At 32.5% G+C, this 63,597-nt stretch overlaps 2 protein-coding genes across 2 annotated transcripts; one reads left to right on the top strand and one right to left on the bottom strand.

Moving 5' to 3' along the window:
* Positions 1 to 32,741: 32,741 nt before the first annotated feature.
* LOC119634979 (ankyrin repeat domain-containing protein 50) lies at positions 32,742 to 54,227 on the top strand. Its single transcript, XM_038029459.1, has 7 exons — positions 32,742 to 32,785; positions 46,993 to 52,363; positions 52,432 to 52,737; positions 52,811 to 53,145; positions 53,212 to 53,416; positions 53,474 to 53,765; positions 53,840 to 54,227. Exons 1-7 carry the CDS (start codon positions 32,762 to 32,764, stop codon positions 54,018 to 54,020), a joined length of 6,714 nt encoding a protein of 2,237 aa, XP_037885387.1. The 5' UTR covers positions 32,742 to 32,761; the 3' UTR covers positions 54,021 to 54,227.
* Positions 54,228 to 59,144: 4,917 nt separating this feature from the next.
* Positions 59,145 to 62,228, bottom strand: LOC119634983 (protein C12orf4 homolog). Its single transcript, XM_038029462.1, has 6 exons — positions 61,991 to 62,228; positions 61,710 to 61,923; positions 61,135 to 61,626; positions 60,933 to 61,074; positions 59,399 to 59,919; positions 59,145 to 59,319 (listed from the first exon to the last, which is right to left on the bottom strand). The coding sequence occupies exons 1-6, from the start codon at positions 62,175 to 62,177 to the stop codon at positions 59,199 to 59,201; spliced, it is 1,677 nt and encodes a 558-aa protein (XP_037885390.1). The 5' UTR covers positions 62,178 to 62,228; the 3' UTR covers positions 59,145 to 59,198.
* Positions 62,229 to 63,597: the final 1,369 nt, after the last annotated feature.

The raw sequence follows: 63,597 nt of genomic DNA, 5'->3' as shown, positions 1-63,597 counted from the left end.
TATATATATATATATATATATATACATATTATTCAGCATATTTTTAATATATATACTCACATATATATATTTTATATATATATATATATATTTTTTTTTTTTTTTGAAGAAAAAAAAGTAAACTACTATTTTTTTTCAGAGCATAGTAGTAGTCAGTTTACTGAACGGATTTCCTGTTATACAACCTCCCAGCAAAAGTTAGGCTGCCAGCCAGTCAGCCTGTTTGTCGGCTACTCCAGACATGAGCACACTAATGTACATTCAAACATTCATATAAATATGTACATCGTCAAGCATATATTTATTTATATTCACAAATATATATACATATATATATATATATATATGTTATATGAATATAAGTAAATATAGAGAGAGAAATACATATTGCACTTTACGTTTAGTCTGAATTGGCATGTACGTATTGTATGTGTATATATGCAAATATGCCTGCTTGTGTACTTAGTAATGCGTGATTTTTCTGCATTTTCTCTGTATACATTTTACTTTATTTTATTTTTATATTTAATGTTTTTTTTTTTTTTTGGGCGACTACTATAGGAGTTTAACAATTACAAAAGGCATTCATTTCATTCAGTATTAAAATATATATATATATATATATATACTTCAATGTGCTGGTATGTTTATTACGTATATTTGCACATATATACTAAATATAAATATGTTGGTGAAATTAAGACACCATCACTACTAACAACAGCAGGAACGTGCAGAGTTCGTATTACACAATATTTAAAAAAAAAAAAAAAAAAATATGTAAAAAATTCCTAGAATTCATAATTAGTCAACCACTACTAGTCGTTTTTCATAACGGTGACGACAGTACAAGTTAAACAGAGATAGAGCGAAGTGCGACAAAAAAAAAAAACGAAACATGCTCCAGCTTTTCTGTTTTCGGTTTTATTTTTATTTTCAAATATTTTTTTTTTTTCTGGTAATTTGTCATTGCTGTTTAACTTTATCAAGTTTATACCGTTTTGTTGTTGTTGTTGTTGTTGTTGTTTCGCTGTACGTTATGCTGTAGTTGATGTTGCCGTTTATAGTGTCATCAACCACATCGGTAATGATACTCGACAAGATGTCTGGTTTATATGAAATATAATAAGAATAACAATTGCAGTGATAATAATGATACTTTCATTCAGCAATTATCTTGCTTCAATAAACAATGAACTCGAAACGTCTTTCAGCTTCGCCGAAAATAGAAGTTTTTTTTTCCCCCCCTCCTTATTCATACAATTTTGCATAAAACAATCTTTTCTTTTTTTTTTTTTTGTTTTTTTAATTTTTAGCTTTTTTTTTTCCTACTTTTCTTCTTTTCATGTATTTTTTTTTTTTGCTCTTTTTTCTTCTTTTTTTATACGGTTCGTTGCCCTAGCTCTTTCGTAAATGTTTGAAATTGTTTATGTAAATGTTTGTGTATGTATAGGTGTGTGTGTGTGTGTGTGTGTGTGTGTGTGTGTGTTTGAGTGTGTGCTAGTCTGTGAATTTTTGGCATCCAATTTAGTTCATTCATCTTTCGACTGTACCGAAGAATCAAAATTTGGTTTGGATAAAAACTAATAATTAATGTTTAAATAATATATGTGTTTATCTAAACGGAGTAATGACGAGAGAGAGAGAGAGAGAGAGAGAGAGAAGGTAGCGAGATTGCTTGAATCTATCAAAAACATGTTGTTTACAAATTCGTTTTCAAGTAAAACGGAATAAAAAACTTAGATTATAAAATCAATTCTTCTTCTTACCACAAAAAGTTGGAAATTTTCTTTTTAATATTAAATTTCTTTTGTTTGTAGTCGAACATGACACGGATTGCATTTGCAGACATGAAAAGGAATTGCTTTAGGTTCTTCGGGTCCATTCGGGCACCCATACGCTTTTTATCTGTGCATTCGAAGCTTTGGTACAAAAATTTATTCACTAATCACTTCAAATAGTGGGGCGTGAATCGCTTCCTAAATCCTAAAGACCTTAAGTCTGAATCGATTTTATATTTTGAACGATGACTTTTTTACTTGGTTTCTACAAATAAAAGCGATTGGCGAGGGGTTAATAAAATGCGCAAAGAATGATGGTATCAAAGGTCATGAAATAATCGTTAAAACGAATGCCTATAGTTTGGCTCTTAACGGTAAACCTATTGGTAAACTGATAGAGACAAGATCGGACCGCACCTACTGGTGATTATGACGGTTAATTGGAAAGTTATAGGCGAAAATAGCAAAAAAATTCTTGGTCTTTTTCGGGATGGTTCCAAATTCATCTTTACTCTCGTCAAAGAAAATTTATATTATTAAACGGAAAGTGTATACAGAAAGAAGAAGAAAAGTTTTCCTTATATATGCCAAAGGTCTTCTGAGTTTACCCTACATGGAAATACTATACCAAAAAAATAGTTCGAATGGTGACCGTGGGGAAGGCAGTAAACCTTCATCGCATACATTACAAAGCTTACTTGGGCACTGCTTATGAATCGCAAATACGGCTTTCCCTTAAGAAGTAAGAACCTAGGCAGCCCAAAACATAAATGGACACCGCTTAAAACAGTATATATATATATATAGACTTTCAAACCAATTGAAGTCTTTTTCCTTTCCAGTCCAATCTCACTCAATCCTACACATATCGAACATTACACAAACACTATTCCCTTCTCTCCGCTCGCCTAACCTACAATTTCTCGAGATCATCAGGGACGGAAGTGCATCTTCGCATGACAGTGAAAGTTTGGAGTAAACGGATTCATAATTAACATTGAAAGGTATATCGGGGATTTGGAATTTCTTGGCAGAAGCGCTCTTAGGCTAATATCCAAGCCACTAAGGACTGAAAACACTTTTCATAATCATTTTCTAAAGACATTTATGAATGGTTTGGAGAAGTTCGAAATCAGCAGATGATAGTACATAACTTCTCAATAATAATGATAGGAAGTCTTTACGGAGAATTCGGAGTAGAGCTCGAAATTTGAAAGAAGGAAAAAATATTTTATGACTTTCTAGAAGAAATGCCAAATTTTTATTAATCTTATGTAAGAGTAACGGTTGATTTTTTGGAAATTTTACAATGCTTTTTTTTTTTTTCATTTCTTAAGTGAAGAGAAAATATTTTCATTTTCATAAATTTTCTTAAGCACTAACAACACAAAATTTATCTCGTACTAATATGAACACAATGTTTACCGCTGTTGTTGTTTTACTTTTTCTCTGTTCGACATTTTAAATGTCACGTTTTCATAAAATTGTCTTAATTCCAATTTAGATTAAAAATCGATCAAGTCACATTTCCATTCCATCTTTCACTGATGTCATACCATTTTAACTTCCATTGATTTAAATATAAAAAGTATAAAAAATATGAAATGATTTCTCCCTTTGAATATATTAAATACGTGTTGTGTGTATCTTGATTACTTAACGAAATGAATTTATATCTAACTTCACATATATATATATATATATATATATATAGCGAGTGCATACACCCACGTTAAACATATAAATTATATATTATATATATATATATATAGATGTTATATATTTACATTATATATATATACATATGTATATGTATATGTGTGTGTGTATTGATGTGTATTGAATACATACAAAAATTTTATACGTATTCCTACACATATCGAAGTAAGTATTCATGCTCTAGTTAAGTTTTATTTTTGTCTAATACGTTCTAAAAAAACCACAATTAAATATTAATATAACAAAATGTCCCATATGTAGCGTCATTTAACAATCATATAATGCCTTCTCCTAATGTGATGGGTAACTCTACAGTTATTGATGGAAACTATAATAATTGTGTGTACGGCAATGTAAATAATAAATAAATAAATAAGCTTTCAAACTCATTGGCAAGGCAGTGCATTATCTAAATATTACATAACGTTGTCAAGTCCTTGCGGGAATATTGAATAACACATAGCTTTTGTGGTAGATATATAACTTCACATGGTGAACTACAAATATGATTCTTATTTTGAGATTGTATCTTGTGCCTTCTGTTCGCTGTTTTCGAGTCAGAGTCAAACTAGCGCTAACTGGAAGTTCGAATGCCGCACAACCAATCCGACTTACGAATTTTGATAATTGTTAAATATTGGGCAACTAGTGATGATGAAGAATGGAGAAGCGGGTAATGTTCGAAAGGATTTTTCTCCCAATCGTTAGGAAGTCGGACTTATTGCAAGGAACGAAGGCCTTCAGAAGCCCCATGGAAGAGTTTGGGAAGCTACTAACACCTATTACACTTGCTGCAAAGTCTGAGGAGGAAAAGTTTCTTACAATTTTTTATTTTTCCATCTTTTATTACACCCTACACCACTTGAAGTACAGCGTATATTAAGTTAGTGCGAACGTATGTAATATCAACAGAAGAGCTTAAGGGAGACCCACCTTGTATTACATCGATCAATTTGGAAACTGATTGTTAACTTGTTTGTCCGTCTGTCTGTCTCTGATGGGTGTCCATGTGTTTTTGGGTTCAAGCTGCAGTTCGCAACTTTTTAAAAATATCTTGACGAAATTTGATTGGCAGACGCATTTTGATGCAAGGACGAACGTGGTTGAAAATAGTTCATATTGGTTCACTTTTACGACCACTCGTAGGTCGTATAACGTCCTATTCTAAAAAGTCGCAAAATTTGCAATTTTCAAAATTTCTCGGCAATAGTGACTAAGTGGTGCTAAAAAATCTAACTTACCGACAGTGGACCACCACCTAAGTCTATATTTTGGATTCCAATGCATCTAAGGATTATCCTAAAACGTAAACCAAAAAGCAAAATTTAATTTAAGTTAATTTGTTTGTGATGAACGTTTGTTCATGATTAAATAAAAAAGTTAAGTGGACTTAATTTGGATCATATTGGTCTATTTCTTTCCTCTTCTCCAGAGAAGATGTTTCATGATATCTTCACAATTCATAGCAGCGTTTCACTAAAAAAAAAAATTAACGGTAGGGAATTCGGATCATATAGGTCTATTTTCTTTTTTGGGCCCCCACTTATATAGGCGCTGTAACGAAACGCAAATTCTTATATAATGAGAAAATTAAACTTTCATGAAAATTATGGCTTTGCATGAAAATAATGTGAACTTTTTGGTGTATGGCAAGCACAGCGAGCGAATAAGAAGCACTAGGTGAAGTGTTGTGGGGTATGTAACGATCGGCTTCGCCCGACCATAAAGTTCTTGCTTATTTTTTTGAATGAAATTAACATTGCATTGTTATATTCACTTATATATAATAATAAAAAAATTGATGACAAATATTTTAGCGTCTCAGAAAAGAGAATTATTGGCGTAAAGCATTCTAAAGTGGTAATCAAATATCACTTTCCAATTTTTCTCGCTTTCTATTTTTTTTTTTTTTTTTTTACTTAAATGATACCTTAAATATTTAACAAAGATGTGAAGAAATGATTGTGAAGACGAGAAATTTTAAATGATTTAAAAGTTTATCTAAACGCGTGGTCGTAGAAAATTTCGTAGTAAAGCTATTGTCAGTGTATGTGGAACATTGCTTGGAATTGTGCAAAAAGTAGTTAGTGATGAAAAAAAATTTTAAATATTATTCTGCTATGACCACAGAAGTGCCCAAAGCCATTAAAACAATTGCATGGTGCAGATGTCGCAAACGATAGAAGTAAAACAAAACGGAAGTTGAGAGTTAAAACGCGTTTTTAATCGAAACCGTATATATTTGGAAGATAACATAACGCTAGCCCATTAGCTTTTCATTGGATTGCCTTAAAACTCCAAGTGTGGCTTCGAAATGTGATTGCCTCGAAAGCATTAAGCCAATCGATAAATGTAAATTTTATGATTTCCATAGCGTATTATCGACAGACTTTAAAAAATGAAAATATTGGAATTGGCGTTAATTTTTATACCCTTCAACATTTGTAGTACAGGATATATTAATTTTGTGCGGACATATGGGACGTCCAGAATAGCCTAAGATATCCAAGAATTTCCAAGTCGATCTAAGTCTGTCTGTCCGTCTGTCCAGATAAATTAGTGTTCAAGCTGCAGCTCACAGTTTTTAAGAAATTTCAATGAAATTTGGTACACAATACGTGCTTTGTCCCAAGGACGAACGCTATTGAAAAAGGTTCGGATCGGTCCCCTCTTTCCACCTATTCTGAGAAGTCATTATATGAAAAAAAAGTTTAATTTTTAAAATTTCTCGGCAAAAGTGGCTAAATAGCAGTATTTTGGCATTCTAACTTGGGGCAAGCCGGGGTTCGATTTTTGAACTATCTCTCATATAATGAAAACTAAGATTGATTTGACAATAAAGTCTAATTTTCTAATGCTTCACGATAAAAATCAAATCATAAGATCATAATTTAAGGTAAAAAAATTAACTGCACCGAATATGGATCCTCGCGCCCTATTTTTTGAATTTTACCCTATATAAAGATTTTCAGGCAAATTGATTCTTTGTAGGGCGGACAAGAACTCAACCCATAGTGGATCGATGCTTTTTAATTATGGGATCATATCTATAGTGAATTTCTAATCTGCTATTCTAGAAGGCAAACGTACGCCCGATGTCGATACGTTGAGGGAAACTAAACAAGTAAAAAAGTATTAACTTGTGAGGTCTCTCATGATTCCATTATGGCTTTAAAAAATCTAAAGAAATTTTTTTTATTTACCTAAGACTTTAAGCACCGGTCTAATAAAAAATAGATATTTTTTTTTTTTTTTTTTTTTTTTTTTTTTTTTTTTTAAGTTAAGCTTCTATTTAGTAAATACGTGATGTGACACTATACTTTAAGTCCGATCCTTATCCTTATGGTATGTGAGAAAACAAATCGATTCCACATATATTGCTTATTAAAAGTGACGGAAGTTTTACTTCGCCCGAGTCAAGGCATTGATTGCCTGAAAACTCAGTAAAGTAAAATGATCAGTGTATATGTTTTTTAGCGGTAATATTATTATAATCCGTGTCAGCTCTGTGTACTTTACAAGTAATCTCCTGTACATCAAATCGTTTTCTTTATGAATTTTTTTTTTTTGCAATTTGTGCAATCTTTCTACACAAAGTCATAAACAAATCGATCTTAAATGTCATAATCAAGAAAATTTATGGATTTGTATTATGGATTAGCGCTATAAAGGGAATGACACAACAGATACATTCAGCTCGTATTCCGTATCAATCGGTATGAAAATTGCAATTCGACGGTAGCCATTGCTTAATGCATTACTAATAACCGTTAGTGATGGCTAGTGGGGAACTCGTCCCCACAGCAAATTGCTTATTATGTTGTTTTGGTTTTTTTTTTTTTTTTGGAAAACACAAATGAAAATCGCACTAATCTTTATATTACCGTAGGTTATTGTCATCATTTAATTTATTTTAAATTTACAAATTTGCATATATGTAATAACACTGAAGCTGAAGTTAACTGTACACTTGTGCAATGAAAACTTGCCCAACTAAGCATATTTAACTAAGTTGAGAAATTTAAATTAGTTTTTTGCAAAAAAAAAAAAAAAATACAAAAAAGCAAAGGATATATTCGGCCCTAACTTTACTTATCATCTCATCATTTTAAATAATTACTTTTTGGTAGAACAATTTGGTTTTCTTTTTTACTTCTTTAGTTTTTTTTTTTTTTTTTTTTTCTTGTGCAGCATTTTTATGCAATGCAAAGTGTTCCGTTCATGGTCAATGGCCGCACACATAAGACATTACACTTTTAATACTTACAACGTCACCGACAGCAGAACGTCAAACCAGAAAGCATGATATAATCTTTTTCCTTGTCTTTATATGTTGTTACTGTTGTTGTTCTTGTTGTTGTTGTTGTTGTTGTATTTTGAAGACATTAACTTTTTCACGCATACCGAGCTTATGCGATATTCGTTATGAGGATGGAAAACTAGAAATGTTATATATACATATATACGTAAGTACGCACACAAACAGATATATATATATATATATATATATGTAAATCTCTTAGGCACACTCATAACTGAAATACTTTAAAAATACTAATGTTAATGTTTTTTTTTATAGACTAAGCCATACATAAGTACTTACAATACAATATTTGGAGCCCATAGAGTTAAAGGCTGACATGATTTTCATAGAATGCATATATTGAAGTAAAATTCGTTTTTTTACAAGTTTTTGTTTTTGTTTATGTTTAATAAGAGGAAGCAATTAGTGCGGGAATGCACAAAAATCGTTCTCTCTTTCTCTCTCTCTCTTTCTCTCCCTGATTATCGTTCATGGTTCTTTGATTTTACATAAAGTCTTATGCTAACTGATTTATTTCATATTTTAATTCGACTAATGTTACAGAGTAAAAACTTTACCTAAATTCATAAACGATATAAATATGCTTATATGCATGTATGCAAATAAATACCCGTTAGAGAGAGATTAGAAGGGCAACACACTCCATTCAAGTTAAGTACGTCGTTTTTTTTTTTTTTTTCGCCAAATATTTACTCAACAAAAGAATACATTTACGTAACATACATAGGTCATTCCAGAAGTAATACGGTTCCCTTGATAACCGGTTGATAAAAAGATATAACTTGGTACAAAAACAAATTACATCGTTAGGAAGACCTACAAAGCTTCCTAACGATATCCTATATTTTATGTCCTACATTTTCGTCATGAAGGAATAATGAAATCACAATCAAAGAGGGCTGAAAAAGGATATAAACCTTTAAAAGTTCATCGCCTTACCACCATCATTTATTCCTTAGTCTTCAAATTTATTGCTTTAGCAAAAAAAATTTAATTTCTATGACGTCGCGTTCTACGCTTGCGTCATAAATTCTGCCTTCTGCCTAATATCAACGGCTATGGCCCATGGTTTGGGCAATTGCTACCTTACTCTGTAAACATAACCGAAAAAGTTTCTGAATTTTTATATATACGGTAACGCAATATGTAATTTAAAAATATTATAGTTTTTTAAGTAAATCAAGCCCCCCGCGAAAAAGTCATCTTAAAGTTTTATGTTGGCTTTCCAGGTATTATTAGGTCATCATAAATTTAGCCATTTAAACTTTTTTTTTTTTTTTTTATTATTTACATTTAAACATTTGCAATACTATTATGTAAATATATGTGAAAAGTTTATGCTAAAAATATTTTTAATTACATTTTCTTCGACAACAACACTCGATGATTTTGCTTAACATACATTAGACATGTGGAGGCGGCATTGGTCATTTCAACCTTTTCTTTGTTTCAATAATAACTGCACCTTTTGTGATGTTGTACAACATAGTTAGGAGAATTTTGGAATACAAGAAAATTTATCATTATTATTTATTGGATGACCTAACAAAATCATAAAGAAAGAATTGCTTAAATTCGCAGACAGTCTCATATACATATATGTATATATATATAACTTATCGTTCATTATTGTTCATGCATTATATGCACAGTGTGTGTACAGGGTGTATGTTTATTATATATATATATATATATATATATATATATTTATATTTATTCAAATCATCCAAAGTCAGCACTGTTTGTTTTCATTATTTTCATACATGCATACATGTGTTATATAAAACATTCAAATTGACATACATTTCACATTCGCAAGAACAGAATTAAATACACTATGAAAACAAAAAGAAAAGAAGGGAAAAAAGTCTCAGTAGTAAGTAGTAGCAGTAGTAGTATTATGCAGTGCACACATTCTCCGCATTCTGTCTTTCATAAACTATTGCAAAATTGTTTCTACTTTTTTTTTTTAAGAAGAAATGAAGGAAAAACAGAAAAAACAAAGTGCAAAAGAGAGAAGAAAAAAGAAAAGAAAAAAAAAACATTAAATATGCTAATCGCGATAATGAAATGTTTCATTTATGTGCTGAAACAATGGTTTCTCACTTACTGATAATATAAAGAAATAGCGGCATATATGCACAAACGCACACACACACAAAACGATTGAGTGAGTTACTTTCATCTCTTTAATCGCTTAAACTGTTTACAATTATATATATATATATATATATATACATATATATTGAGGAGTTTAAAAAGAAATCCATCTTGACCGCAAAAGGCTGACGGGAAAGACGTTCGTTCACCCATCTTTACGATGCGGAAATATGATTTACTTTATCGTAGTAAACTGGTAAACCGATTAATAGATTCGCTAGCAAAGAGTAATGAACAAGATTCCAATACTTATAAAAGTAATGGCAGGCGCGATAAAGCCTTAAAAACAGCAAAGAAAAATAAAATTAAAAAACACTTACAAAGAGATTTTTACAGATAATAAATTAATTTTCTTCATAAATAGACCGAATTCAATGAAATCTTATTTAAACGATCTTTGATAATCAACATCTGATTGCATTTAAATATAAATAATAATGATTCACCTTTTTCTGGCTACTGTCAGCCGATTCTTGCTACTAAGAATGTTGTTTGATCACTTTACGCTTTCAATATACGCGCGGGGATGTTAGTATTCCGTGGGTTGTCACAAGAGCCCAATGATTGAGAATATGACTCTTTTTACATCGAATTTTGAGTCTTTATTAACACATCGTTATTAGTAGACCACTCCCCACCATTAATTCATTATTATCATCAAGGTATGACACTGGCAATGTACGAGCATTTAGAAGAGTTGGTTTTATACTAATTCTATCAGGTTGTGAACTTTGTTTAAATTAATCCTATGGACCCTAAGCGAAGTAAACAAATTCCTAATTGCTTCTGCATTAAGTAAGCTTGGATAAGTGACAACTTCCAGGTGATCTGATCCACGAGAGCTTTAATGTAGATATCACTTAAAACAGCTTTCGGGTTAATGACCCCCCCCACTGATTGATTTTACCAAGAATGAGATTCCAAGTATAAATCGAAATTTCTTCAGAGTGGGCAATGTGGGAGGATTACGAGAGGATCCCATGGCAAATTTCTTCTGGCGAAAAGGTGGAATTGTTTTGCCATCGATTACACACGATTTTATGGAGTGCATCATAAGCGGAATGAAAATTTTCTCAAACTATTTTGACAGTGCGATCAATTTCGCAATAACTCTATAGTTCTCTGTTCTATTTCTATCATCCCCTTTACAAACAGTTTTGTGAACATGTTTTGAAGCAGAAAAGTCAAGATCGTTTAGGTGCCGAATTCTTTAAGACAAAACTATTTATTCAATGGAAGATCCGTTTGCGACCCTATGCTGAAGGAAACGAGAAAACGTTACAACAACAATTCACGAAAAATTGTATCTACGATTGCGGAAGAGATTGCAGTTGAAGCGGGTAAAAGGTTCGCAGTCCATGCCAAACTCAATTCTACTCGCAATGTAGCCGAGTAGACAAGAACCGCGTCTCCCAAGTCAATGTTGGCAGGTTTTAAATCTCTGTACAGTTAAGCGTACTTGATCGTAGCTGCAGCGAGTGTTTACTTTATCAAACGTATAAATTTCTATAGAACTTTTCAAATGGCATGGCACGACAGATAAGCTGCACCTATCCTATAAGGCTCGGTAAAGCTATTCTCAATTGATATCAAGAGTTTTAGTAAATTCAGAACATAAGCAATACGAAAGACGGATCAACAGTTTTTTTTGTCTATTCTTAATAGTGCCTACGTATGAGCTTATGGCATCAAAGCAGTCATAAAATGGATTTGCTGGCATCTCTCCCTTAAAGGATTAGAAGGTTGCATAGTATGACTATAATATCGTCGATGTAATGAACTTAGTCACCACTTTTAGTTGGATTTGTACTGTTTGTAATATCCATTTGTAAGCGCTGTTGCATAGCCGAGTGGATAATTCGTCGCGAGTACCAAGTCAAAATTCGCTGAATCAAGTTACAGTACGACTTGACTTTATCTTGGATCGAAGTGATAAAATTTATCTACTAAGTAATAATACTTATCTAAAATCGATTCAATCATTATCATCAAAAAATTAATCATCGATTTTGATTCCACCGTAACATGTCAAAAAGCAAATATCGAGACGAAGTCGAATTCGTGATGCTTGAGGAGATTTTCAATAGAGAAATTATTTATGATAAAATAATAAGCAAAGGAAAAAATTTGATGCGTTTTTTTTTTTCAAAGTATATTTTATCTTAAATCCACCCAGAAAATATAGAAAAACATGCGGTCGCCGCACTACTAAATTATTTGCCAGATGATGTTTTTTATATATATACATATCCTATTGTATATCGACGAATTGTTTGTAAACAGACACTTGACATGTTAATTTTAAAACTATATGATGAGAGACGACGACGACGTGTATATGGTTTAATGAACTCTTTAAACAAGGCAATGATTGTGGTTTATACAAAAAAAAAAAAAAAAAAAAAAAAAACAACAACAATTACAACAACAGTTTTATTCAGTTTCAAAACGAGTCTTAAGTACCCTTCATATCAGTAATGAATTTTTTTTATTTATTTATTTTTTTTTTGTTTTTTATTAATTTTAAATGATTTAATGTTTTTGCATGGCTCTCTAATATCATAATATATATCAATCAATATTTGTTTCGAAATTATATCAAAAATATTTTGAAATTTTCTCGAAATAAGCGAAAAACGTCTATCTACACTCTATACATAGATGCGAAAATTTAAAGTTGCTTGGCAATCTCTACGATCGTGAATAAAGAATAGAAAGACGGACAAAAAAAGAATAGAAGGACGGACATCAAGTAAACGACGGATATTTCTAGATGTTACAAATGGCATAAGAATATCTTGTAGCCTCCGTTAAAGAAGATAATAAAATAAAACTAAAAGTGATGAAAATGTGATGCGATTGCGGCAACGTTTTACAACACAACAAATAATGTGTTAATTTTCTACTTAATTAATACCTTAGCATTGGTAAACGTGCATAGTCAGCAAAATAATTTATTTTCTGTTTCTCACAACAAAACGGCTGTTCTTTGTTCTTTTTGTTTTTGTTTTTTCTTATTTTTATTATTTTAAGTAAACCTTAAAGTAATGCTTGTAAACGTAACGGAGACTTCATTTATCTTCAGGGTGAATTATGTTTGTGAAGGAGGACGGAGGGAGGCGGAGGGTTGAAATTTACAATGCATTTTCTTCAAAATGAAATGAAATATAGTCAAGTTTCCTTTACTACTCGTAAGGAGTAAAATAAGTATATTTGACTCTGCACGCATTTGGCCGTAAAACCACCCTAGGTGGTGGTGGTGGTGGATGTGTAAATATTGTTGAGATTTTGTTGATTGATTATCGGAGAGCACATGGAATTTACATTTACTAAATTTTAAATCAATATCTGATTTATGTATTGAAGAAAATATAATGAAATTAAACTTTTCCTCTTATAATCAATCAATATCTCGTTGTGGAGCATTAAGCTACGTATTAAACTATCCTTGAAACTTAATCTATAGAATTGAATACTCATTAACTAATCAAGAGATGTAGATTTACAATTTTTTTCGATTTATAGATTAATAACAAGAGCAGATGGACGTACTGACAGGTAGAAATTCCTTTCATATCTACAGAGCAAATTTATGCATTTGTTGAAAGGAGATAATGACAAATACTTTCTTATCAATGTCAGATTCGATAGAATCTGTTTGGCTACACAGTAGACTTATTCGCTTTTCAATAGTTTGGATTCTTCTATTGAACGAAATATGATTGGAAAAAAATCGCCAAGCTTTCGTCAAGCACTCTCCGAATTCAATGCATAACCAAGGACAACCAATACTCTCGCTAGCTATTCAGGCAAAGATTGGCTTCTAGTCGTTGAAATTTATTTCATTGCCTGCGCTAGTAGTATCCCGGATGAAATCTCATTTATTTCCGAGATTTTTGAATCTATTATCTAACACACAGCTCAGCTATATCTACAATTGAGATCACAGTTCAAGTCCCTTTTCTTTTTTTTTTTGAATAACGAGATGCGAGATTAGTACGCATGCTATTTACAGCTTATATTACTACTCTTCTGGTCTTTTTTAATTATGTTCTTTCCGCATTTCAGTTTTTCTTTTAAAGTGTTTCCTTCCTTCCCTTCGATTTATTCGCATTTTTTCAATTTCCTTACTTCACTTTATTCATTTCCTACACTTTTCCTCTTTCAACGTCTACTGAAACCAATAATGAGGAGAAAAGAAAAAAAAAAAAAAGAAAAAAGACAAAAACAATAAACCTGGAAAAAGGAGAAACAAAAAAAAAAAAAAGTATGGCTACATGCCTTAAGGAAGGACGTTGTATAAGAATTTTTCAAGTATAACCGAAACGGTCGCTCTGCTGTACAGTGAAACATTGCGGTGTTGATGGTTGTTCAACGAAACAACATTGTTGGGATAAACATACGCGCGTCGTAATGTTTAATGTATATTCTGTTGTGCGTTACGTTTTGATGCTCTTCCAGGAAGTTATTAATGTAATCTAGTATTAATGTAAATTCTGGTTACATATGCATCTAGATAACGTATCCAATGAATTTTCCGCAATATAGTTATCGAAAAAATATTCTGCTTATGCAGAACGAATTTGCAGACAATATATATATACATATTAAGGCAAAATCTTAATTCTATAATTTTATCTGTTTGTTTAGTAGCTTTACAGAACAATCAATAAGTTTTTAGGTTAGTTCCGGAACTTGTGATTTAGCCCCTTTTTTTGAAGCGGGTTTTTTTTAGAACAAGAAACCGCTGACAGGAAAAATAAGAAAATTATGTTCACTGTTTTGGCAATTAATCGTCTTTAGCTATCCTTTCCAAGATAGGTTCGACGAATCATCTGGTGGCTCGGTACTTTTTTACATGATCCTATAGAATAATAATAATAATTTAATAGCTTTAGGTTGACAGTTGATTTTTTTTTTTTCAATTTTTCTTTCAAATAGACCTGATCAGTTAGGGGATGTTAGGTGTACGACAGTGATGGATCAAAAATAAGTTACGAAAGAGTGGTCACAGCCTAGTGGTTGTATAATCGCAATTATTGCCCTTACCACCTACCCAACTGAATACCTAGTATAGGTGCGAACAAGTATAGTGTACCGGACTGAGATTTGAACCCGCGAACAATGACTTGATAGCTGGTGTTCTTGTTCTTTGCTTGGTTGTGCTACGGTCACGGCTGTGATCGATTTATGTCTCATTTTCAAGCTTGCCACTCGTCATTTCATCTAAGGAGCTATAGAAGTCAAAGTTCAATTTTCTATTCTACTAAGCGCCCTCTCAGCGGACAGAGCTAAAACGACTCAATACACTTTATAAGATCTTGAATTCTCCGAAATATTGAATTCACTTAAAAAAGTCAATCAACATTCGCCATAAGCCAACAAACCCAGATAACTTGCATTTGATGTCTACCTTTGAAGAAAACTTTAATGGAAAACGCTAATGGAGAAAGTCATTCTTACCTGTATATTTCGTGAGAGATTTATCTAAAGTAAACGAGCGCTTCCCCTTCCATCTGCTTAGCATAATAACAAAAATTATTTTGTCATAGTCCGAATCATATACTTATTCGCCCTAACCATATACATATATACATATATACATATATATAGTCGTTCTAAATAAATGTGACATAAAAGAACTTCCTTTAGAGTACACAGGCACACATTCATTCATTCATAACAATAGTTCTGATTTTATTTCCGTACAATTGCATCATGTTATGCAGTTTTTCTATCTATGTAAGTACACCTTATACATATTTTCGCTTTCAGCGGTAGGTTGAACTAAAACGAATAAATAATTGACAAAGAGAGATAAACGCAAATGCATTATTGTATATTATAATATCGTTCAGATATATAATGAAACTAAAAGTTTATACAAATGCATAAAAAGTGTATAAAGCGTAATAAGTTGTAATCTTCAGCTTTTAAAACATATTTCTATATAAGATACAAACAGTTTGAAGTGAAATTAAACAATAGCTGCATACAAACACACACACACACACACACACACACACATTTATAGATTGCTATAATTTTCATTTGCAACTTTAGATGTAACAATAAAAATAAAGGCGTTTCATAAAAAAAAAAAAAAAATGATTTCTCTGCTCATTTATCAGGTAATTTTTTTTTTTTATTTTTTTTTATTTTTAAAGAAGAATTAACAAAACATTATGCGTCTTCTATAAAAGGAAATTTATTTAACACTTAGATCGGATTGTTTACTCGATTTCATCGATTTTTTTCTCTACCTTTCTCTCTTACTGCATAGCTTGCATGCAGTGCATGCGCAAGCATTCGAACCCATAACTTTTATGTCAGGTAGAAAGCAATGATTTGCGAATAATGAACAGGTGTGAACTGACTTTTCTATTGCAATTTTCGGCAAAAGCTCTTGCATTTATTCTTTTTATTCCTTGCTCTACAAAATTTATTACGATGAGCACGCTTTCTCACAATGATTTTTTACGGTTTCTTGCAATGAAATTTGAAATATTTCGGATGTTTGCACAAATTTTGTTCAGCGATTTCTTCCAAATTCATTACTTTTCTTGTTTATGCTGCCGAAGTCCACCAAACACATTCTTACTTACATTCAGACTTATGGTGATGCCTGGCCATCATATGCTAGTCGGCGGTTTTGGTTTCAATGGCCACTTTTTGCCCACTTGTTGCAGAACTTGTCCACGATACATTGTTGCAGATCGAATGGGAAGTTTCCGCACACCTTCCGCACTTACCGGACATAGCGCTTCCTGATTACCACTTGTTCAGATCAGTGCAGCATGACTTAACTGCTCCCGCAAAGTTGAAGATGTGTGAAGATGTTGGTTGGCGGATGGGTCCCTTCCCAAAAATGTTGTAGAAAATGCTGGAACCTATTTTAATTAATATATATCTTATACCAATGTTCCACAATAAATACCTTTTTCAAGTGAAAAAGTGATCAAAATTTTTGCAAACACTTAATAGAAAAAAAAAAAAAAAATTTATTCCTTTTTCATTTCTGCTATTTATGATTTTTATTATTGTTTACAACTTTTAAATTTTCAATAACAACATCCTTTTCAACAGCAATAAATTTATTTGACTTTTTCCATAAAATTTATTATGCAATCATTTGTGCTGCGTTTCATGTGTCATTGTTTTAATTTTTATTACGCGCTATCTTATAAGGCACGTTTGAAAAACAAATTACGCAGCTAACGAATTAACAAACCGGTGTTTAATTTTCATAATGACGTATGTGCTATTTATGTGTCGTTGACTATGCATTATATATGTAGCGTTATATATTTGCAAAAATTTTGATCACTTTTTCACTTGAAAAAGGGGAATTTATTATGGAATATTGGTACAATGTTTATTAACATATGACAATATTTTTGGCAAAATGGTGATATCATGTTGCCATCATTGGTTTGTCGGCGAACCATTTTTGCGTTTCTTTAACTTTGCAGATCGATCTGAACAAGTGGTAATCGGGAGGCGCATGTCTGTTGAGTATGCTGGTTGTGGCAGAATTTCCCTTTTAAGCTGCAACGAGGAGGGTATCCTGGACAACTCTTGCGACAAGCATCCAAAAATGGGCATTTACAGTCAATTCGTATTGCCACTTTTAAACCGTTAAACCTAAAACTGGCAATTGGGATATGATGGAGCAACATCACCCATCACCATAACCCGCCTCTGAACGTATTTGGTGGTGTACTTCGACAGCAGATTTCTTCAAATAATGAATTTGGAAGAAGAAGAATTTTAAGCGCTCCATAATTAGCGTCGGCGTACGCTAAATAAATCAATAACATTAAATGGTAAGCTTAACAGTCTTATGTAGAGGAAGATCAAACCCAAGCCGCTGAGCAAAAGTTTTGCAACCACCCCAATATAACAAGTATGCGTTTCAAGCGCATGATAGGAGAAGATAGGAATTCAAGACTGAAATATTTCCTAATTGTCTTTCTTCATCCGTTGTTTTGCAATTCTATGATGCAATTACTTTTTTTTCACTTCTGTCCATACCGCCTCACTTCCTTGTCGTAACCAAGCAATGCTGTGCCCCTGTTTCATTATTATATATTTTACACTAAAGAATTTAACTAAACTTTTTTTTTTTTTTTTTTTGAGATTATTAACAAAGCTTACTGCCGGCCCCCGCCATAATAATAAGAGAAATAACGAGAGTGAATATCTTCATCAAGCGGGTATGGTTTGCAAATTACAAGCCGTATATAATTTGTCGCGCGCTCCATAGTTAGAATCAAATATTTGACATTTAAAATTTAAATTATTTTTTAAAACTCTCCTTCAAATCTATATTTGATTCAATAGCATTTTTTTATTGTTTGAAGCTTTCTTCGAAAAATCTCATTTAAGCCGTATTTGTTAAATGAGAGCAAATTTTCCAATAAATTTACTGCAATTTGATAAAAACACTTATGATCAATATCTTGATAATTTATCATTTAGCTGCTTCTTCTTCTTGTTTTTTTTTTTTTTTTTTTTTTTTTGTTTACACATAAATATAATGTAAAATGAAAGTGTTACTCTGCTAAAATTTTTGTTTTGTGTAAAATATCTGTAAATAATAGCAAAGTGAACGCGTGCCGCCACTTCATTATGAGTAAAAGCACGAAACGAAACAAAATCAAAAAAAAAAAAAAAAAAAAAACATATCCATCTCTAATATATACTTTATAAGTTGATTTTAGTTGCCATACATACACGCAATGGCAACAGAAACGCCTTTGATAGGTAACCAGTACGACATCATAACAAAGTTGTCTGACGTATCGCACAAAAGCCTTAAACCGAAGATACAGTGATTTACGCGGATTTCTTTAATCGGTATGCGTGGCTTGTCATCAACACTTTAGTCATAATTGGAGTTAGTGTAGAGACATTTTTTATAAACCTGTCATTATATATATATATATATTAAGTACCGTTTTGCTGATACAAAACTTGCATTACGTTTTAAACGCTGAATGCAAACGACCCAAAACGTACATGTCTCTATAACTTGCTTACAAAGAATGCTTCTATTTGTTTATGTTCTCTTTAATTCATTTTTTATGTGAATTCCTAGGACTGTTTGCTATTTATATTATTATTATGTTATTTATGGTCAGTCAATGCTTAAACACAAATACCTCCAAAAAAAAAAAAAAAAAATCCACTTTTTTATGCCCACTAATTACTTAAAGCGTATTAAAATGCATGCAGGGCACATTGTATTATGTTATATGCTTGACTCGTTTTTTTTTTTTTTTTTTTGTACTCATCACTGAACGACGAAGAGGGGTATATTCATTTTGTCAAAATGTTTGCAACGCCCAGAAGGTAGCTTCAGAGACCCAACAAACTATATTTGCTGATCAGCATTAATTTTCTGAATCGATTTAATCATGCCCGTCTGTCCGTCTGTCCGATGTAACGAGTCTTCAGGCCGCAAAAATGATCCTATCGTTATCAAATTTGCCATGAACATTGGAAATTATTATAAGCAGGTTGGTATTGAAAATGGGCCAAATCGGTTGAAGGATGCACCCATCCACAGCACCACGTGAACTGAGAATATCTCGGTTTTTCGAAAGGAATAAAAAATTGGTTTTTTACTTACATTACTCATAAACTAAAGCAAATAAAAATTTGAGCGCGCATTCTATGGGTGATGCTGTAGCACTTGTGTACAAAAATGGAAAAAGTTGACCACGCCTATCCAATATTACAGTGTATCAAATTTTATTTTTTTTTCAATACTTTTCTAACGCACAGACACAAGCTTCAAAACCCCTATAAAGTATTCAGATTCAGATTTGGAATGCACCTAAGCATATCCGCCTACTTGTTTATCCATCCGCCTCTTTACGAAATTTGACAGTATTTGTCGTAAACATTATCCCGTTAACGTAATGCAAAAGACTGTGGAATTGAACTAAATTTTTCAAAGGACACGCCCACAACTCTCACATGTCTTTACGGCAAAAACCAACTACGCTCTCATAAAACTTGATCCTTTAGTTCTTTTGTTTTCTTTGTGGTTTTGCGATGGTGACTGGTATAAAAGATTCGGTCCCGACCGAATTTAATTTACTTACTTGTTTATTATTCATATGCTATTTACCGCATGAATTTGTGTTTACATTTATTCACACATGGATGTATTTTTAAGTAAATGTTTGTATAAATAAAATGAATGAATGAACATTAAAAATTAAATAAGCCCTCAAAGTGTTACTTACAATTCCCAAACTCAGATCATTTTATTCCAATATTTTAAGAGATTAATAATAATATATAATATAATATATTTATATACATATGTATATATAATATAGAACAATTTTCAGCGTCTCGGTCGCTAGTCGACGGTAGTGTCTCCATTTGATATGTCAGTTTAAGGCAAACGGCCTCTGAAAACTTTTCAAATTTAGAAGAAAACTTTTTTTTTTTTTTTCAAAATTCTATTTTGCTTGTCGCCTCAGCTAGTCAACTAGTCTCCATCACTCCAATGCTTCTCTGCTTCTCTCTCTTTCCTTTCCTATAGAATGATTTGCCGAGTCTCTTGATTCTTGATGCTTCAGTCTATCCAATGACCTGATCATTTAATCGAAATCTTTTTCCCTAAAGCATCTTTCAGCGATTTGTCGACAGACAATAGATTAGATTGGGAGAATATTATGGGTGAAGGGGTAAATCAAACTTTCCATTCTTCCAAATTTGCGACGTCTGGCTAAGCATTTTTGTTGCACCGCGGCCGTATGCGACACTCAACGTATCGTCAGCTTTTTCAAGCCTAAATCTGGATTCAATATGCGACAAATAGGTTCTGTGGAGATAGGTTGCCACATAACCGAGTGGATAAGGGTCGCAGCTACCAAGTGAATGATCGTAGTAATCACGGTGCAGTAGTTACGAATTCCTTATATGTTTTTACGGGGGTTCTTACCTTGAAGGCTCAACTCCACGGTGCTCGATGGCACACGAGTTATCTTGACAAACGATAACCGACGCCCTCTCAAGCACTAAGACAATCCCCTATTGCTGCTGAGGTATAACTATAAACAATGGATTTAAACCATTTTCTCGGTATGCGTCAAGGACTATCTGAACACCTCTTGGTTAGTTCCCCAAGTAAGTTCAAAGTAATCACAACCCAACACGATGCTGCCCGAAGAGCCGTACCCAGCAGTCAGGCAAGAAGGCATTTATCCTGATAGTCAGATGGGTAGTGCATCTTCATACCAGGAGCAATGCTACATTTGGATAATCTGACCCCCTTGAACACCTATTAACTTCATGACTTCTCTTTCTATTACTGAACTTACGTAATGCTATACAGCTTTGAGCGATCTCTTACTGTGTGCAGCAGGAGCCACTATTGCTTTCGGACCGCGCCACACGATCCGTAAGGCCATCCATGCAATAGTTAGAGAGAGTGCTTAATCGATTTGTCTGGTACACCATTCACTAACCTTTCTATCTCATTTCTCACTTCTTTCTGACCATCACCATCACTCTCGGAGTGATTGAAAAAAAAGAAGAAAATGTTCATAGCCTCTGCTATGATATTAAAGCGAACTCTCGTTCAGCACAATTTGGTCAACTTGAGCGATGTTTTTGTCATTGCTTGCATTCGCCGAAAGTTCATCGTCAACCAAGCAGATGGGTATCCTTCTTCTTCACTCAAAATTTAATTGCGAAAAACAAAGGTACAGAGTATCTGAAAACAGCGCCCATCTCGCCTTTAATTTATCTAAGCACACTGTCTTTCAAAAATAAATACTTAATGACCGAGCCATACTCAATATTTTCTCGGTTTTCACATGACGCCCATCCCGTCAACTCACCCAAACAATTGTCAAAATTACAATGTCCGAAGTGGGTGAAATTTTACTCCTGAATACTTGTGGATAAGTACTTCCATCTTCATATTTAGGTTCTCGAAACTCTCGAGACAGCCTACTCTTGCCTTGATTGTCTTCCTATGCGGTTATGCGGTGCCATTTACTAAATTTAATTTCCCTAAATTCACCATTTAATCATGCAACCATGTCTTGAAATTAATGCCATTGTCTACCGAAAATCGGTGTTAAATGACAATAACCAATGTGTGCTCTATCGGTAATTGAAACTAAACACATATGACGTTAAGTGAACGAGTTAATATAAAATAGACGAAAAAATCGAAAATTACCTAAGCACCGCAAGTTTTTTTCCCGCCAATAGAAAAACTGCAAGGAATAAAGAAGTTATTGCGACTGAGCTTAAGAAGAGTACATAATGACTTGTAGCTCTCAAAAGTTATGTATCTCAACTATCGGATTGTGAACACACTTTTGTGATCGCAACAAGACGGTTCTGTGTATAATTTACTCTGCGTGAAAAAAGCCTAGGACTAGTAGTGACCCTATGAAGTATTCATTTCTCTTTCTCTCAACTAACAGTGGCCTATGATATTTTATATATCTTTCACTACATTATGTGGAGAGCTTTAATAAAACAAAGATAAACGGACAGATGGACAAATGTTAAATGCATTCAGTATATCATGGGTATTATCTATGATTTTTTTTGCGATCATTATGTATGATTTTCACAAATGAAAATAGATAACTAATACGTTTCTATCAAGTGGGACGTTATAATACAACAACACAACCAAAAATCTTGATTAATTAAGAAATTTTAGTGAAATGACAGGTTTTTGTTTTTATTTTAAAAACTTTTCCAAATAGCAAATTCATGTTTTTCTATCACTTTCCTTATTCTCGTTAATTATCTACTCTTTCGTTCATTAAACTTTCTTACGTGCAAATGTTTTTTTTTTTTTTTTTTTTCCTTTTTCTAATTGATAACAAAAACAATTAGCGAAAAATTGGAGGAAAATGTTTCAAAATCCCCTCTAACCTGTATTGTAATAATAAAAAAAAAAAAAAAAAAAAAGATCCACTGGACCTGACAAACGAATGATTTAGAGCATCACGTCTAAACCTTTAAGCAGCTTAGGGAATATTTTCGTTTTTTTTTTTTTTTTTGTCTTTAGCGTATAATAATATCGTTCTCTTGCCTTAATATCTATTTGCATAGACTATGTAATCATTTAAATGAAATTTAGGTTAACTCTATATATATATATATGATGAATAAAACCTAATTGAATTTTTCCTGAGATGAGTATAAAATTATTTTCTCTTTTCTTGTTCAGTTTTTTTTTTTGCCCCATACCTAGAAAAAAAAACCTGAATATGACTAAAATATCTCTTCATAATGAGAAAGTATATATGTTATGTTAATGGAGTCCTTCCATTGTACTTGCATGTATATACATATATATACGATTATATAATTGCTCAGGCTATCGGCAACCACAGAAGCATATTATCAAAATTGCTTTAACGAGTCGAGCAAGTTTTAATTAAAGAGAGAGAGAGAGAGGAAAATTAGTTCATTAAGACAATACTACTTACACGTTCACAGACATTGTGATATGAAAATTTTGTAGAAATTTTTTTTTTTTGTTTTTTTTTCTGCAGCGTCAATTAGCAGATATGACCGCATACACATAAGCTATAAGAGCATATGAAGAACATTTGAATAGAATCTGCTTATATGCTGCTAGTATTAAACAGCAATGATATAATTATTTCCAGGACAATAATTCGAATGAAATCATATAGTAAAGAAGAAGTAAAGGAGAAGATTTTACAAAACATTTTTGTTTAATTTTTTTCCTTTTTTACATCATAAGCAATTTCGGTTTAGTTCCACAGTGTTTTAGGTTTATTCATAAAGGCATAAATGATCATGGCATTGTTCGTTCGCAGGATGTATTATGACCACTAAAGGTACCAACAATTATGAACCAGATAAAAATTGTAAGAATACTTGTTGTTATTATCTTGTTATCTTTTCACCGCATTTTGAAATCAAACAGAAAGCAAGAGAACTGAAAACTTGTTTTTGTTCTCAATACAGCAAATAGTCATTAACTGAATTAAATGAATTTGTCAAACTTTTGCTAGCAGAATTAGTTGAATCCATGTTGTCTTAAAATTTATAAAAGCAGAGCAGAGCGAAAGTTTTACGGCAAGAATGACATTGACTGTTGTACTTCTTGTTTGAAATCTCTTCACTTTTTAACTGCAACTGATCTCTATGGATATATTAACTTTATTATAGCATCAAAGAAAAAATTCATGGCATTCAAAGCCACATAATTTGAATACAAGTGGACATAAAACAAAGCGCGTGTAAGGTGACAATCTGCAGACAATTTAGACTCACATACAGTAAGATTTGTTTTTTCAATTAAAAATGCCTTGCATTCCTTTCCTTCGTTTGCAAGTTGTCACCACAGAGAGTTGTCGCGTGAGAGATTTTTGTAGATGTATGAAAAAATCCGCTATGTTTATGATGCAGATGCTCTGCACCAGTTAAATGGTTTGCTTATTCCAATTCTGGTAATTTTGTTGTTAAGAAGACACTGCGCTCCGATTGATTCAACCTGTGGTAAAGTCGGACGAAAGATAGGTGCACTGTCCTTGCTACTAAACAGGGTACTGATTAAAATGGCAAATCGCTATTCAGCTAGCAAATGAATTAACAGTGATAAATCTAGTGAACCATGATTCTATCCGTTCTATCTGGAGCCATTTTTAAAGAGATTGTGAAAAGTGATTACATGCGATGATAATGTGCGCAAAAACCCCTGATTCAATATGGATGATAAAAAGCACTCATTTTCATCAGCGTGACCCGAGAGTTGATTCTATTCGCTATAATCAAAGCGATTAATATGCACAAAATCGATAAGTTAGAAAGATATCAATCTGACATCAAGGCAGTACTCAGTTTATACACCGTGGCATATATAATTGCTATCTGTTTCGCTCGCTGCCGAACTTCCATATGGTATAAAGCAGGCGGAAAGGAAGGTAAAAATTGCTAATACTACGGTAAAAATTAATGGAAATGAACTGCTCTCGCACTGCTTGAATCTGAGAATCATTCGTTTGTCGACACTTCAATTTACATTGAATATCGTCATTGAAGTTTCCTTGTCAGTGGTCGAGAGCTAATCAAGATGCAGATATGTATGCCGATAGAGTGCAGAGAATTGGTTTGTCTTTCGGTGCTGCACAGCTCTGTCACACAAACATTTTCCATATAATTCATGCAATATATATCCGATCCAAAGATAATAAAACCTTAACCAATTTAAATATATTTTCACTTTACATGATAGTACAAAATGGCTAATATTATGTTGTTGTGTTTTTATGTATGTACATTTTTTGTACATATGTATCTCTTAATCCATACTCATAGCACAATCATACATTTTGTAAAGCAAAAGTATGACACGTGAATTAACTTCGTACTGTAATTCTGTCAAAGAAGCAATTGCGTAACTAATGAATAGTAAAAGCTTTTGTTTTTTTTGTTTTTTTTGTTTTTTTTTTTCATTATTAAATTCTGTTAATTGCTCTCATACAAACATTGTGCGTATGAATATGTGGGCATCGTCAATGTTGTACTGCAATCGAAATTTATCAAGCGCGCGTTCTACACATAAATAGTACAATTAACTTTTCGACCTTAATTATATAAATTATGTCTTAATTTAATTGGTTACCAATAAAATACATAATTATTGTAAATTACACATAAATAACCGAATAAAAATACTTTTACGGGATAGCTATTAGACAATTTATCAATTTACCTTAGGTTTTTTTTTTTATTGTTTATTGCTCTACGAAAATGTCGGGGCGTATTAGGTTTTGTCAAGTCATTTGTATCATAAGAAAAATAAAAGCATCAGAGATTATTTGAATTGTGTTATTAGTCTGTACACTCTTTCACCCATTGAATGTTATGATCAGGTGCAATGCAACAACATTTTTCCAGTGCAGCTATCTTAGCAATCATTCCATTAATTAGCTAACTAATGTTAGAGTTAATGATCATTATCAATACTCCAATCTATCCTTGAAGAAAGTTCTTATAGAACTAAATCTCTTTAAGTCCATTTATGAATTATTTAAATCACTCAGGCTCCTTAAAAAAAAATTCCAAGTAATATCTACAAGACAATCTCTTATCGGATTTCATATATATCATAAAATAAACTCTTTTTTCAATGTCCGATCAAACCAAACCGCTACCGCTACATTTTACGTTCCCTGTTAAACGTGAATATCCGTTTATTTTATTTCATTTCGGTTTTCCTAACTAATCAATTCTGTATTGCTTGCCGTTTTTCTTCCTAATCCCAAGTAATATGTTCACATGTTAATTAAAAATAAGTAGCTGATGTTGTTCGTATAATTAATTGAATTGAAATTATATTTGAAATAAATCAAATGCAAATTAAAGCAAATTAAAATTTGCTTTAATAGATTAGGCAAGAGAGAGAGAGAGAGAGAGAGAGAGAGAAAGTTGACTCAAGTCCAAACCATTGTGTAAATAATTACTGAATTAAGCAAATAAGAAAGTTAGATTCGGCGGGGGCCAAGCACCACTATTCTTCTCTTATTCTACTCTCCAAGCTATTTTATTTAATGCAGACTCAAAGAAGGACGGACATGGCTTAATCATTTCAAGAATATGTATGCTTTACAGAGTCTTTCAAGTTTCCTTTTCGGTATTCCATGAGAAGAAAAAACAAAATGAGTATCCCCCCATCCTTCAGAGGATAATAATCAACAGTACATACTAATGTAAAATTTGGAGCAAATATTTATTAGCATAATTGAATTCAAATTTTAGATAAGATCAGATTGAAAACACCTGAAATCTAACAGAAAAACCTAATTTCATAACTTAGGCAAAAATCGCCCCAAATACCCTATCCATATAAATAAGACGTTAAATTAATTATATATATTCTGTTAGATATATCTCCAGATTTTCGATATGTTTTAAAAGGCACTTAAACCTATCAGCAAAACCTAACTTCATTACTATGTTCAGGATATATCATCCGTACAGGCACTTGTAACTTTTCGTCAATAATATATATACACATGCATACATACACTGTATAGTAAATATTAACAATAAATGTTTTTTTTTTTTTTTTTTACTTTTTTTAACATCAAATATGATTTCTTTTTTTTTTTTTGTTTTGTATTTATATTTGTATTTTCCATTTGTGTTTACTTTTCAATGTCATTGAATTATCAATTACTTTAGCAAAGGGACAAACCAAGCGTGAAGATAGCCCAACTTTTGAAAAGAAAGACAAAAATATACGTTACGTAGAGTGGATTAACCTTACGATAGTAAAAATTCATATGCTCAACGTATATGACGGAAACGATTTTATTGCATGCAAAGTTTTGTTGATTTGATCTCTTTATTTTTTTTTGTTGATTTTGTCCGTCTGTCCGTCGACGCGAATTAAAAATGTGTGTTTTACTGGGTTTATAATCGACACAATATATTTGCTAGAAGTAAAAATATGCTCTAAGGTCAAATCGATCCACTTACAAAATCCTTCAAAAACTTTATTCACGGATTTTATGTCAAAGAATCGCCACAAATCGGAAATAAGTTTCTTAGATCGTGCGTTCTTCTCACACAGTCCTCAGATGCAGGGTAAAAATCAAGAAAATCCGCGAATCAATGGATCGAAAAGAGCTCAAAAAACCTAAGTCGTGTGTATCAAGAAATACATCTTCACTTTATCTCGCTATCAGACATACGCAGCTTAGGTACCAAAAAATAAATAAATTCGTATCTAATCATAGCATTCGCGATAATCTCTTTTACGAAATTTGTTCACTTGTGAAGAAATTCTCTTTATTTTATTGCTCTCATAGAATCTTCATCCGCAGTAAAAATAGAAAATCGTTTAGTTATCAAATTATTTCCATATATGAAGTTTTTCACAAAAATTACCTTCGAATTCTCTTCTGTGAAAAGTACAAAATTTTTGCAATCTTAAGTCAAATTTTACAATCACATTAGTCATTTACACAAAATATAATTTAATCTTTACGTAAGACTTCACAACAAAGATATGCTATAATTGAAAGCATTATTAAGTAAACATTTCCATTCTAGTTAACTTCCTGCAACATAATAGTTCAGCCAAGCGATACTTAACTTCCAAACTTGATAATTTATTTTTTGTGCATAAAATTAAAATTCGAAATATTTTTTAGATATATATATATATATATATATATATATATATAAATGTACGTAGATAAGCGCATAATTATTATGCAAAATATCAATTCTCTTTAACCATATATATCCAATAATTGATAGATAATATTATAAGCAATAGATTTTTTCCCCATTTTTTTAATCTCATATTCGGTATAAGAGAAAAAAGTTTTCATTGATATTTTTTTATTCTTATTCTTATTCTTATTATAAATTTAGCCAGAGAATAAATTCTAAGACTAAAGTCTTAAAAGCACTAGCATCTAAGGCTTTCGGCTTTTTATTAAAAACTCTACCGCACTTGAGATTTGAACCCACAACCATGTAGTTGCTAATCGAGACTCTTGCCTACTCGGCCACTCAGGCGGATATATATATATATATATATATATATGTATATATATATATTTTTTTTTTTTGTTTTTTTTTTATCGTAGATTATCTTGAAATTCGGAAACCTAGTATCCACCCATGAAGGGTTGACTTTGTTGAAAAGCTTTGATTGCCATGATTGCGTATCATAGGTACTTCATAGCTGATCTGCCAAATCAACGGGAACCACGAAATTTTCCATCTCAATGATAGAGTTTAAGTGCTCTTAAAAGTCATACGCTCATGTTGTTCGGTCGATAAACAAACTTGACTGAATTTAAGTCCTTTGCAAACGTGAATGCACAAGTTATGTGCGAATATTAGAAAACTGATTAATTACATGCGTGAAGATTTTCATTTCCATCCGCCGCATAGCAAAGCGTGTATGCAACGCTTTTAACGACATACATATATATATATATCATTGTGATTTATTGTTAATGGCTTAAATGATCCCTTATGTGTTCAGCTATGATATAAAAAGACGTGTGGTGTGGTGCAGGGGGGGAGGAGGGTGCGTGAAATTGACATGATCCAAAAAGTAGATTTTCCGAAACCGCATTTCACGTAGTTTAAGTATTTTGATAAACATAAACATATGTATATATATATATGCCGATAGGTTTCAGATTTGCAATATGATTAGTAAATGTTGTTTTTTAAAAAAAACCAAGAATGCTATAGTAAGGCAAAATCTACGTTGGATACCCTACAAAACTTCTTTTCTCATAGTAGGCCAAATATTATACATTAGTGTACTCTACACAACTTGTAACACAGGATATACTAAATTTGTGTGGACGTATGTAACACTCAGAAGTGCTTTAGATAGACTCGTCTCTTATCATACCGATCTGAACCTATCTGTCCGTCCGTCCTTCTGTCCATCTGATGTCTGTCCATGCATTTTTTGCCTTTAATCTACAGGTGTACAGGGTAATAAGGACTAAAGCTACTGTGCTAGCTAGTTAGCTGTGATCAGAATGTAGTAAGATTAGGAGTTAAGAGTGTGCTGCCAATGTAAGAAAAAAAAGCTACTAAATGGAAAAATTGCAAAAACTCTCAACCCTTTGATCATAATAGTGTTTCGTTTATAATAGCCTTGACATGAAGAAGGAAGGGTGACCTAAGGAAATACATACTATGGAAATTTGAAAAACTTTTATAAATTTTCTAATCTCTTCAATCAATTGAACGAACATTGCTTACTCAGATTTTAAATCTCAAGAAACCGTATTAGTTAAGCATTTAATCAAGCGTGTAATTCCTGTTTGTTTCCGTAGCATAAAGGATGAACGATGATAAATGTTTGTGAAACAAATTGAAATGTAATTAATTATGTGGACATAATTTTTCAAATTCCTTTCTTTATGCTACATGCATGAAGGTATAACACTTTTGTCATTTCATAGAAAATATTCCAAATGTTTCAATATAAGGATCATAAGAAAAACCCGATTTATTTCGTTCAACAAATAAAATATTGAAACTAATTTTGTTAATTTTATATATATGTACGTACATTTAGCATATAAATTAAAAATATGAGAAAATATTATTTATATATTTCAAGTTAAAAATTACTAAAGAAAACAAAAAAAACAAAAATATTATGATTTTACAGCAATTAAGGCTTCGCAATATTTTGTTTACCAACATTTGGTGTAAAAACAAATGTTGTATATGAGAAAGAGAAGGTGTCGAAACTTCCCAGAAAAGTCAATTAAATCATAATTTTTGCTTTTCCTTTTCCTTCTCTTATGAATTTCTTTGCTGTCATTACTCAATTGTAGTTAATTGTTTTATTTATTTTTTTTTTTTCTCTTTTCTTTTCTTTTCTTTTCTTTTTATTTTAATAACTTGATTGCTTTTCCTATACATTTTATGTGATTGTATGTTTGTATGTATGTATACCTTGTGGTCTGATTTTTCAACCATAAACTTGTCTATAATTGATATGATTCAAAGAAATTATAAACATTGCAAATATATTTGCAACAAATCTATATGTAATATAGTCATTTTTGCACCTACCTTACGACTAACTATCGACTAACTAAGGTAAACAGTTGCGAACTTGTAACAAGTCTAACCGAAGCTATATTATGCTAATTGATTTCAAATGAAAATATTTTTCATATATTCTTCTTTTCGTGGATATTTTTGAAATTATTGCCAATACACGGATACGTGAGAGCCTTAGACAATCTGTAGAATTAGTTCAAAAAAAAAAAAAACCAAATTAAAATTTTCTATTTTAGAACTTGCTCGAGAATGGCATAATTAGCCTACCTAGTTACAAATGACATGACGACGTCATTATACTTTTCAATTTTGCACAGAAACTAAAAAAAAGTAAATTAAATTAAATCATACATGTATATTAGTAATAGTAAGTAAATTTTTCAATTTAATATCGACACCTATCCCCCGATTTACATGATACTTTAGTTAAAAGTGAACTTATTCTTACACTATTACAGAAGGAAATTAATTATTATTTTTATTATTATTATTATTTTCGCCCGAGAAATAAATTCTAAGACTAAACTCTTAAAAGCACTAGCATCTAAGGCTATCGGCTTTTATTATTAAAAACTCTACCGCACTTGAGTGGATTCGAACCCACGACCATTGACTTATTAGTCGAGATTCCTCGCGTTCGGCTACTCAGACGGATAAGAGGGAAATTAAAGAGCGGAGAAATAATTAAAGGCACTCTTATGGGCCATCATCTAATTCCTATAGCCACGGCATTAGATTTACTACACTCATCAGTAAGTGGCTATCTTCCAATGTTATATATATATATATATATATTAGGTGTTTGCAAAAATGTTGATCACTTTTTCACTTGAGAAAGTTATTTATTGTGAAAAATTGATAAGAATTGATTGAAAAGATATATTAATCAAAATAGCTTCCATCATTTTCTACAACATTTTTGGGAACACAAGGATACCATATCAAAAGAACTTATATTGCTTTCCCAGCGACCCTCTTCGCGAATTCACGTGCCCACCACTTGTAACCAAGAGGCGCCATGCCTGATAAGTACACTGGGGTATGGTACAACGTTCTATTGTTGAGGTGCAACAGTGTATGCTGGACAACTCTTGCGCCTAGTGGCCAAAAAATGGCATTGTCAGGCAATTTAAAGTGTTGACTTCAAAGCCGACACTTGGAATAGGATGTGGAAGAGCATCACCAAAAATCTCTGAACTTATTTGGTGAGCTTCGGCAGCAGATTTCTTCAAATAAACAACAAAAGTAATGAATTTGAAAGAAGAAGAATTTTGAGCGCTCCATGATTTGACCGTTGGCGTACGCTGAATAAATCCCTCATGTTAAATGGAAAATTGTTATTTTGCTTAAAGGAAGGTCAAAACCTAATCTAATTCAACCGTTATATGCACTCGTATTCCCCATTTATTTATCGCTTTTACCTGTAGAAGTCGCTGATCAATATTTTTGCAAACACCTAACATGTATATATATATATATATATATAGATTAGTTTATAATGTTACAATGCAAGCGAACATGTCCACTCCCTTTCGCTGCGGCACGCCTACTTTGCTATTTTTGAATGTTCTATACCTGATTCTACGAAAGCCGGCCAACTTGACGGATGATTTTTGTGAATTGTCACAGTCCCAAAAACTAAGATAGGAAGTTGAAATTTGGCACAAACAATCCCTAATCGATTTTAAAAGTGAGAATGAAAAATGGAAATGATCTGTTCACATATCACGTCCATAGTGTTCAAAAAACCTAAGACAACCTCTGGATAACACTAACAAATTTTACAAGTTTTCGTCTATAACTCACAATTCAATTGAAAATTGTTCCAAGAAAGTGTTTATTACTATGTGAATTAAATCATAGATGTAATTGCAAACTTTTTGCTTAATCAATTTCCATAAAGCCAGGCCAGTAGTATATTAACAAAAACTTATAAAAGTCTCTGATTTTGAGCAGAAACTAGTTAAGCGAAAACTTTATATTTTTTTTTGAATAAGTACAAACAAAAATGATTTATTAATTAAGCGCACACACGTACACATATATTTTACTGGAATATCTAAATGTATGTAATTCTTTTATAAAGACTAATAATAACACAAAGACAAAAAGTCATATGCAATATTTATTTAAACCGAATTTTTTGCCTTTTCTTTTATTTATAGAATAATTATAAAAGTTATGCATGAATGCGCGCCTAAAAGCTAAGGTGAGTTGCAATTACTTATTTATAAGAATTACACTTAAACACGTACTAGCTAAAGCTAAAAGAACTTGTCATCTTACGTAGGTGATGCATAGGGGAATATGACAGTCACCAGAGTCGACATTTTTGCAACGGATGCATACTTGATTCCGGTTTGCAATGAAAAGATTTAGCAAAATTTTCAAAATGCTTCCAATTCTCTCGTACCCTTATGTCGTGCATATCATGCGATCTTTCGGGAATAGTTAAATTTAATGCAGATATTTCATACATGTTTGCACAAAGAAATTGAACGGAATTAACAAAAAATAATTGTTCATTTGTTAGAAAATTAATAGAATAATTTGAGAAAATTTCATTTTCAATTGCTTCTATATATGTCTGATAAGCTAAACGTAAACCGGAAATGTCAGCCATATTTTCGGACAATAAATCATTGGATACAGTTACATTATCCCAAGATTTTGTTCCATATTTACAATTTATATAAGGTAAAAAGTGTTGAGTTACTAGAGAACCCATATGATTATAATTACTCTTATGATCGTATACTATGTGATAAAGATCATAAGCATGAATTATTTCATGAGCCAATATAAAGCCTAGCAAGGAGTATTGTAAATGTTTTTTTAATTTATGATGAAAAAAAGGCATTTGTAAATAACCATGAGGAACGAGTACGACATTATCAAATAGTTTTACCGGCGAAGATGATACAATTGATTCTGGATCGTAGTCATAAAAACCGGCTAAAGAGAAATGATCCAATTTTATGAAACTTTTGGTATGACGAAATTTCAAAAACTTAAGATGATTGCCAGCGAAATCTGTTTTATTTATTGCAATTCTATATAAGTCACGGTAATAACGTTGAAGGTATTCTTTCGTTCTATTCACAGGGACATTGCCTAATTTTAAAGCCATACCTGATAATTCTTCTAGGATATACTTCATCTCTGATTCATTTAATTGCAAAGAGTTTTCTTGAAGCATTTTTTCAAAATTACATTTCAATTTCTCAAACATTTCCTTTAAAATTTGCTCGGTTTCAAGACGTTGTGATTCGAAGATATATTCTTCATAAAGAACATTCATGATTAACGGTATAGTGCTTCTTAAATAACGTAAACACTCTTGTGGTCTTTTAAGTGGTAAATTTTCATGTAAATGATATATAAATCTGAGCATAATATAATGTACGATAGTATCTTTCCAAGTTTTATCCAATAAATATTTTAAATTTTCATAATAATCAGGATTGAAAGCGAAACACTGCACTCGTAATTCATCGATATTTTCTATACGATTTAAAATAATTTCAAAATATTTATGCCACTGAATATGAGGCACCGCCTCTTGCAATTCCTGAATTGTCATTAATCTAAAATTACTTTGATAGGTTATGTTCGCTGTAAAATTTTCAGGTATATAGTCCAAAAATGAAATATTTTTTAATTCTTCTTGAAATTCGATAACATTCTTGGCAATCCGTTGACTTTGACTAATATTAAAGCCAAAATTTAGAAAAATTTCCTCGATATCGTAGTAAAGTAATTCCATGGTTAATTGATGTTGCTGTAACTCCAATATACGTTGACTACCATCGTTAAATAGAACGTTAATGTGCGTTGTTAAGAATACTCCGTTCAAGCCATAGGTTCTTAGGATGGCCATAGTTTTAAGCCAATCAAATTCGTTGTCATTACGCCAAACTGCACTTTGCGTAAATATTGGCCAAATGAATTGCAAATCTTCTTGTACCAATTGAAGCATCGGATTTACTGAGATGGTATCAAGATTAGTACATGCTTCGTACGCATTATTTGCGATATTATAAATGATCTCATCATTTTTTGCTTTATTCAAAATCTCTTGTAATTGTTTATTGACTTTATATTCCATATAACCGGCTGCGTCATAATAATCAGAAGAATTATAATTACGATACCAATTGCCACAGGCATATTCATAAAAATCTTCACATGGGTCCACATTAAAATTCATATTAGCTTTAATCTGATTCAAATAAATTCTATTTACATTTTCTTCTTCTTCAGCTATCAAATGAGTAGCATAAGTTAATAAAATTAAAAAACGTCTTAAGCGAAACGATTTCATCTTCAAATGGATTAAATACTGACTGAATATTATATGGAAAGTCAATTCACTTTCACGTAGATCAAATATCATTGAGCAGTGAGATTAAGAATACAACTCAATTTCATGTCTTCAAGTTATATATATGCGTGTATGTGTGTGTGTCTGTGGGGTGTGCTTCCATGAATCTTTTTACTCAGTCTTGTGTCTTAAGCGAAACTCCATGTACGTGCTTGCTTTTCTCTCTCTCTCTCTTTTTATAGTGTTTGGCTTAACGTAAAATCGATTGATTAATAAACAAGGAAGAAATTTGCGCTGCGAATAAGTTTGTATGTCGTAACTACAAAAAATTTTAAATAAATTATTAAACATTATGCTAAGAAGCAACTCGAAACGACTGAGTGTATATCAATCAATAATGTATAAATATATATATAGGTCGAAATAAATGTAGTAGTAGTAGTAGTAAAATAAATGAATACATAAACATTGATACTTCTCAAGCATAGCGTTTCTTAAATTTGATCATAAACTCTTCGCGAAGGTCCTACAAATGTCATATCATGTTAGTCGTCTGATCGCGCGTATGGCAAAAACACCGAATATCCTACGTTAGTTGAACGAGTGCTCACATTTTGAGGACTATTCGTCGGAAATCTCGACATTTATGCAGTTTAGTTATTTCTATCTACAAAATGGAAGAATATAGGATTACATTTCATTTTTTTTTTTTTTATATTGTCGAAAGAGACGTCAAAAAAATGAATTCGCAAGCGCTTCTCATTCAAGTCGCGGCCAACTAGTCAGTATTGAAGTCGTACAAATTAAAAACTTTACCGGTTTATCACACAATCGATAGGAATCTGATAGGAAGTCGGGCAATCAGACAAACGAAACTGTTTTAAATCGTTTTAAATGTATTAGTGATGGGTAACGTTATATAAATAATTCCCTTTTGAATAAAAATATTTTTTTTCGGTGGCATAGATAATAACAGGAGCCGTGAGCCCTATTATCTTTCCTTAAGGTTGCATACATATCTTGCTTACTATGACGAGAAAGTAAAAATCAAAAATAATGAGAATAAAACTCTGCTTGTAATAATTACCTTTAAAAAGAAATGATGCTTTATGACTGGCCATTAACAAAAAAAAAAAAAAAACAAAAACATTGCAAAAAAATGATTTTATATTAAAATTTTTTTTACTACACAGCACACTTTACTATTTGCTTTCTCTTTCACTCTCTATTGTCTACAAATTCTTCAAATTTCTTAAATTGCCTATCCTACTGGATCATCACTTAACAACTGCAAACAAGATGCCCGACCGAAAATTCTTTACATATTCACATACCGCGCGTTCGTTAATTGCATTTTTTCCTTTTCAGCCGAAGACAATGAAAAAAATCTCGCAATTTTTACACCGAATAATTAAAGAAATTCTTAATGGACGGGAAATACTACTGTCCTTGCAATTCCAATTGTTCTTTGCACTTGCTGTAAACCAGCTGGTGTTGTCCAACTTTTATTAATATTTTGCAAATATTGCATTCATTGCACAGATCCGACCGAACGCTTCCCATAATATCATACAATTCTTTATCATGCATTTCTGGACAATTTTTTACTAAAATAAATGCTATTTGTTGAAAAATTTTTATTAACGCGCGAATCTAATTAATATTGTTAATGGAACGTTCACAGCGAAATGATAACATACGTGTAATGACACTAAGTTCAAATTAGCGATTTTTGTGACATAAAGACGTTTTTTTGCTTCTATTGTTACAATTCTTTTTTTAATAATAGAAAAGTTATCTTCTTAATTAATCAAGCATATAAAAGAGTAATTTTAATAAAAAATTAAGAAAAAAATATATGAAATTTATTGTAATAACTTCATCATGAGAGTATTTTTTTTTTTTTGCTTATTTTTTTAAATAAATGTCTGTTATATGAGAAATGCTGATTTATCTCATTTACAGCAACGGTCACAGAAGGAAGGAAAAAAAAAATGGTATCTGAGCCAAAATGCAATTTTTATCTTGTTATTGTCACTTTACGAGATGATAAAAAATGCTCCTCTACTTGAAAGGTTTTTTTGAGAAAAATTTGAACATTTTTGGCAAAAGTGCATATAAATATATTTATATGAAATCATAATATGTACATTATCATATATAATGTGAGTATACGGTTTATAGTCTTTGAAATTAAAATTAATCAACATACCCTCACGCCTCTGATAAAACTGTTGTATATTTATCACTTTTCATTAGTCAGAGAGCATTAGTTGCAACTTAATATCCTTTTAAGAAACGTGTTTTATTATAATATCATCAATTTCAATGGCACAAGTAGCCGTCATGCTTTCGAAAGTAATTTTGATTAATTGATCTTTCTTTTCACATTCACACTGACCATCAGTATGGATAGTTAGGGGTATTAAAATTATCTTTCAGTTTGTATCGTCAATTAATCGAGAATTTTGAGATAAAATAATACGATTTCGGTGAAGTATTACATACATATTAATCGATACACTTTCTAAGCGCATAATGCTTTAATAAAGTCAAGACTTGCCGGACAAAAAGGTGAGAAAATGAAAAAAAAGAAAATTTAGTTCCGATTTCGGTTCAAATTAGAAATTGCTAGAAAAGGTCTACGCTAAGAGAAGACTATCCCATTTTTTATTTATAATGACGCGAATTCAAAATTAATGATCAATTGAATCCAGTTGGAAGGTGGTAGGGGTAGTTTTTATGGTTAAATCGATTCGGAGATGAGTTTCTTGTTCTCAATTCGAGTCGGTCTGTACGACATCTTCTTCTATCTTCGTTTGAGACTCGCTCAGTGCCGCACGAATTACCTAAGTTTAACTTCCTACGTAGACATTATAACATGAGTTACTCCCGCTTTGATCAGTTTGCTGATTCTATAGATAGATAGTATTTATATTGGTATTATTATTAATAGTAGTATTAGCTTAAGTCTAAGTTTTGGCTTGTTTGAAACTCTTCTAGTTTTTGATTTGAACTTAATTTCGTAATCAATTTGAAATAAAATATCACTTTGTGTGGACTTGACTTTCACAATTTGTGAGCGTAGAAAAACAAAGTTGCGTTCAATTTACGTTTTGCCCCAGGCGTGTCCTCTGGCTAACTTGGCCCATTTTCAATATCAACTTGCTTACAAAAACTTCCAATATGTCTACTAAATATCAGATATAGATAGACATCTTCATTTTTGCGACCAGGAGAGTGCCATCAACACACTGCGCACAGACGGACAGATCTGGCTTAATCGATTCAGAATTTCATGCTGATCAAAACTATATACATTTCTTTTTGTAGCAAGTATAAAAAAATGGGGAACGAAATTACAGCTATTTACAGTTTAGAAACACTATTTGGTCCCAAATTGGTTGCTTTTTGTCTATGGTTATATAGAGTAGAATGATGCTTGCAGAATAAAATCGAGAGATATAAATGGGCTTAAATTTACTTACCTGTCAATGCAAAAGCAAAAATATGTAAATATAATTTAAAGTGTATAGTAGTACTTCGATGTCGCTCTCAAAATAAAAAACCTAATATATTTTCCCTTGTTATGTAAAATAAAGTAAAGTAATTGTAATTTTTAAATTTTTGATGCTCATATATGTATTCATATTTATTGCTCTTTGCTTTTGTGTATATATTGGTGTTTTTTTTTTTCTCTTTTCTTATTTTTTTTATTTATTTTTTTGTTTTCTTTCACTTTTTCTCATTGAAATGGCTGCATGGTGTTGACCCAATTATTCCTAAAGCGTTATCAGAGTCAAAAGAACTGTGAAAACGCAAGCCAACTAAGGATAATGAATAAAAGCTACAGTGAAAAAGTGTCATTCTTCTTTTCCTGGAAGGAAAAAATTCATTTCAATTATTTACGAATGAAGTGCAATCAATTTATTGGGGGTTTGTTTGTTTTTTTTTTTTTTTTTTTTTTTTTTAACCGAGTTGTGTTCAATTATTATTAAAATAAATTATATTTTTAAAAGCACTCTGTTGTTTAAGTGCCGTTATGCAATACGAATTCTTATCTTCGCGCTTATTGAATATACATTTTAACTGTATAATCGTGATGTGTTGATTAACTCAATTAGAACCGCTAAATAATAAATTGCCCACTAATCTTCTTCAAAGCGAACGCAGCTATGAGATTGACACCTACTTGTTTGTTGCAATGATATCTCTTTTAAATGAATATTAATTTTAAATACAAAATTTATACGTTCGCTTTAATGTTAACAACACCTTCGCAATGGAATTTTTAATAAAAACATTTCTCTATCTCTTCTAACCGCACTAGATCTCACTAGAATGGAACTAACCAAAAATAATAATCTGAATGAGTGAATTTTGTCAAAGTTTTGAAGAAGTTTCTATGGATTTCATTACACTGGTAGAATTAGTTTTCCAATATAAGGTGGCAGAAGCCAAGCTATGTTCTTGTAAAATCTTTCTGCTAACAATCCTGCAGTAATAATTGCAAAATTCCTCTCTTTAATGGATCATCATCATCATCTGGGTCATGTAAAAATTTTGTATTGTTAAGCTGAGACCTAAAAGTACATAGAATTACAACCCATACCTGTATACATATACGTAGCTACACGTAGGGATAACGCGGTAGTGGTCGTCGTGCCTAATAATTTGTAAGGAAGACATGAAGACATACATACTTTGCATTGTAGAAAGAAGAAAGCTAAGTAAGCTAAGTAAATTTTCTAAAGTGATTTTTATTTTTTCATTGAAAACTTGGAGGCAGACTTTTCCCTACTTTCAATAAAGTAACACGTACATATATATACCTTTTTTTTTTTTTTGTTGTTTTTCTTCAATACTTTTCAATAAATTCATATACGTAAGAATGTGTGTTTGATTATATCAGACAAGTCTTAACATGCACTTTTTGTACATGTGGAAAATAGATTGATTGAACAAACGCATTTTAAGCGTTTTCCAAGAGTGAGGAAACTTTTTACTATACCATAACAAGTAATACTGTGACCTCTCCATTCGAGAATAGTGCCATTACCTTTTAACACACGTTGTAAGTTCTTTCACTAAAGTGTAAAAGGGCGGAATTTTTTTTTTTTTTTTTTTGTTTTTTTTAAGCGTCATGTCATATGCAATAAGAAAACAAATAAGAAAATTATATTCGATTGTGACCGAATCTTGTATATCCATTGTCGTTTTCCAAAAAAAAGAACTAAATTTTCATGCTCTATAACATGGATTTTTTCTGTTTTCAAAATACATGTGCTTGTCGCATAGTGTTGCGTGTACACTCTGTAGGCGTATACTCGCAAAAGTTTAAGTCCGTTCCAAATTCTTTTGCAAATTTGTCTCAAACTTTGAATCGGTGAGCACTTACTTGACAGTTACGATTCTAACATACTCGGCTACTCACTTTTTTTTCATTGTTTTTATTAATTATGAAATATTTAAAGGCGTATCCACAATACCTTAACTTTTGCCGGATATTACAAATGTTCGCAAACAGCTAATGTTTTATTAAATGCGTAGGAATTGAAAATGATCGTTAATGAAGTTTGCTTTATAAAAATTAATGAAAATTAAAAACATATATATATATATATATATATATATACACATATGTAAATAGGTACAACTAAAAATCTATATAAATACATATATACATAAATATACATATATATGTATAGTTTACACTAATTAAAATCTGCCAACATCAGCTAGTCGGCCTCTCCTTATGTAACTTTTTCAAGGCATTAATGAGAGATTTTGCAAAAAGATTCTGCAATTAACGCTAACGATAAGGTTCTAGAGAAGCACGAAAAACCTGAAGGACAATAAAAGAAAAATTGCGTTCCATTATGCCCGAATCCCTCTTATCTTACGGAAACAAATCAAAAAGTGTGAAAAAACATTGAAATTTCAATATAGAATTGATTGGGCGTGGCCGATTTTTCCCATTTTTTTTACAGGTTTTCTAGGAGTGCCCACAGCTGCAAATTTTCATCATCCCATCTTTTGCGGTCTATGGGTACAAAGTTGCTCTCAGTTCATGCCCTACTATAGGTGAATCCTTTGACTAATTGACGAGGATTCCCAAAGCTTTTATCACATTTAAAGTCAATATCTTAAACAAAATATTTGCTGTAGATACTGCAAGGGCAGAAAAGACAGATATGCTTAGATCACTGATTAAAAATATATATATGTTATAGGATCTCTAAAGTTTCCTTTTGGCTTTTGCAAAGGATTTGGCAAAATGAATATACATTCACGGCCAAAAAAATTAACTTCTCTTTCCTGGCGAGAGTGAAGACAGAAGTGCAGTGCATAAAAACAAATAAGAAAAAAACGAATGTGTTTTTTACGTTTATCTTTACGTACGTTGATGTTTTCCTTTTGCCGTTTTTCTCTCTTTCTGATGTCCATTCAATTTTTTGTCTTTTATTATGCTTACACAACAATACATGCATATTACTCATGCCAAGCAGTTATGAAACAGCACTGTAATCAATGCTGTTAAAAAGTCAATAACTTCGAAGTGATATGTCAAACTGTTTACGATATCGTTACTGATAAAGTGTCTGCGATACAAATGTGAAAGCTAGTGTCAATGAGCAAATAGTTTGTAATACATTTGCGCTTTTCCGTAACGGAAACGGACATTAAGCATATAGCCACATATACATACATACAGATATAAGTCGCTGTGTTGTTTAACTAGCTTTGACAATAAAACAAATAATGGATGGGAGTATGATTACTTTGCCATATAACATTGGTGTGTAATTGCCATTTCCAGTACATCAAACACTCATACTAAAAAAAAAAAAAAGAAAAAAAAAAGAAATCACAGTGCAACCCTAAAGCAACAGACATGCGCTTGTGTGTGTGTGTCTGCGTATGCATATGTGTAGATGTATTGTATGTCAGAAGCCAATTTATCAATTAGCTTACGCTTAAATAACTAACAAGTAAATGAAAATTCAATCAGTTAATTAATATAGAAAAAACCGAAAGAATCACTATAGGCTTAGACCGAATATTTTGGTACCCAAAACATTCTCCTAAGATAGACCGAAAAAGAAAAAAAACTAAATTTTCACACTTCATAGGATAGAGTGGGCGCGGCTGATTTTTATTCGCAAAATAAAAGTTTTTTTCGCATACACCTTTGGACGTTGTGGGCACTGTCTTGATAAACTTCGTCACATCCAAATTCTTTTGCAAAATTTTTGGCGTAGTTTTCATTTTCGCTTGCGAGGGGACGCTGCGCAGAAGGATAAACGGAAAGACGGAAATGCTTAGGTGTATTCTAAATTTGAAACGGACCAAGAATTTAAATAATTTATGGCGTTTCCTGTGTCTTATAAAGGTATTAAAAAAAAAATTAAATTTTGATACACAAAAAAATGGGTAGGCGTGATCCATTTGCGTACAGATCCTACAGCCCCACCCACAGGATTTGCGTTTAAAATTTTTGTATATTTATCTGCTATAGTTAACGAGTAAAAAACCAATCTCTTATTTCTTTTGAAAATCAGTCGTGTTCTCAATTTACTTGATACGCTGGGCGTGACTTTCGATCGTTTTCAATACCAAACAGCTCCCAAAAACTCCTAATGTTTCTACCAAATTTAAAGTTATTAGGTTCATTTTTGCGGCCAGGAGAATGTTTACGACGGACATTATAAAGACGGGCAGACACACATGCAGATAGGCGAACAGACACATATGCAGGCAGACGAACAGGCTTAAATCGCCTAAGAGTTTGATGCTGATTGACAATATTTATACTCTGTGGAATCTGTAATACTTCTGGGCGTTGCAAACGTTTTGACAAACCGAATATATCTATCATCCTTCAGTGATGTGTGTAAAAATTGCTCCCTGGAATGTCAAATAACAGAGTACACTTTAGGTGCAAACTCCTCGAAAAGCGCTGTAATCGCAAGATGCTGCGCAAAAGGGAGAAAGAGGGAGGGAGAGAGAGAGAGAGAGAGAGAGAAAAAGAGACTTGAAAGACAATTTAACGTCCCATATAATGTAAGCGTAAGCTTTGCATATGACTATTACAAAGTAAAATATAGAATATTGCTCAGAGGCATAAAAAATACACTTAATGGACATAACGTACAGATAAAAATAGTGTTTTAGGAAGTAATGCCGCTATCTAATAAATGCTGGATGGCTGAGTCGAAAAGGTAACTATCTCATGGGCGGTACGAACTATCCTGTTATTATATCTTGCGCTAAGCAAAATTTTGAAAGCACAACGACGATTTGCAATAGATAAACTTTCGGACCTATATAACGGACCTGGTTATCACATTTTTCTGGACTGAATTTTAAAATATAAATAACTTACGACATCTCTGACTCATATGTAGTACAAATTTTCATCGAACTTAATACATTCCCTACAATGGATATGTAAAAAAAAAATGTTATTTAAAGCAATGAAAATGGCGCCATTAAAGGAAAAAATCGATATCCATAGTTCAAAGTAATAGGTTGGTGCATAATTATCAGGCGTTTTTTAAACGATATTATCAAACGTTCTTGAACACTATTTATTGTGAAGAAGACAACTTAAAAATTCAACAGTAACATTTTTAAACGATTAATACGGAGCCTAGTCACCATCTACATCAATCACTACTTCCAGTTTGCTTATTTTGAAGCTTTTTGAGACGACAAACGATGGTTGAATGGTCCACATTGACGTTGTTGGCCAGCATTCGAGTTATCAAACTTTTCTTCCCCAGCCGCGGCTGTCAAAAAGGACTGACCGTCGAAATCCGATGGTCGACTTCGTTCTGCCTTATCTTCCAAGCTATTGTCGCCAGATGTGAAATGGACAAACCATTCTCTGCATCGAGTTTCGCTGATTGTGCCCTCATTGAAGAGTTCGCATAATGACTGTGCTACTTTCCATCTTTTCTCAAAGTGAGACAGCATAATATGAGAAATATGAGTATGATTATCGACACGCATTTTTATAACCTAAAAGTAGGAGGATATTTTCATTCATATAAATTCATGAAATATTGTACATTTTTAATAAAACATAGCACGTCTAAGAAAAGCGAGATAATTATGCAACAACCCAATAACTGCATGTTGCCAATCTTTCGGTCGTTTTTTCTCGCTTGAATTGCTTATTAAGGATGCGTAGCCTGAACTTAAATCAGTTTAATATTAAATACATTTCTACATATTATATTGAACAGATTGGCTTTGGCTTGCTGCTCAGTCAGCTATCATGAAATACACAAATGAAAAGAAATATATTGATGGGATAGGATGGAAGGAAAGGGATTCATTGACTCGAGTCTATAATGTGTAGTAAAAAGTCAATCTGTTGTTATAAATGCTTTGCTTAGTGATGTAATTAAGTACACATCAGATTGTCTTGAGGTATATTGCAGACCATTTTATTGACATTCCTTCCCATCCAGTGCAAAACTACCTAGAGTTCATGACTAACTACTATGCGTAATCACTTGTGTGAGTCATGAGAAACAAAAAAAAAAAAAAAACATAATAAAAAAGTTTACTTGTAAATTTAAACTTTTTCTTTTGAAACTTAAATCTAATCATGATTTAATAGTTGTTTTTGAAATAAGTAAAATATAGTTTTATTTCAATATTTAATCATAGTTCACCCCTTTGAACTAAATGCACAACCACAATAACTATGTTATGCAATTTTAAAACGAAATTTAATATCGATTGATCCTTTCAAATTTGATGTCAGAATTACAAATAATTCTGTTTGTACGTACACTTACGCTTCGATTGCTATGTTACATACATAGCATAGGAAAACTTAAGGCGTATTAGCTAAGCACAAGAGAAATGTTACGAAAAAATTAAAAAAAAAAAAAAATAAGCCAAAGTTTCATCGAATAGCTAGCTAACTGTTCTAAGGATTTGTAGAGCACTTGACGCCGAAGAGGATATTGGTTGATTATACGGTAGTTTGAGTCCTATAGAGATGGCTACCAAAGAAACAACAACAACAGCTCGAATTTTAATCAAAAAAAAGAAAAAGAAAAAAAAAAACGAGGTCGATTGTTTGGCAAACAAAGTAAAACGTTAAATCGCAGCAATGAAAACATGGCCATAAAAGACCCAAAGGTATTGAAATTCACTTTTTGTTTTTTTTAAATTTGCGAGAAAATTCTCCTTAAAATAATTTGAAAAATATTTAATGTATTTATTTTCCAAAATTTATATATAAATATATGAATTGTTCAAATAGTGGAGAAAGGCGGCGTCAAACCAGGTGAACAGTCTCTATACTAACTTTAGCTTACGATAGAAATGACAAACTTCTGTTCATACATAAGGTAACGACTCAACTTAGTGCCGGGGTATACGTGCCGTACCTCGTGGATCACTCGCACGAATACTTGTAGTTCGTGGCCCAATCTATCAATTTTCAGGTGGTTTATCGTTTTCTTCTATTCAACGCGAATCATGAGTTGGACGAGATTTGATTTTGTTAATAACAGTTTATAAGTTCACAATTCTCTCTCTACCGAATCTCAAACTAGAAAAATAATATGACAACCTTCGACCGGACGTCTCACAGCGAGAATTAAAACCAAGATCCTGGCTAGCAAAGCAAAAGCTGACTTTTTAGCTTCTGGCGAAGAAAAGTTACCACTTACAAACTTCCCAGATCAAATGATTTTAACTGAGATGCTTATTACCAGTCATCAGTCGCTTGTAATACTTAGCCTAATTTATATTCTAGCGCCCCCTCCCGAACGAAAGATATATGTGAAGGTAAAAAAGGGGGCGCGACTTTGATTGTACCTAATAACATCCTGTCTTTCGAATGACATGTCATGAGGCAAAATAATTACTAAAATCTTTACAAAGACGAATCGAAAAGTCAATTCTAAATCATAATCGCTTTTCCTTATTACCAAATATAATTGTCCATATCGGATTATCCCGATTTTATAAGGTCTTGAGATGAACTAAATAGCCCTGCACAATAGGAAAAACTTCTTTGCGATCCATAAACCATAACTTTACTTTATTAAACTTCTAATCGCTGATGAATCAATCTCGCTTGGATCACAATGGAGCAAAAAAGACACTTCTCTTTCGATGGAAGCCAAATCAAGGAACGTTTGCTATTTAATGAGCGATCCATCTGATACTTCTTAGCTAAAGATTTGAACGGACTAGTTCTAAGAAAAAATTACTTTTTGTTCGATGTCCTATCCGATAAGCATAGAGAATGAAACGGCGGACAGATTCGGTTAGTTTAGAAAGTCTACACATTATTATTACTAATTATGTAGGCAAGACGCACTGCAACCTAGAAGATCTATGGTATACGTCCATGCTGTTAGTTCTGCAGTTTTAAGAATTTTTTTAATTCCGCCACGTTCTTTGGATCGGAGAACCACACCATGCCCGGCGTAGTAAAATGCAGGCCAAACACTTGGTGTCTGATTTCACAGATGACCTCACATGATGGGGCAGACTCTCCATGAATTGGTATCAAACATATCCACATTTTTCAGATGTTACCTGAGGGAATTATGACCCATGTAGAAGCCGGTAAACAAAAGTAGGCCTCTTCTTCTTAGATCCAGTAGTTTGTGTGGCCTACCGGAAGATTTTATCAGTCGTTGTCTCGCTGATTGATTCCAACGACAATCCGCTTTATACTATGCCCATTGCGATACCAGCCTATTAATGTGGCTTATTCGGTTCAGGACCTACTATGGCCCCGCGGACAAGTCTACATAGAACTTTCTTAGAACTATTACAAAAGAATGTAATAAGCACCTACATCCTTGTAATAATGAGTACAGAAAATAAGCTTTAGTTTTTCTAAGTATTTTCCCAGCTACGTAAAAATTAATAATATATTTGCTTAACCTAAAGAATGCGAAAGAAAAAGAGTACAGCAAAAAAATTTAAAAAAAAAAAAAAAAAACAAGGAAAAAAGTATTGAAATAAAATAAAAACACTTAAATTCGCTTTTATATGCGTTCACGTGTATGCGTGTTTGTATTCACCCTCTTTTCTTTTGCCCTTTCCAGATAAAAAATGTCTGCAGGAAACTCATCTATTTAATCGTTTGCACGCCATCGCCTCGTCTAAACAAAGACATAATAAACAAACTTGTTGCCATCATCATGTCAAAGCATTCTAATAACGAACACTTACGTAATGATATTTATGAAAATTTACCGTGCCAGGCCATGTTTAATGAGTCTGTGCGTAAAATGCAGCAACAACAACAGCAACAGCAGCAACACAAAATCCTTCTTACTCCGAATAATTTAACAAATAAGGCTTTATCTCAGCAACTTTTAATCAATAATATAAGTAATCAAAGTGCTCATATAAATTCGAATTCGAATACGAATACAAATTCTAATCCCATACCTAATAATAAAGAGCAAAGCAGTAAACATTATGTTGCGGGCAATATGTCTAAGGAAATGATTTATGCTACACCATTAAGAAAATCGGATCGTTATAAAAGTAATGATCGCGGTCGCTTACTAAATCCAATGTCAAGAAATCTCATTGAAAATACGGAATCGGGTAATGATATTAAATTAAGTAATGTCTTAGATTATAAACAAGTCAATAATAGTAGAGATAGCAATCGATTGAACGGCCGTAACGGAAACAACGCGATACCAATTACTGATCTCGATGAAGAATCTGATGGTTGCATTACTAATGCCTTATTTAATAGTCAAGGTTTGCCATTACCAAGCAGTGGCAGTACACCCAGTCATCAATTGGAAGATCGTAGAATTTTGAATTTCCTTAAAGATACAACACAACTGCATAAGAAAATGGAAATAACTGGAAGAGATTGTCCCAATGCCAGCTTTTCTAATTTGGCCAGAGAAGAACATTTTGCCAATTTGGTACAACAAAATTTTCCACTTGAAATATCTCAAGCAAATCCATGCGTTCAAACGTCACAGCGTCATAGCGTTGATCCAGAGGACGAAATGGAAGCAATTCTTGAAAATCAGCGCGATCAAGGACCGGAAGAAACTGCTGATAATTTAGAAGTGTTTATGCAAAAAAAATTATCACCTGATAAGGAGGTGAACGGTTTTACTCCGCGCCGAGAAGAATTGATACAAATATCCGGAACGTATTACAACATTCATCGCGAATGGGTATTGAAGAAGATCGCGTTATGTTTAGAGCAACGGATTGGTGGCAAAAAATCGATTCCTGCTCTACTTGGCGGTGCCGGTGGAAATATGAAACCTGAAACCTTTAATGCAGTCGGAGGTTTCATATCAGGCCGTTCGAAAGCGACCGCTATATCGAGTACCACTTATAATGGTTGTTTGGTGCTCGGCTCAAATGGATCTGGTAAAACGTCTATTTGTGAGGCCATTCTAAACGGCAACTCCGGTACCAAAGGAATACTTAATCGGAAATTACTCGCTTGTTACCTTATAGAATCACAGAATCCTGAATGCCATAGCTTATCCCTATTCATACGGAAGATTGTTTTACAGATTCTAAGTCATTCATCTCTTATTAATAAGGACGAACCGCAAAGAATTATCGATGAAGGTTTTTCATTTTTACAGGACGAGGTTCAACAACAAGAATCGAAACTTAACGAAGCAATGAATAATATCTCACTCGATGAGAATGCCGAGGAAATTTTAATAGCTGAATTAAGAAGAGGTGCTAAAGAATGTGATACATCCGAGCTGGAAAACTTTCATGAAAAAAAAATACCAACATATAGTAAAAAATCGGAAAATGTTGGTCTTATGCGTCAAAAATCGGAGCCAGCTCCAGAGCAAATGAATGCCAAAGAAGAACGACCAACCGAAACATGTTACGGTACTCATCCTCCAAAAACTAAGGCATCTAAAAATAAAAATGATGATAAAGATAAAGATAATAATACTGAAAAGCAAAAAATTGATGAGAAAGATAAGGATAAAAATGAAAGGGAAATTCCAGTTTCAAGTAAATCTAGTCCGAATAAAAAATCGAAAATACCAGTTAAACTGGGAAGAGTAGGACCAGTGGCATCACCAGTCAAAGTTGCCAATATAACACACAATTCGCCCAATTCTATACAACAGGGGGGTGGAGAAGATATTGCCGAACTAATCAATGAAGAGCTTAAAACTGAAATACAGTCGGCTATTAATAAAGATACTCAAGACGATAAATTTGAGGTTAGTGAATTTAATTGCGAAAAACAAGACAATGAAGACAAGCCAGAAGCTGATAAAGATTTTGAAATTAATTTGAAAAAACAAAAAGAGACAGCAATTGAGGAGCTTAAAGAAAAGGAAGACAATCTTATAAATTTCGAACAAAATGTTAACTCGAATACATCTGAAATTGCTTTGGCCTTTGAAAGTCAAATAGAAAAAAATTTTCCAATGAATCTATCAACGAGCACTTTACCTCCCCCATTACCGAAAACGAAAAGTTGCCGAACAATTATTGCAGATGGTTATTATGAAATGCTCCTTTCCAATCCAGAGATATTTGAATGCCTTAGTGTCGATAATATTGAAAAGAATCCCGATGAATGTTTTAAGAAGGCCTTACTATTTCCTTTATTAGAACTTACACCGCCGAAGACTGCTTTGCTTCTATTAATCGATTCTATCGATGAAAATTATATTAACGAAGGCAATTTAATATCTACCCTGAAAGGTGGACGCGGTACAGCAACAACACATAAAAGCCGTAATGTAGCCGAACTTTTATCAAATCACATACATCTTTTTCCCAAATGGCTATTCCTCGTATGCACTACAAAGAAACAAACAAAACAAATTACAAGAATGTTTACGGGTTTCAAGAAAATCACATTAGACGATCTTCGCAAATCGCATGTTGTTAAAGATGTACAGGAATATATAATAAATCGATTAAATACCGATTTCAAAGATAGTATTATGCTTACCAAGGAAATTATCGAGTCTCTCCATCAGTTATATATCAAGTCAAACGGATGTATTCTATATTTGGAAAAAGTTTTGAACGGTATTAAAGAGAATTTTTTTAGTTTTCGTGAAATCAAATTAATACCGTGCACGTTAAACGGTCTTTATTTGTACATCTGTCAAAAGTCATTCAATAAAAAGCAATATATGAAAATTAGGCCAGTGTTAAACATTCTATTGGCTTCGTCGGGTTATGTCGATAAATTATTTTTATTCAATTGCATAAGAACTCACAATTATACGATTGATAACGAAGAATTCGAGAAACGATTACTATTAATGAAGAACATTCTTCTTTATGATGACGATCAGAAACGTTTAAAGATATTTCATAATTCATTTTGTGATTGGCTGGTGGATGTGAAATTTGCTACCAAAAAATTCATCTGTGATGTGAACGAAGGTCACATTATGATCTCTATGTATTATTTATTGGTATCCGAAACGCTTTGCGCTAATACCGTGCGCAAATTTGTCTATCATCTAATCAAATCGGGTGAATATTTAACCAATCGTAGTATTGATTTGGATATGTTATTAATGCTTTTGGAATCACGGCTTAATTTAAACGATTGTTTCTATACGAATCATTTGAATTGTTGTCAGCAGTGTGAAGTTGATTTCAAAAATGATCCGAATTTCTTGCCAAAAACGCGAAACATGGTTGAGAAGTTTCTCAATAATGAATTGTCGGATGAGTTCTCTCAAATTTTGTGCGATTTTTTTAAGCCCAGTTTACCAACGGATGCGAAAATTTTAAAACTTCTTATTGAAACTGGCGTAAATAATACCGATACGCAGAACTCTTGCGAATCATCTCTAATGTCCCCGGAATTATCGGAAAAATCACAAAATATAGATTTTGAATTGGCGGATCTTTTAATTTCCAGTGAGCGATCGTGCATTTTGGAAACACAACGCCCGAAAAGCCCGTCAGAGAAAAGTGAACCTCAGCAGGAGAGTCAGGAAGACAACGCTTCCAGTACGCTTCATCAACTTTCCGATTCAAATCGTATCGAATTACATAAAGGCAAAGCATTAATACATATATTGGCCAACGATGGCAATCATCATCTATTGGAAAGAGCTTTAAATGCCTGCAAAGGACCGATCGACTTGGAAATAGAAGATTACAACGGTCAAACAGCTTTGAATATAGCAGCTCGCAATGGTCATTTGGATGTCGTGAAATTGCTTCTGGTTTTTTCGCAACCATGCAACGACGGTACCGGTCGCATGAAGCGTGTTGATGTAAATCATGCTGATCGTGACGGTTGGACACCTCTGCGTTCGGCTTCTTGGGGTGGCCATACCGAAGTTGTTAAGCTGTTGATAGCCCATCCTGCTTGTAAAATAGACTTAGCTGATAAAGAAGGGCGCACTGCCTTACGAGCGGCGGCTTGGAGTGGTCATGAAGACATTTTAAAAATACTCATTGAAAATGGTGCTGACGTCAATTCGGTAGATCGTCAGGGACGTACCTCTCTGATAGCAGCCTCTTATATGGGTCACTATGATATTGTTGAAATTTTGTTAGAAAACGGTGCTAATGTGAATCATCTAGATTTAGATGGTCGTAGTGCTCTTTGCGTGGCTGCCTTGTGTGGCTCCTCTGGTTACAGTAAAGTTATATCTACTTTACTGGAGCATGGTGCCAATACCGATCAATTAGATAACGACGGTATGTCACCGTTGTTAGTAAGCTCTTTCGAAGGCAATGCTGAAGTGTGTGAATTACTTTTGGAAAATGGTGCTGATCCAGATTTAGCTGACTTCATGGGACGCACACCCTTGTGGGCTGCTTGCACGGCAGGTCACGCCAATGTTGTAAAACTTTTACTATTTTGGGGTTGCGGAATTGATTGCATGGACTCAGAAGGACGGACAGTTCTTAGCATAGCAGCGGCTCAGGGTAACGTGGAAACAGTGCGCCAACTTTTAGATCGCGGTCTTGACGAAACTCATCGAGACAACGCTGGTTGGACACCTCTACACTATGGCGCTTTCGAAGGATTTCATGAAGTATGCTTGCAATTGTTAGAGTCTGGAGCTAAAATAGATGAGTGCGATAATGAAGGAAAAACTGCTTTGCACTTGGCAGCGCAAGAGGGCCGTACACGATGCGTACAAGTATTATTAGAAACACATGCTGCTTTCGTCGATCAAAAAGCGCATGATGGTAAAACTGCATTTCGCTTGGCATGTTTGGAAAGTCACTTAGAAACAGTTCAATATTTGCTAAAATATAACTGCGATGTGAATTCTAAGGATGCTGACTCCCGTACCACTCTTTACATATTAGCATTGGAAAATAAGCTGGATATGGTTAAGTATCTCTTAGAATACACTGACGTTGATGTTAATATACCTGATAGTGAAGGTCGCACCGCCCTGCACGTAGCTGCCTGGCAAGGACATTCGGAGATGGTCAAAATGCTTATTACATTGGGTGGGATCATAGTTTTTCACATTCTTTAGGATCTTCTTAATAAATAATATTTTTATATTTTTTACCAGGCAATGCTGATGTCAATGCTATGGATCTAGAAGCGCGGACGCCCTTACACTCTTGTGCTTGGCAAGGAAATCATGATGTTATGAGTATTTTATTGTATTTTGGAGCTTTAGCAGATCATGCTTGTAAGCAAGGGGCCACTGCTTTAGGTATATCAGCACAGGAAGGGCACGAAAAATGCGTTATTGCTTTACTTAAGTACGGTGCTAATCCTTATAAATCCGATCACTGCGGTCGAACGCCTATAAAATTGGCAGCAAAATCCAATCGCACAAATATCCTTAAAATCTTTGATAACTTATCCAAAAGTACGTTTTCGATTAGGTAGACAACCAAAAAAAACTCAATTCTTTCAAACGTATATTTCAAATGTTTCTTTAGGTGAACACAACAATATTCCCATGGAGGGAAAATATCCTTTAACGAATATGGTGCGTACGCCAGATCAACCCCCGTCATTACCTGCTCATGGGAACTTAGCCGGAGGTTTGGTGGGAGCATCAGCTTTCCCTCCCCATGCCTCAGCTTCCTCTGTATGTTCATCCACAACCACGGCTACTGTTAATAATAACATGGCAATATCTAATGCACTGAATGCCTCTAGTTCAACGCATAGCTCGAACAATTTCTATCAAAACACTATGCAATCCGATACAAGTAGCTTGCACAAGCGTAAGAGTGTTATTTCTAGTCAATCCACAGGCAGCAGCAATGATGTAAGCATTAATGATCACCTAATAAACACTATCTCAATTTATACGAAATCATTATTTAACAAACAGCAAGCGCCTCTAACATTTACTCAGCAGTTGCAGCGTCAAAGTAAACTAAACTCAAGGAACAATCCGTTCGTGCAGAATGCTCCTGTTGTTAATTCTAGGAATGCAGCAGGTTCTTCAGCTTTCTCAATAGCTGCACACAAAACGGGTGCTCATCATATGCAGAGGCATTCCCAACTCCTACCCGATCTCAATGAACATCAAATCGGTGAGAAGTGAAGGAAATTATTTTAATTAAGCTAAACCAAATTTTGTCTGCTTACAGCAACTAATATGGCCAGCAATGAAGCTGATCTATACGATATGGAATGCATGTCACCTTTATATGCAACTCCGCCCCATTCGCCTAGCAGCGAACTTAGCTCACCCGGTCAATTGCCTTCGATTAATAATATCGACGATTGCGCTGGCGCGGCAGCTATTTTAACACCAAACGGTAGCAGTGGTATGGGCAATACTAGCAATAAATCAGCTTTACCTGATAATCATTTCGCACGCGATACGCATATGCGCATTATATTGGGCAATTTAAAAGAAAATCAAGTTAGTTCATCCAGGTAAGAAAGCTACGCAACTATTCAAACTCATAACTTGGAATGCATTCAATTATTATCCTTCGCTTTGTTTTTAGTAAAAGTAAACGGAGCGGCATTACTACAAATCCAGCAATGCGTTTAATACGTAGTCGTTTTGATTCGGCAGCACAATTAATACGACGTACCAATAATATCTTATCAAGTAGCAGTCAGGGATCATCTAGTATTGGTGTCAAATCTGGCACATTTCAATGGCGTAAAGAAAGTCAGATGTAAATGAATCATCAATTTAAGAGAAAATAAATAGATAACGGGCTAACAATCCCAAAATTGCTACTCATTATATTTATATAAAATATTCATCGGGAAGGTTTCCTTTTTATTTTGTTTGGCCGTACAATTGTTTATGAACATGACCTTGAAAAATATTATATCGATAGCGAGGCGTACACAAATTAAGTAAATCAAATTTTGAAAAAAATAAAAAAAAATTAATGTGCCATCATCACTCCACACTTACTTCGACAAGACACGTTGCCTATACCAAATAAAATACTACAACTCCTTTTCACTCCTTTTTAAAGTTCGTAATAAACCTTCCCGACGGACACGTCGTTCATATTGAAGATATATGTCGACTTACGTGACTTTACTAATTTTTTTTTTTTTAATATATGTATTTCATTTTGTGATAATTTCATTTTATAATTTTTTGTTTTCATTTTTATATAAATATATATTATTTAATTTTTTATTTATTTATCTATTTAAAAAAAAAAAAAAAAAAAAAACTATAAACTATAGACTTTTTTTTTTTTGAAAGATTCGTTTTTTCAAACATATTTAAAAAAAAAATAAAAAAATAAAACGAAATATTTAACAATTGTAGAATTTATCACAACAAAAGAAAAAGTAAATAAATAAATAAATAAAAAAAAAAAATTATTAAATAAACTCAAAGTTGTAGCTGATACCTTAACGAAAAAAAACTATACGATTCCAATACAAAATTATATAGTAATATAAAAAATTTAAAATTACCACTTAACAAAAATTCTCACTTGGATACTTTAGCATCTATAATTACATACATTCACATATATAAAATTATTATGAAAAAGTTATTTACAAACTGCAAATGTACGTAAACAAGTATAAGCATGTAATACAAAAAAAAAAATATATATATATATATATATATATATATATATATATATATGCATACAACATAATTACAAAATGAAATTACCTTCAATTTCTAAAAATATATGCACAGGTAAAATGTCACAGATGTTTAAATGCATTATTTTCAGTTTCCATTATCACTCATCTTTTATTTCTCCATTTCATCTATTATTTATATATATCGAATTTGTTCACACATTTTAATGTGCAGGAAGCAAATGCACCGTTATTTATGTTATAGTCTACACACATAGAAAACATAGACAGCGGAGTGTGCAACGCGTGCACTTGTAACAGAATCCTGCATTCAATGAACACAAAATCAACCGAAGGTAACAAAGAGTACACTTTTATGTATTTGTATACATACATATAAATATACATATGTTTATGTATATATATATATATATCCAAAGTAAAGAGACTCTAGTCGATAGAATGAATACTGTAGGTAAAGAAAGTCGACAAATTAAAGCCGTATAAGGATTGGTTCTGAAAATTGCGATCGTCGCGCTTGATTGGGAAGCAATCATATCGTTCTGGATAAATAGAGATTTTCGGGTCTAGTTCCTCGGTTAGCAGTTACGCCAGCAATTGTGGAACTTTCTTGCTTAAATTTTATAAGGGATTATCGTAAAATATATCCTTTTAAAAGTTATAACAATTATCACAATATAAACAATCAATTCAGAACTAGCATGGACTTGGCGAATCCTTCGATTATCTCATTAAAACAAAATGAATATATATACTTATATATGTAGACTTATATATATATATATATATATAAGTATATTAAGTATAAGCTACTTAATAGATCGCCTATGCCGTGTTTTTCATTTCGGAAATCCTTACGTTAACTGTACGGACGTACATGTGTACAAACGAATGAACTACGTATTTAAAAATCTCAATTCTATCAAGAATATATATACATACATATATATATATATATATGCACACATATTTTGGATCGATATGTTTATTTCTGATTGTTGCCATATGGAATAGGAACTCGTCATCAGTTTTTATACACGGGTATAGTATTCATTGACATATGTCTGTATGTAAACCAAATCAGAATGTGTGTCATTGTGATCGAAATTGTTCAAACCTTCCTTGCAAAGTATTTTTGACAATTGCTAAACGAAACGAGTAATCTACATCATCATTGATAGGAAGCGATGAAAGGGTATTCACAATATGTAAGAACTATTGGTAAAATGCACGTTTTACCGGAACTAAGCTGAGTTCAAAATTATCAAAATACGGCATTTATCTTTTCGCTTTCAAATTTAAGTTAATTCCATTAAAATCGAATATATTAACCAAGTTTTGATAAAAAGAACTATTGATCCACATTTTCACAGACCTTTTCAAAAAAAAAAAAAACGTATTGAAAGTAAGTTTTTAAATCTTACGATTGCGAATATATATGATAAAATATTGCGAAATGATTACAAGCCAATTTTTCAACGTTTAAGAGAGAACCAGAGACAAGAGAAACTAGAATACAAAGTAATCATAGAAAATTTCGAGAAAGTCGACTTCTCTTCATAAAAAAATGAAAAGTCCTTGCAGAACTGAACTGTGAATATTTCCAAGAAAGTGCCCCTATCTAGTCATTTTGAAGTAACAATAGACCCGACAATGTCTGAGTAGCTTGAATTTATAACACTGATAAGGAGGGAATATAGTTATAAGTTCCTCAAACATGAATATATTGCAGCTTTTACTACACGCATATCCAACCCACAAGGAACATAAATAATTTGCTTAATTCTTTATTCTTTATGTTTTGATTTGATTTTCCTTTTCAGAAAAATTCATCATGATCTTAAGAATTGCGAATGTATTCCCTCATTTAGAGTGAAATGAAATGTTTCCAAGCTTGCATTCTTGTTTTGTACGTGAAAATTCGGAGAGATGACTGTTTACAAAAAAAGTTATTAATGAATATTGATTTGATTGATTTTGCACTCCTCGAAAGGATTAGATCTGATCGCCCCTTACGGTCCAGATATATTTCTCATGTACGTACATGTATATTTTTTGATTGACCGAAATATATTAGGTCGAGATATAAGTAACTTGCGTGTTTGTTTTCATTGAATAACAGAATTATATCGATTTAACAGTTAATTGTGAGGTATTCAAGCTTTGTGCCATACAGCAGACTTCGGAGACCCCATAAAAAATATATATACACTTAATCAGATAAAAATTCTGGATCGATTTAAGCATATCCGCTTGTTTGTCTATCTGTTTGTATGTACATAACAGGTCATCTAAACAGTCTTTGTGGTTTTTTTCGCTTTTTTGGTTCCAAATTGTCTTTGCTCTTATCAAATGATTCGAAACGGTCGTGTGGTGCCTCCCCTATTCCCCTGACAGTTTACGTCCCGGACTTACTACTTTAGTTGCAAAATTTCATCTTTTTTGCTTACCTCTTGTTGATTGTCTTTAAAAGGTTGTCGTACGGACGTCCCATACTTTTTAGGTCATATCTTCACAATGAAATTTTACAAACCAATTTGCAACTGCCGTATACGCTGCATATTTTTGTCAGCTGTCACCGTAGTGCTTAGTGTCAAATATGCACTGTTTGACTCTCCTTTTCAGGGATTAAGAAAAACAGTTGACAGAAGACTAACTGAATCTTCATCAACGTAGTGAAAACAAAAACTAGTTAGTTTCGGTGACTTACAGTGGATAAATACGAACAGTAGATACTATCTATCTGCATCGGACGTTACTTATGGTTCGACCTAATATATTAAACTTAATTCGCCTATAATATAAAAGGTAAGAGAAGATACTTATTAGTATAGATCTCTGTTATACAGTTTAAGCATATCAATACACAACGCGCACACACCCTCCCCCGGTTTTCAACCCTTCCGTCTTTCTTTTCTTCAAATCCTAATGATTAAAAAGTTTGAAATACGAAGCGAAAACTTGAAAATGAGAATAATATCCTTACAAACATGCTCACAATTGCAAAAAAATTGCAAAAATAAAAATGAAAAATGTTAAAATATTGTTATCAATAGTTTCTATAACCCAAGTTGTTGGCAACTATTCATTACAAACTTTGTACTCATGCTTATAAGAGCCGTTTGCCATTTTATGAATACGCTATGAAAATAATATTAAAAAAAGAAATCTTTGTCTCTATTTACCGCCCTAGGTAGTGGGTATTCAAAATTTGTCCTAAAGCGAAAGAAACTTTCTTACTGACTTCTCTTTAAAGTAAATCTCATATTAAAATCACTCTACATAATGACCAATTTTGAAATGAGAAATTATAATGATATTAAATATAAACATAAATTAAATTATAAATTAATTAATTAGACGAGAAAACAACTATATTTTCGAAAACACATATTTTACACAATAAATCAGAGAAAAAAGAAAAATAAATAAACAACTAAATAAATAAAATAAGAAAAGAACATTTAAAATATTTTGTGAAACACTTTATGTTTCCGCACATTGAAGAATACATAGTAACAACGCAAAAGCTTACATATACGCATATATGAACTGACAAAGCAAATCAACTGTTTCTCTTACATCTTAACTAACATTAAAAAAGCAATTTATGTGAAAATTAATTTTCAAAAAAAAAAAAACAAATAATTTTCGCATTACAATGAAGAAGAAGAAGAACATATTCTATTTTTAATAGTTGCGATTACTTATTATTTAAAAATTAATTAGCTCCATATACACAATCACACACACACACACACACACACACACACACATACACGGTATGTACATGATGCACAGTGTCATAATCAAGTAAGTAGAAATTGTTGTTAACATGTTTCAAAAATCGAATGAGTGAAAATTAAAAATCAGAAAATTTACTGAAATAAACATATATACTAAATACGCATAAACATATTTATTAAATGTACATTTACTTATCTATACATACATATATATTTAAATTATTACATACATGCATACATAGTTAACGATATCTACAAATAAATAAAGTTATTAGAATGAGAGAGAATTAAGCGAAAAACTTACCCATAAAGTACAGAAAATGTAAAGAGCGGCAGTTTTTTTAATTATAGACGATAAACGTTTTTTTTTTTTTTTTGTTTTCTCTTTAGTTTAAGAAGATGAAAAAAAAACCACATTTCCGAGTTTAAATTCAAAATAAATTATACAATTATTAAAGACAATTATGCATTAAATAAATACATATTCGATTATGCAAGGTAAGTGATAATCGAACGATTGATTTTATTATTTCTTATTGTCTACTAAAATTTTAGGGTTAGCTACCCGAAAAACATTTGGCACCTGATTAGCTAATATATTAAACAAGTCTTCGGATATGTCATGAGGCAGTAGCAGTTGTAAAGTACTAAAAAAAAAAAATTGCAATAAATAAACTCATTTGAATACTGATAATACCCATATATATGCGTGATAAGGTAATTTACCTTAATTCTGCTCCACCCCAAGAAGCCGATTCAATCATGAAACCTTTAGCGCATTTAAATACTAATTCAGCTCGACGTGTACACCATTGTACAGTCATGTCTTCAGACATTTCATGTCTCAGTAATGCTGGTATCGTTAACGTTGTTACATCATGTCGGCTGGCAGTTTTTAATATATTTCGTAAACCTAGTATAACTGGATGACGTGAAGTTATTTCACTAGGACTGTTAATCGGTTCATCCGAAATCAAATGAAATATAACGTGAGATTGCGAAAGATTCGAATGTTTAGTAATGAAAAAATCTCCTGTTTTTAATCTTCCACCAGATTTTATTGGAGAACTATTGACACTGCCGCCAGAGTTAATTAAGTTTGATAAATTTACCGCGACATCGTCAGTTCCACTCAAAATGCTTACATCTGTACTTGCAGTACTTATACTCTTCGTACTAGGTGTCGAAGATGTACTAACACTGATTTGCCGTATTTGCTGTTCAATTTTCTCGAACTGATCATCGATCTAAATAAATTGTGTGTTATTAAGACTTGAAATTAACTTGAAACTAAACGCCAAACTTGCAATATTATCACCGGGCATTTGTCAATCTAGTCCCCTAATATGAAAAAACTCATATTCAGCTTAAGCCTAACTAATTCTGAAGCACACATTTATTGACACTCGTCGTTTTTCACAAACGCATTTCGAAACTGCATAAATGAAGGATCCTAAGATACATCTGGAATACCCGATATTTCAAAAAGTAATTACGAATGTTTCGGAAAATATTCAGAATTTTCATCCAAATATTTTAGAGTAAAAAATCACCATTAAAAAGTTATTAAGAAAATATGTTTTTTTTTCTTTTCTTTCAAGATAATTTTAGTCTCTATTTTTTGCTAGTGACAGAGGAAGGAAGTTCAAAAAGTGCCCCAGCCGATCCAAAGTTTTCATACCAATTAAGAATGCCGAAACACTACTACTTAATCATATTTAATGAGAATTTTTGAATATTGCAATTTTTTTCGTTATATGGGGAATGGTCGAAAACGTGGACCGATCTGAAACATTTTCAATGTGGTTCTCTCTTGAGTCAAAACACGCCACTGTGCCAAATTTCATCATAATATCTCAAAAATTGCGACCTTTAGCTTGAATACAAATTTACGTAGACAAAGAACCGACAGACAGGGTTAGATCAATTCAGATTATGATTCTGAATCGATCGGTATAATAACAGGTGGGTTTATCTCAAGTCCTTCTTCGCACTGATATAATATTCTATCTCTATTACAATTAGTGTAGCGTATGAATAGCATAAATTGATAAGCCATAGGTTTAAAAATTTGCCGAGAATTATTTTTAATATCAAAGTCTATTCTCATCTGCTCATCAGAGTGTCTTCTTTCAAAAGCAAAAAAGCTTTAACAACAATAATTTTGAAAAAAGTACGGTTTTGGATCATTAATTACGCTCTAAAGCTTATTTTTGGCTATGACCTGCCAGATAAATGTAATGCGCAAAAAACGACGTACCTGGTCAAAATGAAACTCCGTGGACATATTAGCGTTTTTTATAATATCCTTGTTGACTTGCGCCTGTATAGATGGCGTTAATACAACGACACCACAAAGAGAGCTCGAATATAAGCCTAAAGCCATATTCATTCCATTCAAACTGTAAGCGAAACCGATGAGTTACAAAATTGCACATACATATAATAAAATATAATACTACCTTTCATCAGCATGCAAAGGACTGCATAAATCGTTAATATTTGCACTTAATATACGAATGTTATGCATATGTTTTAATTGAGAACCTAAGTGTATGGTAAAACTCTCTTCCATGGATGGTTGTTGTGATATAAACATTGATGACCGATTACCTAGCGGAGTAGCCACAGGTGAAGTCTGAAAAAGCTGACTTACTTGACTGGTAATCCAGTCACGATACTCGTTCTTTTGGTGCCCCCTTTTGGCCACTAACTCCGATTCGTAACGTTTGCGCACATAGTTCTGAGTGGAGTATTGTTGAGCTAATAGATTATTTATATCTTCCGAAGTAGTTGTTATATCCAATTGATTTATTTTAGATTCCATTTCCTCTTGCTGAGAATTACTAAGCGATTCCACTTCGTTATCCATCATTTGAGTCATATTGGATATAACTTTGGCGTATGTGCGTTCTTTTTTCAAAATTTCCTCCAAAGAAGAAGAATGAACTAACCTAAATTAACGACACCGTTCGAGAAATATGAATTCGTTAGCTCTCTTCCTTTCTTTCGATGTCCCTTTACCTATTGTTCTCACCTATGGAAACTTTGAGCGAAAATATCTTCATCAGATGGTCCTACTCGATCAGCAAACTGAATAAGCTCTTCTTTATAATGTCTTTCAGTTTCCCTGATTATCTCTTCAATATCGATTTCGTTTCTACCAACTTTTTCTAATAATTTTTCAGCATATTCGTCACGAAATTTTTGATTTTCAGTTTCGATAAATGCCTTTAAAGATTTTTTAATACCTGTGATAATGGCAAAGATTAGTTTTCAAAATAGCAAACATTAGATATTTTAATCATGTAAACAAACCGATATTTTCATCCAAATAACGTAACATTGGATCCATTTGATTCAATAACTGTGTTACCAATTCGTCTAAGCATTCTTCCTCGTAAGGTATGTTTATATTCAAGCAGGCTTGTTGATCCTTATTTTCATGATCTTTATAATCGTAAATGAATTTCACTCGATTTGATCCTTCCATTAATTCAACCATATTTGTAAACACATTTAATAAACATATAATTTCTTCAATTTGTGACTTAAAACATAATCCGCAAACTATGCTAATCAGCTGTGTGAAATAACTTTGAATTTGTTGCTGGCAATACTATGATAATACCTTTGACCATAACTCCGTCAAGAAAATTTAAATTACCCAATATTTTAATTACTAATTTTTATTGTTTTTGATAAATAAAATCTATTTGAGATAATGAATTCCTCAATCTATTGATCTTTACACAATTTACACAAGTAATTCTCTCAAACCCGCGCCTTTTTTTTCTTGTTCATATTTAATGTTGATTCCGAATTGAGGAAAAATTGTCTAAAATTGCTGTAAATAAACTGATTTAGCTCAACATCCCTAAAAGTTGTCTATTTAAGTTTTCGATTAGACAACAAGTTTACAACCAAAAATTATACCTTTGCTGGATTTAACTCCAAATGTAGCGTAACTATGAATCAATCAGTTAAACCCATTTACATAATTAGATAATTTCAAGAACCTGTTATTCCAAACGAAGTTTTCACGCATCAATTCGAGAGGCAGCCAGCGTTTAATGAAGAGCATGCGCAACTTGTCGCAAATCTTTGAAAATCTAATACATACCTAACCCCTCCGCGAGTAAGAACAAATAAAGAAAGACTGTAGTGAGCCTGTAGTGAGCTATTCATATCATAACTTTTCAAAATAAGGCATTATTGTGGAAGTGACCGAAAAAGTTATTCGATACGAATCATTTCAATAGCATTCGTCTTTGGGCGAAAATCACTTCAGAGTAGCATATCTTATCAAAACGTCTCAAAAGTTGTGGCCTATGGGCTGAACACAGATAATTATCTGGACAGACGGCTAGAGAAGAATCACTTTCTAAATCGATCTGAGCCTGGCCCTTCTTCGCACGTACAAATCAGTTATAAAAGCGCAGCAAAGAAGTAAAGTATTGATTTCTCCAGTATAATTGCTTGTTCGGGCGTAGGAAAAAATGCTACGTAAAAGATCAGATTTGACCATAAGCCATACAAAAAGATTTATAATAATTTGCAAATTTTAGCAACTTGTTTGCTTACCAACATCAGTCGAAATTTTTCCCGCGTCCACTGGCTCCTTGTTTAACACAAAGAGCGAGACGTTCTAACGCTTTGCAGTTTTTATTCTTCAATTGCAGAAAAATGAGAAAGCATGTAGAAGATGTGTACGCATTTACTTTGTTTTATATTAAAAGAAATAGTTTTCTCCTTTCTTTCCTTCCTTCCTCTATATATATATATATATATATATATATATATACGCATATATGTATATATGTAGATATATTATTAAATCCTTTTTTTATTTCTCCATATAGATTTAAAATTTTTGAAGAGGATTTTCATTCTCTATGTAGAAATTTTAGTTTTTATTTTATTAA

Source organism: Glossina fuscipes, unplaced genomic scaffold, assembly GCF_014805625.2.
Source record: "Glossina fuscipes isolate IAEA_lab_2018 unplaced genomic scaffold, Yale_Gfus_2 3, whole genome shotgun sequence".
NCBI classification, from domain to species: domain Eukaryota; kingdom Metazoa; phylum Arthropoda; class Insecta; order Diptera; family Glossinidae; genus Glossina; species Glossina fuscipes.
This window is presented reverse-complemented; position numbering and strand designations above follow the sequence as displayed.

Bases quoted from the DNA above. Each gene is read 5' to 3' on its own strand.
- LOC119634979 (XM_038029459.1), top strand. From the start codon at position 32,762: ATGAATGCGCGCCTAAAAGCTAAG. The intron at 52,738-52,810 runs GTACGTTTTCGA...ATGTTTCTTTAG, and splicing joins CTTTGATAACTTATCCAAAA to GTGAACACAACAATATTCCC. The intron at 53,417-53,473 runs GTGAGAAGTGAA...GTCTGCTTACAG, and splicing joins TCTCAATGAACATCAAATCG to CAACTAATATGGCCAGCAAT.
- LOC119634983 (XM_038029462.1), bottom strand. From the start codon at position 62,177: ATGGTTGAATTAATGGAAGGATCAAATCGAGTGAAATTCATTTACGAT. The intron at 61,924-61,990 runs GTTTGTTTACAT...CCATTATCACAG, and splicing joins TTATTTGGATGAAAATATCG to GTATTAAAAAATCTTTAAAG. The intron at 61,627-61,709 runs GTGAGAACAATA...TCGTTAATTTAG, and splicing joins TTCGCTCAAAGTTTCCATAG to GTTAGTTCATTCTTCTTCTT.